The following is a 72,089-nucleotide window of genomic DNA, read 5'->3' as shown; positions in this document are numbered from 1 at the left end:
AAGATTTTGTTTGTGGAAAGAATCAATCATACATTTCCTATGCCAAGATTATACGCCCATGTGTTACTTCGGTATTTTAATGTAATGCAGATATTCATATTCAGACATTCATGTTATGCTTACAGTTGAGTTTCGTGTATTATTTCCTGTGAAGCCAAAACAATAATATGACTATATATATATAGTCAGGTTGATAGTTTATAAGGACAGATTTACATGGCTGTAATGGCTGTATCATATTAATCTTGAAATATATAGTGTTGGGATTTACCTCTTTCTAACAGGTTGATTTCCCAGTAAATCATCTGTCTCAACTCTCATTCAGCTCTATGTGATATGTCATATTTCAAGTTTCCCTCAGCTCAGCTCTTTCAGACTCTTTCTTCATGTTTACTCATGCTGTGCTTTCACCTTAAATCCAATTTTCTACATCTTTGATTTATGGTATTTACTTTTTTATTTGGACGAATGTTTTGTCTTATGAGGGGTGGTGGGACCTAAGGTTTTTCAATAAAAATAACTGACATCACAAATGTCTCATAAATGCCACTTTTTTATGCATTCTGGCAATTACAAACAAGCTTTGAGTCACCAGCACAGAGACATGATCAATTTCTATCTGCAAAATCCACATGGTCCAAGATTACTCACTCGCGCCTTTGAATTGCACACTGCCCAAAGGCTGTAACTGTCGTTTTTCTTGTTGTCAAGGCCTCAGGTTTCAGCCTTGATCTTGTGTTGCAATAGCGCTGGCTGTAATGTGATGTGTGCATAATGAAGCGCGCTGCAAACAAGTGGCACTTTGTTGTATTTGTTGAACAATTTGGCATGATATTAATCTTGGTAATTAACAAATCTTTGTGTAACCCATTAACCGGAGCTGCTGTTTTTTTTTTTTTTTTTGTGGAAATAGGCTTATGCTAAGAGTGGAACTAGGATATGTTGAAAAACAGTGAGTTCCGTCACAAACTTTATTATACGCAGTATCTGGCAGGCAGAGGAGACTAAACCACAGGAACTTGAGCTTTAAATGATCTGCAGAGCTTCCAGTTCAAGAAACAAGATTGTCATCACATTGACATTTGATCACACAAGATTTTTAATATGATTATGCTTTTAGTCCATGTGAGAGCACGATTTATATTATTGGATTAAAGGCTCAATGGCTCTTTTGTAGCAGTATTGCCTGATTACATTTTAAATAGCCATGTCTATGGTTTGGGAATTCATGAACTGGTTCATGCCCTATTGAGGGGGAATGGAAATTAGCTGTTTGAGGTGATATACCATGGAAAACGGTCAGACTAAGACCTTGACGAGTGTTGTTAAGCATTTGCGCTTTTATAAAACCTGCACAGTGTTTACTGTAATTAACGTGTTTTCTTTTTAGCTCATTGTTACCTGCGGGTCATTGGCTGACCTAATTTTGTGTCCTTTTTTTGTTTTTTAAATCTACAACTTCTACAACGCTCTCTCTCTCTCTCTCTCTCTCTGTCTCTCTCTCCCTGTCTCTCTCTCTCTCACTCTCTCTCTCTCTCTCTATAGATATAGATATAGATATGCAATGGTAACACAGATTAGGGGACACATCAAAGGATGTAGAATATGGTCATTGCAGAATAAGGCACTAATATGTACTTTATAAGTAAGGAATAAATGGCGATGGGCCATTGAATTATTTGAAAATAATGCACACCTGAGGATTAACGACCACTCGAGTGTGCATTATTTTCTAATAATTTAACGGAGTTAATTCTGCTTATACTATGGTTACCACCTCAAGACATTCTTTAGATGTTGTATTTCGAGACATTCGTCAGGTTTTTATCCTTAAAATGATCTTGTGAGTAGGATAAATTTCTTACGCATCTCATCCAGCTAATCTATTTTACTGATACAATTGTCAGAGTAGTGCTAACACATATATGTTTCCGTATGTACGAGTGTATGTCTGTACTGTATGTGTGTGTTTTTGTAAGGAAGAGAGAGCGGGAGAAAGAGTGTATGTGCTTTCTGTGCATAATAAAATGAAATTTTGTGGCAAAAACATGGAAATAATTTGCCGTTTGCATCCGATTATTTACTATATTTATTTGCTTGTTCAGTGTTGTTGTGGGTTTTGGTTCTTTTGCTGTAAGGACATTTGAAATAACTGAAATCATTTGTGAAGTTATATAGACATGCAATGCGGTCAAGACCTGCCTGGAACTACTTTAGCCGTGCGTTTCCCTGAAAATAATTGCACACTTTTGTCAGCCAATCAGATTCAAGCATTCAAAAGCCCCATAGTGCAAGTACTAAAAAACAGCAAATATGCTAGTAATATGCATGCGAATAAGCACATACTTAACAGTGAATAGTGTTCCCTACCAAAACAAATTCAAAGAATATAAAATATATGCATTTTTATAACTAGTTACACATTAAAGTATTAAGCATTAATATAAAAAAAGCAAAATGCTGAATATTCATGTATGTGTATATATGTACAATTAGTTTTTGCTTTTTTTAAATATTAGTATAGATAAATATGCTTTAGCATGCAATACAAAAGCACATGCACATCTGAGAAAATATTAGTGAAGCAGATTGACTGAATAGCTGGATCATGTCACTGTCAGTGGAAGATTAGTTGTTTTTACAGATTAAAGGCATTGTGTGAACATGGTTTGTGAGCTTGTCATCTTGTGGTGATGCACCACCTACCTACCCCAGGGGCACCAATGTCCTCGAAGTGAGGAGTGATACTGCTCTTTTAATGCTCACGACACCAGTCCAACTGCATAACCCATTCAGTCACAACTTTCTTTCATGCATTACTTTTTATAATGTGTTTCTTGCAACTTGGTCATCTTGTTCTGTTTCTTAGTTTCTCACAAATGTCAGTTAGACAATGTGAGCATATGAATCAGAGTTAAATTAAATACTTCACACATGCGTCAGCTCAAATGAGTCACAGACTTTGTATTCAGAATAATTAGATATGGTTGAGCAGCGTTCTTGTTTTTCGAATAGGAAGTATGCTGGCAAACACGGGTTTATCAGATAGTACCTGACATCCAAAATAATCATTATTGAATCGAATTGAGTTGGGAATCGAATCGAATCGCAAGCGTGTGAATGAGAATAGAATCGAATCATGAAATTTGTGTCAAAAATCAGCCCTCCTGTGTAGTGTTCAGAGTCTCTGATTGAAAATTTAAGGAAAGTTGTGTTGTGTAACAGATGTATTATTAGATCATTAAGGACAAAGAATTGCTTTAACTTAAAAATTGTTTAGATTTTCAGTAGCTAATGAAAAACATCAAAAAAGTGAAAAACAACACGTGAAAGCAGAATCCATCTTGAAAGTGAGGTTAAGTTTTGTAAAAGCGACGCTTGCTAATCTCTGTGGAATGAGTGTATGTGAGTCAAGACATGGCGAATGTAAATCGTTATCTACCGGAGTTTCCATATGTGTTTTTAATGAGAACAAATGTGTCTGGGTCTGATTTGTGAGACCTGTTATATTTCATTTCTGTTAGTGTGTAAATGTTTTTTTTTTTTTTTTTTTTACAACACAGGGAAATGTTTTATGAGAAGATGTTTTAAGAGGGCTTTATATGGAAATTAAAGACATTTGTTTACTTAAATAATATTAGTGTAATAAAGTCTGTATTCGTCTGCCAAAAAGTCTGCCAAACAGTTGTAAACCACCACACTTGTAATGGCAGATGCAATGTGACATTTGGGAACTATGGGAATGAGACACCAAATCAGTTCTTGATTATACAGGGTTAGGGTTTAAACATTTTAATCATTAAAAATCTTTAAATGCATTTATTTATTTGCCATCATTGTAGGTTAAAAATGTATCACCTTCATGTCAGTAAAATCAAAAGCTGTAACAGAGAGCTTTCAGGTTTCTAAGACAAACCCCAATAACTTGGCATCATTTATTTATTTATTTATTTTCTGCAAAATAATTATGCATATTGTCTACTCGTCACTCTGCTTTACCACCTTTGTACCAGAATAGCATACTTGCTAAGAACACATGTATTGCCTTTGACAGAAATATTGACTCCAAATGAAGGCATGTTTTAAAAATGTGTCATTTTAATAGTAATGAAATGAACACATTTGGACTACATTCCTTTCAGTCCCATGGGAACATTCAGATCTGTTTTTAATCATGCGATGAAGCTTAGGCCATGTGTTTTTTTTTTTTATCTGTAGACATTCAAAATGTTAAACTAATAGTTCACCCGAAAATGAACATCCTGTCATCATTTACTCGCCTTCATTTTACTTTTGCTTATGAAAAACAATATATTTGAAGTCCTCTGAAGTCATACAGTTTTTTTTTATATATATGATTAATGTACAATATTTTGTTGCCTATTTGGCAAATTTCATTATTTTGAATCCAAAATACAATACGTTCCGTATATAAATTGGTACAGAACTGGTAAGATTCTAGTAAGTGTGTTGTTCATAAATTTTTTTAAAAATTGATTTGTTTGTATAAATTAAATAATATTTTTTTTTTATCTATTTAATTTTAATGTCTGGCGTTTGTGTTTTTATTTGTGGTTGCTTTCATTTCAGTTGATTCATTATTGTATATACAGTAGTAAAATTTGTGGTCAGCAAGATGGAACATGGAACACTTCCTTTAGGACAGTGAAAAACAACTGACAAATTATAAGTTAAAGGCTTAATCGTGAAGCCATTGTTTTGCTAAAGTTAGCGTCACTTGCAGAGGAGCCGCAATGGCGATTTCCTGCATTTGATCTGGACCACTAAGACTGAGTGGTCACTGGTCCTCTCATCTAAACAGTGATGCACAGTCCTCAGCCAGAACAATTGTGGGAATTCCCAGGGTATATGCAGAGAGTCTTGGCTTATAGTGCTTTCCTGCTGGGTTTGACTTCTCAGCTGTACAACAGCTGGAAATGAGCAATTGGCAACAGGAAGCTGCTCGGCGGCTAGTGAAGATGAGGTGCTGAAGTATTGAAGTTGACCCTGATCTCAAGAATAAGCTTTAAGAGTGCTCACAGTCACATCAACTCTCACTTACTTGTAGATGAGTTATGATTAATCACAGGTCAGTACCTCTGTATCTTTCCACTTGAAGATAACACTGTACTCCCAGGCTTCCAGGGAAATCCTACCATGTGATGGATCTAGATTGTTTAATCTTGAAGATATATCAGTCTGGATCAACTGTCTCAGAACATTCAGGGGAACAATAGACTAGACTTAGCAACCCAGTTTTATCACATTTTAAGACTTCACTGTGAATAAACAAAATTTAAGTTGAAAAAAGAATGCTGAAATGTGACACAATCATGGCCAAAAGTTTTGGCAGTGATATATATTTTGTGTTTTGCAAAGTTTGCTGCTTCAGTATTTGTAGATTATTTTTTCACGTTTCTATGGTATACTGAAAAACAATGACAAGCATATCATAAATCCTAAAGGCTTTTATTGGCAAAAAATATATAATGAGTCCGTATTTATTTACGGTGTTGACTCTTGTTCTTCATAATCTGTTCTGTTCTTTTTATTTTTTTCTGTGGTGTTGTGTATTAGCTCCTGGGCCAAATCCTGACTGATGGAGATTCATTCTTGCCTTATTAGTTCTCGGAGTTGATCACAATTTGGGTGCTTCTGCTTGTCCACTTGACTTTTGAGAACTGACCACAGGTTCTCTATGGGATTGAGATCCGGGGAGTTGCCTGGCCACGGATCCAAAATTTCAATGTAATGATCTTCGAGCCACTTCTTTATAACTCTTGCTTTGTGACATGGTGCTCCGTCATGCTGAAATATGCACTGATCATCACAAAATTGCTCATGGATCGTTGGAAGAAGTCGCTCTTGCAGGATGTTTTGATACCATTCTTTATTCATGGCAGTGTTTTGGGGCAGAATTATGAGAGATCCCAGTCCCTTAGTTGAAAAGCAACCCCACACATGGATGGTCTCAGGATGCTTCACTGTTGGCAAGACACATGGTAGCATTCACCTTCTCCTATAAAACGATTTTCCAGATATCCAAAACAGTCGGAAGGGAGCTTCATCAGAGAAAATAACGTTGCACCAGTCTTCTGCTGTTCAATCCTTGTACTTCCTGCAGAATTTCAGTCTGTCCTTGACGTTTTTCTTGGAGAGAAGTGGCTTCTTTGCTGTCCTTATTGACACCAGGCCGTTGTTAAACAGTCTTCTCCTCACTGTGTGTGCAGATGCTCTCACATCAACCTGCTGTCATTCCTGAGCAAGCTCTGCACTGCTGGTGACACGATTCTGTAGCTGACACCTCAGGAGGAGACTGTTCTGGCGCTTGGACACTCTGGAACGTCCTGAAGACTTCTTCACTGCTGTCAAACCTCTGTCCTTGAAGTTCTTGATGATCCGGTAAATGGTTCTTTCAGGTGCAATATTCTTTGTAGCAGTTTCCTTGCATGTAAGGCCATTTTGATGCAGAGCGATGATGGCTGCATGTGTTTCTTTGGAGGTAACCATTGCTAACAAGAACACAGTGATTGGAAGCGCTTCTTCCATCCTTTTACAGCAATCAGTCTGCTCTTACAATCTATTTAGTGTGATAGTGATTTCACCAGACTAGTACTCATTCACACTTTCACATGTGCTGCTGATATGATTAGTCAATTAATGTTAGCTGGTTATTTTGTGTCAGGATCAAAAACAGTGAGATTCTTTTTTTTTTTTTTTTTTTGTGAAAAATTCATTTTTTGACCAATGAAGCTTTTAGCAATTATTAAATGCATCTGATCACTCTCCACAATAATCTAGAAACAATGTGAATGAACACCACAACAGCTTAAGCAAAAAAACTTTTCAAAACACAAAATGTATGTCTCTGCCAAAACTTTTGGCCATGACTGTATGCAAACATACTGGCTGTCGTCAAACATGTTTCCTTGAGCACTTCCACAATCTGCCACTGGTCAGTCAAACAGATGGCCCCATCCAAAACTCACACCATTAGTTGAGCCAACTCTTGTCAAGCAGATCTGGATACTCAAACAAACAGTAATGTTCAGATAGCACCTAAGACACTAATATTACACATCTTTTGGGGGAAGCAGCCTAAAAATGGTTTACTTGTAGTTGTCTCCACTTTTTAAGCTATAAGAGAAAGTATTTTAACATTGGAAAAAAAAAAGACACTTCAGCTTGAAAGATGTCAAATGTTTGGTGCTCTGTGCCCTATTTTGTTATGTAAGCCTCTCTTTTGTTTAAGCAGAAAGTCAAAATCCCATATGACCTGGCTTAAGTGATTTCACAGACCGGTACTTGCTATATATAGCAATAACTGATGTTTTTTTTTTTTTTTTTTTTGTCAAGAGTTTGTGATGAATCTGAGATACAAACAGCAGAGAAATGTGACGCATATTTGAAGAAATACTCCAGGTTAAATTAAGTTCTATGGAAGGCATTTATGACATGCTGTCAGTTATGAAAAAAAAAAATAAGTTGGATTTGTACCTCTGTTTGTAAAACCAAGTATAATGCATTTACATTAATGAACTTACAGTTGAAGTCTATGGGGTGAGGCAATACCAGAAATGTTATAGCATAAAGCATGTATTTTTTAAGCACTTACATAAATTTCTCTGTACAAAAATGTTGTAAAACTGTCTAAAGTAGAGCTTGTTTTATGTAAACTTTATCCCTCGGTTAGTTTTGTCATGTCACTTTTTGGTTTCCTTGTGCATATTGTGTATAATTTTGTAAAGTTTAGAAATTTCCTCCTATCCCATCTTAATATGCCGATGTATTAATACATTACCATTTAAAGCATTGGGATTGGTAAAAGACTGTTATGCTCATCAAGGCTGCATGTATTTGACCAAAATACAGTAAAAACTGTAATATTGTGAAATCCATCCATTCTCATACCACTTATCTGGGACCAGACTGCTGTGGCAGCAGGTTAAATAGGGCCATCCATAGGTCCTTTTCTCCAGTAATGCCTCCAGTCTAGCATGTCCTAGTTCTACTGCTGGTTATCTTCCCGGTTGGACATGCCCGGAACACCTCCACCAGAAGAAATCCTCAGTAGATGCCCAGACTAACTCGACTGGCTCCTTTTGACTCAGAGGAGCAGCAGCTCTACTCAGAATTTCTCCTGGATGTTAGAGCTTCTAACCCTGTCCCTTAGGATCAGCCCAGACACCCTGCAGAGAAAACTCACTCAAGCCTCTTGTACATTTCTGTCATTACTCGAAGTTTGTAATTGTTAGGTGAGAACAGATGGTCTATAGAATGAATGGTAAATTGAGAGCTTTGCCTCCTTGGATCACCACCTGGAGGGTTTGGGTGACTCATTGACCCCGTCCAGAGCTTTAGCTGCTGGTAGAGTAAATTAGTCCCAGGTGAGAGGCCAGACTTAAGGCTGATTTATACTTCTGCGTCGGACCTACGCCATAGCCTTTACGCTGTAGGCTATGCGTCAGTTTTCATTTACACTTCTGCATCGTTGTCCGTGTCAACGTGTAGTACACATGCAAACCGCTAGTCTGCAGTGTCCATGTGCATGTTGCTGGTGTAACCCACAGTACCGCGGCAAAAGCCGAAGAAGAAGCGGCTCGTCAGAGAAGCATTATAGCCGTGATGGCGGCAAATAAATATCAAATCATTTAAATCATTAAAACTACAAAAAGGAGACAACTACGGAACAAAAGAAGATGGCATTCTTTCAATCTCCACAAGGACTTGTACTTCAGCAGATCAACATTGTTGGTCGCGGACAACTAGCGATGTATAATGCTATGTAGTATGATAAATGATAAGACACTATTTCTTTGCATTGTTTTATTTTATATAAGAAGATGTAACATTAAAATATATTAAAGTGCACATAAACACACACAAAACTCAAGTACATACTGAGGGAGGGGTTCTAGCAGACCAATCACAGCACTTGTGGTTCGTGTTGAATTGACGTGCTGTTAGATTTTTGGAGAGGTGCACGTCAGGCTACGCCATACTACACGTAGACTACGGCGTAGGTTCAATGCAGAAGTATAAATTGGGCTAAAGCATGATCCAGTAGATCCCTCACCTATGCAAACATTATTCCAGAGGGAGAGACTTTGCCTGGATGAGGGATACTGACAGAAGAAGAGGGAGGGGCTGTGCGGAGAGGACCATGGTTGTTGATATTGTCAATGATTATAACAATTTAAAATAAATACTGTTGAAAACCCAAAATCTGATTTACTGACCAATGGTGATGGGGCAGTGTTTAGGAAATCTGTTTTAAAAAAGTCAGTGTTTTTGCTATTATATTTGGTAATGCTAGTGCTGCAGAAATTACAAACTTCACCCTTGAGTTTTGTGGTTATTCTTTCAAAACAGTGTGTATTTAAGTATTTTGACCTCTATTCTGGTGCTATGCCATTCCCCATAGACCTCTGTAGTAAGTGCCTTATTGTGAACCCAATCTTTTGTTTGTTTTTACAAACTGAAGCATAAGTCACAATGATTTTCACAATGAATGCTTTTGAACTCAGCCTGAACTTCCTTTAAAATGTATAACCGTTATCATGTATTACTTTCTATTTAATATGTTTGTATATTATTATTTTATAATGTGTATTTGTGTATTACTTAACTTGAATAAGTTTCAAATTTATTCATTCATTTCAAAGAAGAGGCACTCTATTAAATGAGAGGATTTTTTTTTTAATCAATTAAATCATCAGCCTGGTTTTTTGACTAATTGTATTTTGGCTGATTATCTTATTGTTACCGACCTGAATACACATAAGTAACTGCGCCAAACCATACAAATCTGTTAGCATATGGACTAAATGACCCCTCTCACGTTCATTGTACAAAAATGCAAAAATGTGAAGGTCTAGTCGAACTCTGCAAAGTATTATTTTCCCATGAGGACCTGATTTACCCAAGAATCTGGGAACATTTTTCACAAGGACAGACTTTGTTGGGGAAAAAAAAGTCATGTGGGGTAAACAAGTTTGGGGTGTGTCCTCAGTGAACAAGGACACACCCCATGTTCATACAATCTCATGACTTGTGAGCTCTGTAAACACTTTGATACTCTTGAGAAAGCACCTCCTAAACTATGCAAGCAAATGAGTACCTTTTTAAATCTTCAGTCAGTGTTTGTCCTATTGCTCATATTAATCTTTTGATTAAATCAAAGGCAGTGTTAACCACACTATAACGTCATAAAGTGGTGCATTCCACAACTGGTCCTTTTGACAAATTGACAGTTTTTAGACTAACAAGAAAGTTTTGAGTTCTGAAACTTACAGGATGTTTTTATAGTACAATGACCTATTGTGTGTCAAAAGATCAAGGGAATTTTGATTTCTCAGTTCATGACCCCTTTAATACAACAGACTCAACACGTGTTTCTCCGTCATGATCATTATGAAATCTGATTAGGCTGACGTGAGTGTCTCGACATATCGAACGCATTCTTAACTGTTACTACTGGTATTTTTAGCTTAATTACATGCACAAAAGACCCGGAATGTGTATTTATAAAGTACACTGGGTTCATTTTGATTTCATGGTGAACAGTCTACAGTATATGGGGTAAGCTGTCACACAAGAAACCTGGTTATGGGATTATTACGGGCTTTTCAGCTAAAATTAAACAGCAAAACAATTATGAAACTGCAGAAATGTAAATGATTAAAATATTAAACTACTGTTCTGGCCAACAGGGAATGCATAAACTGATCATAGTATATGTACTGTAAGTCGCTTTGGATAAAAGTATCTGCTAAATGCATAAATGTGAATGTAGGTCTGATGAAACTCTCATTTAGAAATGTTAACCACATGGTCTGTCTTTGTTATTTTTATTTATTTATTTATTTGAAATAGTTATTTTAAATTAGCATGTTCTGGACTCTGGACTCTGTACTTTATAAAGTATTAATCTGGTGTGCATTCGCTTTATTGATACAACTTTCCCTGAACTGACATTAATATAAAATCTGCCTTCATTATATACTTGATTCTTGTCTGTATGCCAGAGTAGTTTTATTGTGTTCTCTTATTACCAAATAGCTATTAAATACTATGAACAAACAGCTATTAAGTAACTGAAGATTGTTTTGAACTAGATATTTGAAACCGATATAAAAGCACTGCTAGAAAAAACAAATGTGTAATTTGACTTTTATATAATATAACACAGAAATTTCCTTGTAACAATTAGCCCCAACTCTATTCCCATAGTGGTGCTTTGAGAGAGAAAATAAGTAATAAGTATTTCAATTGGGGTACAGGGAAAGCAAAACAGGCCGCTGTTGCCAGGTAAATACAAGCTCTATACCTGTGAAAGCTGCATTCCTGAAGTTCCTGAATAAGACAGGAGCAGTTTAACATGAGCTTGTTATATCTAAAATAAAATGCAGTCAAAATGGTCAGGGGTGAGGAGCCACCTGACAGCCCTTGTCTGTTTGAAGATGTTAAAAAGGTCCTGCAGACAGTTGGGTGATAGGAAATCAAAGTTACCTGCTTTACTCTCAGATACTGAACAATTTTCAAGGGAGGAGGAAAAAGAAGAGCAAGATAAAGACTGTAAAAATGGTTGGATTCAAAGATTACTGTAGTATGTTTCACAAGAAAAGTTTAATTCAATGTGTGTGACATTTCTTCATAATTAATTGTGAAATTTACTAGCAGTTTCTAAGTGAAAATTGTTTCTCCACCATTTTTTTTCAGTGTGGAAGAGAAAAAAAAGATGTATGAAGCAGCATGAACGTTCTGCTAAACATCTGTTTTTGTGCTCCATGGAAAGAAACACAGTCCTAAATGAGGGTGAGTAATTGCAGACAGAATTTTCATTTATGGATAAAGTGTCCCTTTAAGTACTCATTTTTACAGGTGCATCTCAATAAATTAGAATGTCATGGGAAAGTTCATTTATTTCAGTAATTCAACTCAAATTGTGCAACTTGTGTATTAAATAAATCCATTGCACACAGACTGAAGTAGTTTAAGTCTTTGGTTCTTTTAATTGTGATGATTTTGGCTCACATTTTACAAAATCCCACGAATTCACTCAACAAATTAGAATACTTCATAAGACCAATAATAAAAAATTTTTTTAGTGAATTGTTGGCCTTCTGGAAAGTATGTTAATTTACTGTACACGTATTCAGTACTTGTAGGGGCTCCTTTTGCTTTAATTACTGCCTCAATTCGGCGCGGCATGGAGGTGATCAGTTTGTGGCACTGCTGAGGTGGTATGGAAGCCCAGGTTTCTTTGACAGTTGCCTTCAGCTCATCTGCATTTTTTTGGTCTCTTGTTTCTTATCTTCCTCTTGACAATACCCCATAGATTCTCTATGGGGTTCAGATCTGGTGAGTTTGCTGGCCAGTAAAGAAAACAAACACCATGGTCATTTAACCAACTTTTGGTTCTTTTGGCAGTGTGGGCAGGTGCCAAATCCTGCTGGAAAATGAAATCAGCATCTTCAAAAAGCTGGTCAGCAGAAGGAAGCATAAAGTGCTCCAAAATTTCTTGGTAAACGGGTGCGGTGTTTTTTTTTTTTCAAAAAACACAATGGACCAACACCAGCAGATGACACTGCACCCCAAATCATCACAGACTGTGGAAACTTAACACTGGACTTCAAGCTACTTGGGCTATGAGCTTCTCCACCCTTCCTCCAGACTCTAGGACCTTGGTTTCCAAATGAAATTATTAAATTGCTTTTTTATTAAAAGTTTGTTTTGTGTCACTGGTTTTTTGTAATGTTGTTTTTCTCCGTAGCCCAGGTAAGATGCCTCAGGAGTGGCTTAACAAGAGGAATACGACAACTGTAGCCAAATTCCTTGACACGTCTGTGTGTGGTGGCTCTTGATGCCTTGATCCCAGCCTCAGTCCATTCCTTGTGAAGTTCACTCAAATTCTTGAATCAATTTTGCTTGACAATCTTCATAAGGCTGCAGTTCTCTCGGTTGGTTGTGCAGCCTTTTCTTCCACAGTTTTTCCTTCCACTCAACTTTCTGTTAACATGCTTGGATACAGCACTCTGTGAACAGCCAGCTTCTTTGGCAATGAATGTTTGTGGCTTAACCTCCTTGTGAAGGGTGTCAATGATTGTCTTCCGGACAACTATCAGATCAGCAGTCTTCTCCATGATTGTGTAGCCTAGTGAACCAAACTGAGAAACCATTTTGAAGGCTCAGGAAACTTTTGCAGGTGTTTTGAGTTGATTAGCTGATTTGCATGTCACCATATTCTTATTTGTTGAGATTGGAGGCTTTTTGTAAAATGTGAGCCAAGATCATCACAGAGACAGCGCAGAGCTGAGACTTTAACTACTTCAGTCTGTGTGCACTGAATTTATTTAATACACGAGTTTCACAATTTGAGTTGAATTACTGAAAAATGATAAATTAACTTTTCCACAACATTCTAATTTATTGAGATGCACCTGTATATACCGGCCAAGTCAGAGGAGGAAAACCCAAATAAACTGTTGAATATACAGCATAAAGGTTTGTTGCTTTGTTTACAATTAAACTGTTGCTATACTCTCTAATAGTGGAAGTGCTACTAGAATACTCACACTCAACCAGCTAAGGTATGTACGTTTGAATCCACTCATTATACATGTATGTTCATATTCATTATATGTCCCACTATTTTAACATGGCTGACAATATATGGAAGGTAAACTAAACTTTACAAGCCATCTGGTTGTTAAGCTAACTATCCTTACAGCTATTGTTCAGTAACTATAAAAAGGGAAAATTGTCTTGCAAGCTGTCCTTGTCCCAACACAGCAAATATATGATATTCTGTCCTGCACAGATTAAAGATAATTAGCAAAAACACCCAAAAGACTTAAATGGCCTTTTCAGAACTTACTGTATTACATTAAGGCTGCTCCCGCTTGGTGGCTGGGCAAAAATAAATAAATTGGTTTTCCACGAATAATGTGCATTTGATATCGGCTTCATGTGATTTCATTCCACAGACAAGCAGGCACCGAAAAGACTGGAGAGAAGGCATTTATGAATGTTCTCACATTGACATTTCAATTTACTTAACTACTGTCTGGCAGGTTCGAGAGGTTTTACAAGTCTAGTCTTATTATTTACTCTGTAATACACTTACAAACGAACAGTATTACCCCTGTCATGGTGAGTTAATAATGACAGTTAAAACAATCAAATAATTCTAAATGTGTTCTTTGAAAATCAGTAATCGGTAAGAGCTTTGCAGAAGTTGTTCAGTATAAAGGAGACTGGGGAGTGTTGAAACATGCTGTTTGTTTGTGCTATATGTCTCAAATACACTACTACTTATCCAGTAACTAACTTAAAAATACAAAAAGTGCCATTCTCACTACCTACCCACTACTAATGAAAAACATGTACATCAGTTTCAATTTTGTAAATGATTTATTATTTTAATCATATTTACTTTGTTTCTAAACCATTTTTTTGCCAAACATCCATCACACCCCTTACCTAATCCAACAACTGTTTCACTTTAAGCCCTTCTGATTATACAAATTGACAAATAACATCTGATCAGATACATACAATGTAATCCCTGTGTGCGTGTTCGCGTGTTAGTCAGTTGCACGATTGCATCATATGTAGGGTTCAAGTGCAAAAAATCCAGAATATGTTCATATTTCGATTATGAAAGATTTACAAATTATGTAAACATGTATATTCATTTAACCCCGTAGCTCTCATTTCTAATCGGTTCAGAACACTCCCTGGTCTTACCTGGTGTTGAGTTTCCAGAAATGTTTCTTTCCTAGATCTCAGGAGTTCACAGGTAAATGTATCAATTTTATCGCGGATGCCTCTCCTAAATTAGAGAAATAAAAATGTTATCTTCAGATATAAGAATTAGGAACAAATTGTTGACACAGGCTACATATAGAATAAAGAGCGATAAAATGTGGCTTGAAAAGCTCAGACAGTTAATTTTAAGATATCCTTTTTTTGCAAAAGAACATTTGAGAGCAGACAAAAGACTCAATTTGATCTCATTTCTGAAGATCTTTAAGGGATTTCATTTGTGTGTGTGTGTGGTGGGGGGGTGGTCTGCATGTTTTGCTCCCTGAGTTCATGAATGCTTTTTAAAGTGAGCACTTCCACAGCAATACAGATCTGTCAGAGAGGGAGTACAGTATCCTTGTGTTTTTGTTTATTTCATCATTCTACGTTGAAAGCCAAAATTCTACATTGGATCTTATTAGCGATTGCCTTGAGGGCTTTCTAGTGCCGCTGCTGTAGTGTGGGTAAACATTGCTTAATAATTAACAGGAGATACATCTGTTAAGTAAATGCATGTTGAGTTCAAGCAAGTTAAAATCCTTTAGGGTGACTGGGCTGAGGCTTCAGCTCCCACAGTGCTAACATTGGAAACAAAGTCAATTTTCTGTCAGGTGAGATCATTAATGTAAAGATCAAAAAGACACTTGACTCTGCATCAAGGGCTGTAAAGGTGTAATTGCTTGTCAGCCACAAAATCTTTGCAGTTTTTCTGCATACCATTATTAGAGTTTCTCAGGCATTCAGTGCAGCTGGTGCGAAGCTGCTAAATTATTACATTTGTGACAAAGTTCATTGAACCGGTCATATTTTATGGTTATGGTTACTGAAGTGCTTAAAGGGAATTACATTTTATATTTATTCTTTCTGCACTGAAATTAACACTATTAGATGCATATATGTGTAAGAGAATGCCTTAGCGCTGCAAAGATGAAGTATTGCCAAACCTGTAAAGATTTTAAATGCTTCAGTATAGGCTTAACACAAGAAACCTAAGACCGCCAAGGGGATATAATACATGAGTCATGTTCAATAATGAGAAATGGCAATTATTCTATCCATGGGCAGCATTTGACGATCAGGGTTTATAAGGTTTTGTGTTTCTCTAACACTAATGGAAAAACTTTTAAAATACTGATGAAAAGTAACTTGTGCATTGTGTGCAGTTACTATGATTCCCATGAAAACCCTGTTTAAAATACCACAATTAGCACTGCCATTCAAAGTAGATTCCAACTTTTTACCAAAACAGTATCTTTGATAATTAAATTTCATAAGTATTTGCTACGATTCTACTCACCTTCCTGTTTCATGGTTCAGTAAAATCATGTTTTGATGCCACTTCCCTGTTAAATACAAAAAGGATGACATCAAAATGTCAAAGCAGCTTTTTTTCATGCTGTTAAAATGCATGATGATCAAAAGCTGTGACCCTGACATTTTTGTTGAATATTTCTATATATTTTAATTCAGAGTAATCACGTATATAAATTATTAAATATGTAATAATATTACAATATAAAAATATTAAATTTATAAATCCACTTCCAGTCAAAATTTTCAAATATTTAAGATTATTAAATGCCTTTGTAAGACGTATCTTATTATCATCAGGGCTGCATTTATCAAAAATACAGTAAAAACAGTGAGACTGAAATATTATTACAATGTTTTGTACCATATTCTAAAATGCTATTTATTCCTGTGATGCAAATCTGAATTTTCAGCAGTCATTATTTCAGTTTTGTATTTTAAATTATTATTGTATATTGTATAAATGTATGTATTATTATTATACAATGTACAAAAACAGTTTACTTGTAGTATATATACTGTTTTTACAAGGCTGTATAAATATACAGTAATAACATGAAAATATTTTAATATGCATCACAAACTGTTTTATTTTCTTTATTTTTTAAGTTTATTTATAGCACATTTCATACACAATGGTAATTCAAAGTGCTTTGCATAAAAAGGAATTAAAATAATCATAAAAATAATCACAATAATAGAAGCAAAAGATAAAAAATTTAAATTATTAAAAATGATTTAAATGCACAGTTAAACAGATGCACACCTGATCTATTCTGGAAGCTGGTTCCAACTGTCGTTAGCATAATATACTTGCACAATATATATTATGTTCTAGTTTAAAAAACATTTAAAAAAATGCTTTAATTTCCTTTTGATCAACTCACATCCGATATGATGTCCTTACTTCCTTATATGATAATCACAGGAAACTGCAGCCTTTCCCAGTAGCTCTGAAAATAAATACATAAAAGTTAAAAATTTGAATTGAAAAGCATAAAAGCTGCACAGCATTACCAATAATAATCAAGCAGCCTACTTTTTTGACAATCTAGTATTTATCCTTGGACATTCACGCATTTTGCAGAAAAGTAGTTTTAAGTTGTTGTGTTTTTTAATCTGTCAGTGCTTGTAAGTACTCATATAAGGATGATAATTTCATACATTCCCACCAACCTGTTGCATTCTGCTTATGGCAAAAAGTTTAAATGTTAGTCAGACATGCATGAAGAAGACAGGAAAAGATAGGAAGATCATATACTTGCAAGTGCATGTGTTGCGGTAGAAAGCAAAAGGATTTAACAAACCCATCAAATGCCAATCAAGAGTGAAATGTACTTAAATTTGGCAATAAAAATATTGACAATCGAATTTCACACAAATAGGTGCAACAGCCTGGGAGAACTTTGTTGGCATGCCTTATTGCAAGCATTTCAGCTTTGCTCAGAGCTGTTTTGCCCTTTTTATCATAAATAACTTGGCACGGTACTGTAGGTGAGCTGCTCTGTTATTAAATTTAATTAGAAATTATGTTTCTCAGGCATTATATACAGTATCTGTTTCATAAATTTGTGCTGGCATTAATGCAAACTTTACCAAATCTAAAACTATTTAACATATTTGAAGCACATGTGAATTGCCTTGTTCCTTGCTTAGAAGCAATTTCCAGTTGTGGTTTGTTTAAAAAAAAAGACTGTTTAAAGATTAAAGAGATCCTGTTTAAAGACAGGAACTAGTCACTTTAGCACTGCATTTCAAAGATGCCTCATTCTTCAAATATGTGGTTCAAGTGGAACTTTTTATGAAGACCTCATACCATGCAAATTTATTGAGCAAAGGTAACGACAGGACCATTAAATTTAGGAAAAAAGGTAGGCCTATCAGATGTTTGTTGTTAAAACCAACTGCAATAACACGTGAATAAGATTCCCACAAAATGCAATTAAGACTGAATTAATATACTGAATTAAGATAAGGTTGATAAAGGACGAATGACTATGTTAAACCATGCCATTTATGTTCTACTTTTAATGCTATAGTGATTCCTTATTTTGACAGTCTGGCATTTGGATCAACTTTAAGAGAGTGACTCCTGTTCACTGGGTTTCTCCATATTTAATTAAACGCTTAACTTCTAGTCATGCTAAATTTTTCATCCTCTCTATGTGTCACACTGATTGTGGACGCACGCTATAAAATTCTAAGTACTGTACTTTGGCAGCCGACCAAGAGTTAATGATGAAAAAGTTCAGGTGAAGTAACGTTAGTTTTAAAGAGCAATGCTCTTGCATGATGTAACCCTAACCCTTGAGAATTAATAGCAGTTAAGTTGAAGTTGACAGGATACATATAAGACTTGTTATTAATTATAAATAATTGTTCTGTCAAAGAAAATACCAGGTAGGTATTGAAGAAATGATTTATGAGGACGGATGTGGGAAATTAGGGCTGCAGCACACGTGAGACGTTACGTTTCAAACTCTCTAATGGAATTCTTCTCAGAGGTAACACATGTGCTCTATATTAGTGTCTGCTTTGTGTGTAGAAAAGTTCTCAACAGGTGAGTAAATATGTTCTTACTTTCGTTGTAAAATCGTTGAATCCGGATGTTTAATAACCGCTAGTAATTTGCATAAAACACGCTCACACCACGTAGACATAGACAGCACGTAGAGGGCTTTACTGGCTTTGGCGCTCAGCCAATCATAAGTTACTGTCGTACTTCAAATTTTACATAAAATGATTTCTAAATTATATATATATAAATATATATATATATATATATATATATATATATAATATATATATATATATATATATATATATATATATATATATAAAACATTATTTATATATAACATGTATATATAATTTATTGCAAAATTTAGAATATATTGCATCGGAGCATCATTGAAGATTCATATATCAACAGATTTTATGCATAAATGGTGAACTATTACAATTGTTTCAGATTATATTTAAATGTATTTGTTGTTTTGGTTTAAGAGTCTAATATGAATATTTATGATATATTTTTTAATATATAATTAGATTTTTTAATATGATATATATAAAAAGAAAATCAGCCATAAGTTGATATATCAAGGTAAATCTGCTAGGAAGACACAACAATAATTAGGTCCCTATTGTTTAATTACAACTTTGCACTTGCTGTATCCCATATGACATCATATATATGTATGAAATGGATATCTTTTAAGTCATTTTCTGAAAATCTCCAGGGAAAGATGTCTTTGTATATGAGAATATGTTTTAGACGTGCAGCCAAACCCTCAAGGTTATCAAGTTACTCTTTTGAAATGATTCAATGGAATAGTGTGAAAAGAATCAGCATTTCAAACAGCAGCAAACAATATGAACACCCAACAGTTCTCATTTTGATTAATAAAACACCTCCTTTTACACACCCTTTATCCTCCTGGGAATCAAAATGCATGGGGTTAATGAATTTTGATATTGAAAAAACTCAGCAAAGTGGCTGAATTTTGAGGAACCGTTACACACAGTAATGATAATTGAATTGAATTTTGAATTGCATTATCTATTTTTCCTGCATACTTTTTAAAACACAAAAGATTGAAAAAAGATTCAGTTATTCAGAGCTTCTGTGTGATAAATGCATCATCCTGGCCTGTCCCGAAATCAGCTTCATCACCCTTTCAGGCACTCTATTTTGCTTGAACTTCTTCTTGGGAAGCCTGTCAGGCCACCATGGTATGACGCCAGTTGTATCAGCTGGCAAAATTACTGGCAAAACAACCTTTAGGATTGCAGTCAGCATAGCAGCCAAGAAGCGAGCAACTGATCATCGCAACATGACTCATAGTTACACGGTATTTATCTCTATAAGACTGGGTATTTGCCTTATTCATATCAGCAAATCTCAGGTTACTCATCCCGACTGAATCGTCAAGGTCTCGGTTTTAATCTGAATGTCATTGAACTGGTGTAAACCTTCCCGGTCTTTATCCAATCTTTTTGAGCCACGACACCAGCGCTCCTCGGGGAGCCTGTGAGAAATGCGGTGGCGTTCGAATGCTGGGCGTGTCCACCTGCGCCCCGTGAGGTGACGCTTCACGGCAGGGGACCCCTGAGGAGAACCCGAGCCTTTTCCCTCTGACTCATTAGACCTCTCCTCTCTTCTGTCACGCCTACGCGGCAGTGTCATCTCTCCCTCCGTCCCATCTCTGCTTTGGAGTGGGACGCCTCGTCCTGAGACAGACCCCCCTTTTTTCGTTCCTTCATTGGTTACCGAGGGGCCATGGAGATCTCCATTACAGCCTCCTGCCCAGAGACGCAGCTATTGGGAGGCGGCGGAGAAGGCCTTTCACAGGAGTATTACAGAACAGTGTCGGGCTCTGATAAGCCTCCGGTTACGGCCTCCAGGGACCCGACTCGTCCGTCTCCGCTCCCCACCTGGGGGCGAGCGCTTTCTCTCGCGGCTGCAGAAAGGGCTTTGTAAACAGGCAAAAAGCGCACAACACAACTCTATTGGTAGAGGCTTTTAGTAACCCTAAACCACATGACCTGTGACTAAGGTCCTGTGCCGATTCCCACCGCCGAGAAAAAACACACACAATTTAAATTCATAAAGACCTTTGTCACACATTCAAAAGCCCTTTTTTTGTTAATGTACGTACTGTCACAGGAGAGGCTGGCATTCAGGGGGACAGGCTTATGGTGTCATCTGCCTGGGCTCTCAACCAGCGTACCAACCCACACAAACAGCACTAATGCGATGTGAGGGGGCCGCCGAGAAGGGCAGAGGCGACCGAGCCGTAGACTGTTATGCAAAAACGCTTCCATTTTTATCTTTATTATGCATTCTGCAGTCTGGGTTCAAGATTCAAGAGACGGCAGAGTTTATTGTAGCATGATGAAGCGCTTGAATATTTGCGCAGCGGGAGGCCGCTGCCCACACAAGCACAGGAGGGAGAAATGGCTGTCCATATGTCCTTAACTTTCACAAATAAACAAGATCATATTACTAGTTTGGACGCTACTTCTAACTAAACCCTTAAACCGCCATTATGCTTAACAATGCTATTTTCTCCCTTAATTGTTTTTTAGTGAGCAATATTACTGAATTAACATGAAATTATTACCCTACAGGGGTGTTTAAAGGGCCTGGAGAATTTATGCACAGCAGGTTTACATTAGGCACCACCAAATACACCACAGCAAGTGAGATGGCTGATGGTAAAACAGCTAAATTTAAAAAAATGACAAAATTTGAGAGCTGAGACTTTGTTTCATACCAAAAGTAACCTACTCTGTCTTGCCTGTCGGCATGTTGTCAGTGTCCTCTTTGCTCCACGATGTATTTTTCACTGTGTGAGAACATGATGTGTGGCATTCATATGACATCAGATGTGTTTTGAATATGTTCTTTAGGTAACTTTTCAGTTTTTGTGCTTTTCACATTTTACTGTGGAGCTTGATCATACCGGACATTTAAATGAAACACAGAATATTGAAGTACTAAATGCTGTGTTAAAATTTTGACATTATGGATATTCCTGGTAAAAGCTTTTGTAAAAAGCCTCACAATAATTACATTCCAGTTGTATTGTTTCATTTAACAGGAAAGAGAATGGTTTCATTAAATTCAATTTTAACCTTTAACCAGCCTACTCAGTACATGTGGTTGTGGTACGTTATTTCCTAGTAAATGGAAAGAAAAGCTATTTGAACCCATCAAATAACAACAAACAACTTCACACACTCTTAAAGGAACGGTTCAAATAAAAAAAAAAATTAAATTCTTATTTCCTCGCCCTCATGTTGTTGCAAACCCACGTTTTTATTTCTTCTCTTCTGTGAGACAGAAAAAAGGGGATTTTTTGAAAAATATCCTGGTCACTTTTTTCAGTATAATAAAAGTGAATTTGTTATTGTAGAGCAATTAAAGCATCATATCTTTTGTAGTCATACAATATTTTCGTGTGAGAAAGTATTATTCTTTATTCACTCACAGTCTCATGTGACTTGTAAAACATTGCAACCGGATCACTGATTGAGTGAGCTGAAAGCAGAATTAACCGATTCACTGGAAAAACTCAAAAGTATGTCTCGAATGAATGAGTCGCTACTTCTCTCATGAACTTTCATGAACTATAATGGATTTCAAAGGAATTCAGTCAATACTTCCTTCTGCAAAAAGAAAGTCATTTGGGTTTAGATGAGGGTGATGAGGGAGCTGTCCTTTTAAATGCATCAGTACATTTTAAAAGGAAGTCAAAAGAAAAAAAACAAAACCTGTCATTATCATGGTTTTATTAGTCGTAATGAGAAGCCCACCCAAGCCTCAGTGATGGTGGATAAATGTACTTTATTCACATCTCATACATATATTTGCATATATTCTTATAAAATACAGAATACAGTAGACTGTCACCCAGTCAATGACTGGGCCACAATTCCTTGTTTACTTTTGGCACCCTGACTGGCTTCCTGACTAGCTGTGTTCTGCAGTCTTACAAATGTGATGCAGGATCCACTTGCGGCAGTTGGGATGTGCCAAATCTGAAAAATCCTGGTATGGTTCCCTTGTACGTCCCTCTCATTTCAGCATCACAAAACGGAGCAACAGTGCCTTCCCAGTAGTTTCAGGGCAGTGGTGGGAATTTCACTGGCTGGCTCATGTGGTCTGTTGTTTGTGTTTTGGGAGGGGGGGGGGGGTCTTAGCTCATTTTTTCAGTTTTCACACACAAAACTCATACAACACTTTGGAATGTTCCACTTATGAAGATTTCTATGGTGCAGCTTATCTGTCACAATGTGTTATTGACTCTTTACATGGAACCTTATCAGAGCACCAACAAATGTTAGCTTCAAAGGAAGCTTCATCACCCTCTAGACAGACTGAGAATTTCTCCAGTTCGCTGAGGTTCCGGAATCAATTCGAGTGTAAAAATGAATTTTGCATGTTTATCATCTGTGACATGTTGTAACATTACCAGCGCTGCCCTGAACTACACTGAAATGGTCTGGAGCGGATTTTAGGAAATCTGTGATGGAAAAAGCAAATACTTACACTGATATGCCCCACTGAGAGCTTCAGAATGAATCGGATTGTCTGATTAACTGCATTAAAAAATCATTGGAACACTACAATAAGAGACGTTTCCATTGCTGCCATTGTTAATACAAGTTTTTGTAAACATCCACCTTAACCAGGACAAGATAGTACTCACCAAATGTCAACTTCACATTACATACTGTATCTTTAAATAACTGATGTGCTCTAACTAAGAAAACGAAAACTTGGCAGACAACAGGTTATTCCCCACAAAACAGGATATAGATCATTATAACCAGTTGGAGAAAGCAGGGTACAAATCAAATCTGATCGCCTCTGAGTTTTGTCTCAAAATCATTAGCACTTGTCTATATGAGTCATAGCTATCATAAATCAGTATGTACAGATTAAGCGCAAACCATGTAAGACGTCAGATGTGAACATGCATAAATTGATTCCAACTCAGCAGGAGACCGAAGCCGGAACCTGATCGTGTTATGCTTTTCTTGGAAAGTCAGCTGAAATGTCCTAGAGGAATTTTCTTGAATATAACTAGTGCAATATCATTATTATATTATTTTTGTTTCTGTAATAAATATATGGCTGGTTATCCAAAAAGAATCTTTACAGGGAGAGCCGTGCTATGAAAAGGCACAAAAATACGAGTAGAAGCATAGATGTAGGTTTTATATTACGGTTACTTTGTAGTGTTAGTGAGATCTTCTGACGGCGTCAAAGGACCACTGAATTTCTTTTCGTAGTGAGAGGTGTACCGTTTTGTCTGATGTAATACCGGTTGAGTTCACTTTGACCCATATTTTAAGTCTTACAGATGCATCTCACTCTAGTATGGCAGAAAAATCCGATTTTAATTCTTAATTAAAATCTACAAACTATAAAACTCTCATGACCATTGACAAAAGCTGAGTCGTCTATAAAATTAGCAGCCACCAGAAATTTTCTTTGACTAAAGGACTTTACAAACACTGAAACAGACTTTATAAAAAGCTGTAATGTGAAACTAACTATATTAATCGCGGGTGGACTGAAAAACTTTAATATTTGATAAATAGCATTAAAAACAGATTCACATAACTGCGTCTAGCAGCTGAGAAGCTATAATGGTTCTTACAAGGTTGCGGCTAGTATGAACGTATGGTTTATTGTCAAAATACATAAGCTTTTAAGGATTGCGGAATATGTTTTAAGGTTGAGACGATCGTGTATTCGTCATCTCAATCGATATTTGTTGCCATGCAGGTGTCATGTCATATTCAGTAATAAATAAATTAAGTCCACACCACCAGTCTATAGTGACAACAAAAACAATTCACAAATCAGATGATACAATCTGAGAATGACTTTACTGATTCAAGCACTCAAAAAACTGAAAAGGCGTCTTATCTGGACACCCAGACCAAAAGGAAGAGAGAGAACAAGGACGAAGAAAGAAAGAAGGAGATGGACCAGTGCAGCCGGAGGTAGTCAATTCTGGTTTAACTCCTTTTAGATAGCCATCTGCTCTCAAGCAACAATATGGCTGCCCTCCTTCTGAACTGCGGCTCCTGCGCTCGAAAAAATGCGCTTGGCTATTTGACATCTCCAGTTGAATCCAATGCTGTGTTGCTTTCATTCTGTTTTTCACCAAATTCCTCCTGCACAGTCTCCTTGCGGTCTCCAAGAGGAGAAGGAAGCTTTGAAGAGCATGAAGAGTGACTCTCTGAAGTTCTCAGAAGGAGCAACCTCATCTACCCCAAAGGGCTCAGCAGTGGTTGATAAGAGAGGGCATCAGTTCTCAAAGAGCAGTTTGTTGCTTTCAGGCCAGTGTGTCCTTCACAATTAGAAGTTCAGTTAGAGAGTCTTTCGGAGGTGGTGCTTATTTGTTCCTGTCCGTTGTGCCGTCTGAAGGAGTGACTGAAATGTTGTTAATGAAAAACTAAATTATGGCTCTGTGAAACTTTATGCATCGATAACAGTATGTGGTAAAGCGGGTTAAATTAATACTTTATTTATTACAAGAACATTATTTACCTGCGTTGGTTAAGCTGGGGCTGGATTTACACTGCCAAGATAATATTTAATCTGTTTCTAGAGAAAGAAAACAGGAAGTTGGTGTTAATTGGTGTGCTGAAACATCTGAATAGGCAGGACAAAAATAGACTTCAAAAATGTTTGGACACTTTAGCAAAAAAAAAACAGAATACTGCAAAACAATTTGTTAGGTTTCATATTATAAAACAAAAATTATTTATAAAGAATAAACATGATTTATTTAATATGTATATAATTTTTTTATGCATCAACCAATTTGAAGTTTAGCTTAAGTTTTCCCAAATTTAGGGTAAGGGCAAAAAGCACAGCACTCTACGCAGATTTGACTGTTGCAGACATTACTTTTCAGATATCTCCACATCTAATGGGGGTATATTGGCTTCCTCTCCTGAGAAAAGGGCGGGACCTTCTTCTGGACTCCGTTCAGTTTGGGGGGTGTTTCTTCTAGATTTAATCTGCATTACAAAAGAACAAAGAAAAATACCAATCAGGATTTAAAGCGAAAAGGCTGTGATGTTGAAGGCTCAGCAGGGCACACCACCACACGTACCTTCCAGACCATCAGAAACACCACCACGGCGATGAACAGGATGGCGAGGAGCGACATAAGACTGCTCTGCACAACTTTCGGAAGGAATGCCCCTACAGAAAAATGAGTGGTTTCATCAGTTTGCAAAGATGCTCTTGTTGAACTGTGACAGATAGCAAGATAAACTTTCAACCTTACAGATACATCAGAGTATATCTATTGAGAACTAAATCCAATATCTGACCTGCATAACTGGATAGTTCTCTTGAAATAAATGTTAAAGACATAGATCACCCAAAATAAAACAAAAACTATGATAAAAAATTAAATAAAATAAAAATTGTTAGAGGTAGAGGAATAGATTACCCTAAATAAAATGAAATTAAAGGGGTCATATGATGTTGCTAAAAAGAACATTATTTGGTCTGTTTGGTGTAATGAAATGTGTTTATGTGGTTTAAGGTAAAAAAACACATTATCTGCCACATCGTGACGTAGACATGTTGGGTCGTGTTTTAACGGGCCATTTTATGAGGGCATGGACGAGTCTAAACTTTTTTTTAAAAAATCTCTTTGGGTTTAAGACTCTAGTCTTTGCAACTTTAGGGATCTTATCTATTCACAAACAGCTTGTAACACTCCAAAGAGAGGAAATTCCAAACAAGGAATTCTGAAGAACATTTTTTTTTCCCTTATAATGAAAGTGAATGGGGACTCAGGCTGTCATGTCTTGACATATATAAACATTTTTGGATCAACTATCCCTTGGATGCATACAATAGTGATGACCGAAGACATTTATGTGATAACTCACCTTTTTCGGGGTCATCAGGCAAACCGTTACGTTTCTCTAGAGAAAGCCACAAACAGAGAAGCATTAAAAGTCTCAGATAGAAACCGTTCATTGTTAGATGCTTAAGAAGTCAGAAACAATCTCCTTTTCTCTCCGCCCCATTAAAAAAGATCTGATCTGTCCGCTTTTAGAAAGAAAGAGCTTGCGCTTGGGAAGATCTGAAGATTGCTCTGTAATCAACATGGTGACAATTGGACTTCAATTCTGTTCACCCTTTCATGCCGTTCACTAGGGAGCATCTCTTGGTTTTGAAACTCAGCTGAGACTCTGTCATAATACCGCTGACAAAAACATCTTGCCTTTCTTGTTTTGTCCAGCGGCTTCGTTTGAAAAGATGTGGAACACACACACATCCACCCACCCACACACACACACAACATGCGTAAAATTGCAACCAAAGCTGCCACAAGAGATGTGATTTAAAAGCGGGTATTAACATCTAAAACCTCTGCTGCAAATGGGCGGCCTTCCACAAATGACATTCTGCGGTTTCTCAATAGCTTCATTAAAAACGACACAGACAACACTCTGCAATATGCGGACCATTCCTTTTAGACTGGTTATGACAGGCGCCTCACCATTTGTACTATGTTGCGCTGATAATGTTGACGGCGTTGTAGTTGTCATTACTGTTGTTTTTGTGGATGTGGGACATGGTGGGGGCTCACAATCCTCGACATCTCTTGACGAATTGGCAGTGTTGAAAAAGTCCTCCACAAATTCAAAATACTTTGCCGTTAGCCACATCTCATTTACGTAGTGACAATCGAATTCTAGCATTGAATCCTCCTAAAGAATCAGAAAAAAATGGTTTCAATTTACAAGTGGATCATTTGTTGCAATGTTTTACTTAAATATAGATTTTTTAAAAATAGTTTTGAATAGAAAAATAAAAATGACAAAATTAATAATAGTTTTATAAACCTAGCTCATTGGTTGCAATGTTACTTAAAAATATTAAAAATCGTTTTAAATAAAAATATAAATTTTATTTAAAAAAATTATATATATATATATATATATATATATATATAAATAATAAATATTCATTTTATAAAAATTATTTAAAACTATAACTGAAAAAGAAATTAATAAAACCTTAATAAAACATGATGAATAGTGAAAAGATGAATAGTTAGTTTCTTGATCATTGGTTTCAATGCTTTACTTCTAAAAAAATACATATTTGTATAGAAATTATAAAAAAAAAATTAAGGCCTAAAACATTGCTGATTGTACTGTTTTTTTCCAAATCATTTTACAAAAGTTCCTTACTCAGCGTGATATTTATAGAATTGATTTTTATAGTTGACTAGAAAATTTGTAACAAAATAACAAAACATACTAGATATTTCAAGATTTCTGCATGAAATACAGTTGTTGTTGTGATCACTTGGTTGAGGTAACTTACCAAGCCATGTCCAATGTGATACCGCATCTCTTGCAGTATTTGGACCAAAGTGCCTATATTATCTTTATTGGAGGATATATTCCCAAACTTCTGCGCCAGGCCTTTTAAGCTCACCTCCAAGTGAAATACATTTAGCTTGACCCAGCACATACCACTCTTGAAGAAAAATAAAAGACATTACTAGATTATCACTGTGTTTGCTTTTATTGCCATGAACGATTCAATGAAAACTGCATGATAACAACTCACCACTTCTTTAGGTATATAACGTAATGTAATCTTGTAGTCTTTTGGAATATTCTGTTTCTAATAGGAGAGAAAGAAAGCAGGTTCTAAGTGCCAAAAACTACAACTACAATGCACATGGTCATTTCATTATCAATAAAGACACCAAAATGTAAATTTACTAGTAAGTAGCCACAATGTAAACATGGAATTAGTCTAATTTGCTTAATAACCTTGGCTTAGGTATAGTTATGGAAGCCACAAACATATATTACATATCTACTTCAAAACATTTTAATCACTGGTTATCAACCTTTCAGCATTTGGCACGCACAGTGATTTGGCATCATACTTCATAAATATTTTGATAAAGGAAAGCAAAGCCATTACACAACTCCTATGTTCCAATAAAGCGATAAACTCAATAATCCTTTCAGGCTGATGATTTTTGATGATCCTAAAAAAAGACTGTCTACAGTAAAAGATTTGATTTATGCATATGACTCTATTATCATACTCTGAACCACATGTCTGGTGCTTTCATTCCAACACACATGAAATACATTTCAGCTCTTTCCCCCAAAGCATCGATAAATCAGCCATCGCTGTTGTCTTTCACAAAATACGCTTGGAATAAAGTCCCTGCACCAGAGAGATAAGAATGTCCAAGCTCTTACCAACAAAGAAATTTTCTTGATGTCATCTGTAATGGGATTTCCTATTTCACTGGAATAGGCAGCAACTGTCATGTACAGCAATAAATGGACACAGGTGCATATCCAAATCTGAAAAACAAGAGGTACAGTAAAAGATCAGTCTAAGTGGTCATATCGAAAATCTTTTAATAATAGATCTGGATTGTGTTCTAGTCTCATTGTTTAGAGGAGTATTAGGCAATACGGAAATTGTTTTCAGTGCTATTTTGAGAACAACTGGGTTAGTTTTGAAAGAATAAATGAACGTTTTTGTCTAGCCAATTTTCAGTCGTCGCTAAAAAGCTTGTTGTCCCATGGTGGCTTAAAGCTTAAAGCATTTGCTCCCCTCTTCCCAGACCTGCGATTTGAGCTTGTTGCATAACATGAGGGAGATTTGCTCTTAACCTTGTTTACAAGGGTGATCCCAGACAAACAATGCATGAGCCTTTTCGGGAGAAACGGTCTAGCGATTGAAAGAGTTTTAGCTTTGCTCGGAGAGGGGGAGTGGAGCAGAGGTGAAGAGCAGACTCATCTGAGGACAGGCTGTTTAGCTGCAAGATGATCTAATTGTGTAATCACACAATTACAAAATTGATGCTCTGCAATTACATATTTTCAAAAATAAGGCTGGTTTTAGGATCACATGACCACAACTGGATGTGTTTCTTGGGAGGCATTAACATTCAAAAACACTTCAAAAACAGCTACAGCACAATACAGGGGTCTCAGTGTATGCTATCCCAAAGTTCAATTTTACATCAAAATGTACATATTTTCCAATAAAATGCCTGCTGGTGTCACTAAGACTGTGCTGGCTATTGGATAATGTTAGCATTCTATTTAGCTGATGTTTTAGCAAACTTACAAGCTGTGTCTCATTTTGAAGGCTGCGCCCTCCGGAGGTCGCATTCGAAGCTGCATACGTCATCGACGCAGTCTAGTAGTCATTGTTTTAGCAAACTTACATTCTCTGTAGCTTTTGTTTTAGTATATTAGCACTTTATTTAGTCCTTTAGCAAACTAGCATTCTTTTTAGCTGTTGTTTTAGCATCAATTTAACATTCTATTTAGCTGTTAGCTGTTTTAGCACACTAGCATTTCATTAGGTATTGTTTTAGCAAACTAGTATTCTTTTTGGCTGTTGTTTTAGCAACCTAGCTTTCTATTTACCTGCTGTTTTAGCAAACTAGCATTCTGTTAAGCCATTGGGTGCGTATCAATCAGCTCCCTAGTTCAGTAGTCTGTGCACTGTTTAGGGAGTCGGCCATTTTAAGGGCTGTCTCAATTGCGAAATCCTTCAAGTGCACTGAAACATTAGCTCCCTGAAAAATCCCACAATGCACCACAAAAACTAGGAAGCGTCAATGCTCACTGTGCTCCCTTACTGCAAATTGTATCACATATCTGAAGCCAAAAACATAAACCACAAGAGCCAACTCGATATATATAATGACACGCGAAGATCTGAAAAGGCAAACCATTTTTTTGTATATTTCAGCATAAACACACTAGACAGGTAGAACACATCTAGTTAACATTTATAATTAATATTCGGCTGAAATGTTGTAAGAACAATATGAGAATAAAAAATAATATAAAAAAAAAGATTGGTCCAGCCTGTTGTTGATTAATACCAGCAGTGACGTTCTACAATGCTGTCCGTTGATGTTGTACGTAGTCATGTTGCCGCAAATTGAGTAATCACTGTCCCATTGTGCAGTGAGTCAGGGTACTTAACAGTGACTGTATCTGTGTATACGATATACTGATTCACAAGCTCGGAAGCTAGGGAGCTAATTGAGATGCACCCATTGTTTTAGAATGCTAACATTCTATTTAATTGTTGTTTTAGCAAACTAGCATGCTGTTTAGTCATTGCTTTAACAAACTAGCTTTTAGCTGCATGGTACATAATGTCCACATTCAAAATAAAGCAAAATAAAATGGCCCACTACATTACTGGATATGCTAATTCTCTCATTAATTAGTCACAGCCTCAGACGTCATGCCCACGGATCGTTGGCCAAATGTCTGTTGCATATGGGACACAAAAGTGGAATCACTTCAGGAGTGTCGAAGTCGTCATCGGATTGGTTGAATATTACAGGATTTCCGGGAGACGTGTGTGTCGCATTCTTTAACGTGTTTACAGCTGTGACAATGAGCACTTATCAGGATCAACTAAACACTGGAGTTTCAAAAGTATGTGAAATATTTAAAGTTCGCACACAGAATCTTTTAAATACGTCTGAGAGTTTTACACACCAATCTGTTATTGTGGCGACATTTCCACGTCCCGAAACGTGATGCTGAACGAAACGAACTGTGATTGGTTGTTTGACATGTCAGTCAAACGGCCTCATGGGTGGGCCTTGGCCAATGAAAACTGCCATGAATTCGTTCTGGCTACGCGAGACTACTCATTAATCAGAATGTCACCTTAATTAAAATGCATTGCAAACCACAATTAACCTTGACTTTAAAAGCTGAACAGTTTTAGCTTGACATAACATTTTGAAATGTAAAACTAGTGACAGGACGTTCAAGAAAACATTGAGACACAGCTCAATACAAATACCAAACATATTTCACCTGAATATGAATAGTTAGAGCAGTAGTGCTTCTAAGATGATGAATTTACAGACTGAATAAGAACATTAGCTATAAAGTTAATGCACAGCATGCTATTTAAAGCACCTCCACTAAACTAAAAATTAAATATAGGAAAATCTAGATAAACTAGTCTGGCTTACTGAAGTTGTTAGATAAATAGTCAACTCATGAACCATCTTTGATTCCATACTACCAGTTTTTTTGAAGACCATGTGCTGGAACGTCTTCGCTGCAGACATGAAAAGTAAAGCCATAAGAAAGAAGCTAGTTTCATCATCGATAGTAAGTCAAAGACCTGTTAAATTGACACAATTCATACTGCTATGCTGGTCATAAGCTTTTTAAAGCAAATCTACAAATTTATAATATATAATAAATGATGCAATAGATTTGATTTCCCAATCACAATAGTTTCCAAAATGCATATTCTTTCCAAAAAGCTCTTCTAAAAACATTCTTCTTGGTTAAACAGGGCATGTTTATTTGCATCAAAACAATAAATAAGACTGGCCACATGTAAATGCTTAGGTATTGCTTTGAATTAATGGACTGCAATATGTAATTCAAAGTAAACAATGCTAATACACATGATGGTATCTGGAATTTAGTATGCACTCTAGTGCTGTCAAAAGACCCGGTACTTCGGTACCAAGTTGGTACTAAAAAAAACTAAAATTTTACGGTATCAGTTTTTTTTTAAGTACCGGTGGTAACGAGTACCCGGTCATCCCGGATCTTGGTGCGCTATCCGAAAGGTGCGCAGATGCGCTCTCTTCATAAAAGCACTGAGATGAGGCGACCTCAAAAGGAGGAAACACACCAAACTAACAAAACAATTTAAAGACAGACCCCCAGATCAAATTAAAGAGTTCAAGCAGGTAAGTTTCACAGTGTTTCCCATACACTGGGAAATATCAAAACTGACTGCAACAAACAGATTTTCCAAAAGGCGTTGACTTCATTGAATAAACATGCACGTGTCAAAGTTTAAACCGGGTCCGGGTGTTTTTATATCACTGTATTTCTGAAGAAAACCAACTGTCTACAGAAAATTATGGATGTCATCTTGCCTGTAATGCCTGAGCAGTGTTTGTGAGTGCAGGCTCAGTGCTTGTTTGATTACAGCCCTTACCGGGGAAACCTCGCTCTCTTGGGCGCTCTCTAGCTCCTCCTGCTGGTAGAGAATGAATTTGCATATGTCGGAAACACCGCTTCTGTTTTGAATATTATGAAATTTTTTAATTTGAATGTCGGATTGAAATGATTGCTGTTATTAGAGTAGTAAATCGTTAGCATAAGCGCGGCTAACGCTAATATAATGAGCATTAGAATTAAGTTTCTTTATTAACTATTTAATGCTCTATAACTTTTATTAGGGTAAAAAAACTGGATGACATGATGATATTTACTATTTTTACACACCAGAGGCTTTTTAATGAATTGTAAATCTAAATGATACGTGCTAGAGAATGTACAAATTAACATTGTTTGTGTCATATCAGTCAGAAAAGCAGTTCTGGGCTTTTTTTATTACAACTAATTTTTTTTTAACAACTTAGTTGTTATTCTTGGCTTTAAAATTCAAAATCCTTTTAAAATTAAATATGTACAAAGTTTGGATTAAATGTATAGTCAAATTTTTTAATTAGCATGTTTTTGTGTTTTGTTTTTGTACCGAAATTGGTTCCGAGAACCGTGGATTTTCACTGGTATTGGTACCGAATACTGAATACTGGTACCGTGACAACACTAATGCACTCAAAAAAGTGGTTAATCTATTGCGAGTATTCCAGACAGCATCACCAGTGACTGTAGAGAGCTCTTGCGTGTTGTGAACCAGATGAGGATTTGTTGAAATTTGATGAATGAAACAACACATGGAAGCCCAGATGTTTTATTGGTTATATTATCCATAATTTGACTTCCTCCAAAACTTTAAAGTGCCTTCATAGCCAAGAACTACGACTCGGCAAGTACTCTGGACACAACAACAAATATTTGTCTGTTTTCGATTTAAACGTGAACAATTCAAACTCACTTGTGATCATATTCAGCACTGACCTCCATAAATCAATAGAGTGTAAGTGAAGCTAACCACTGAACTGATCAACCAAGCTACAAGTTACTCCCTAACCACTGGCATGAGCTGCCTACGTAGGCAGCATTTAAGGCATTATAGGTGTGTGTGAGGGTGTAGGCATCTCCTAAATGCTGTCTCCAGCAATATGTACAATACGTGGCAAATTGTCGCGTATATACATATTAGTGAACACAATGCTAGAATGCAATGCGGTGGGCATGTATTTATTAAAAATAGCTCTGTGTATATAAAAATGAATGATTTTTTATCAAGTAAATACAAAATGAAAATTAATGATTACCTTATATATCTCAAATGCAACTTTGTTTCTCATCATTGTGCTTTATATCTCACAATACCACAATTGCTTCATATCCTGCAAAGTGACTCTACATTTCACATCAATTTTTTCCTCATAATTGCAACTTCATATCATGCAACCCGACCTTGTTTCACACAATTGTGACTTTTTATGTGCCTCTATTTCTCACAACTGCAATTTTTCCCCCCACATAACTGCAACTTTAAATGTCACAACTGTTCATTTCTCACAATTGTAAAATCACATTGAAGATATAAATTCACTATTATGAGGAAAAAAGTCATGTTGCAAGATGTAAAGTCACACTTTGAGAACTCTTTTTTTTTTCTCGTAATTGTGACTTTACATCCTGCAACATGACTTTATATCTAACAAGTGTGCCTTTCTTTTAAATTTCGTCAAAAAAAAAAAAAAAAAGAGGTTTTTATAGGACATTGTACGGACTGCTGTATTATAATTACAAAGAAACCTTGAAAGTGTTTGCGTGCTACAACACACCAAATAAGAGGTCACTTTCACTTAGCCAGACAAAGGAGATGTGAAACAGAACAAATCTTATTATGGCTGACCATGAGCTGGACTGACCACCGGCAGAGACAAAAAGAGAGAGCGGCAACTCAACCCTTCCTTTTGAACACCATGTTAACAGCAACTCTCTCAGCTAGAAAATAAGATCATCGCCAGAGTCATGCTGATCAGACACTTTGATCGCTAGGATTTATTAACTTTGCACACTCCCCAGATGGACATACAAGCTTGTTCTGAACAATGTACCATTCACTACATAATCTTATTAGTGAGAACAGAGCACATAGTGCCAAAAAAAGGTCTAGTCACCATCTATCTTCCTTCTTTTCATCTTTTCACAGTCAATATTTGGATATCTCATGGTGTACATCAGTCTAACACTTCAAAAACAGGCAGAATCCCAATGATTGATATTAGCTAGCCACATATTGGCTACAACACAAACGCTAACACTTCATGCTAACGCACTACAAAGAAAAAGCTAAAGGATTCTGAACATGTGAGAAAAACAATGCCACCTCTTAGTTTTTGTTTTCAAAAAGTGACCAAATGTGTTTCCGGAAGGCAGCTTTGTAAAGCCGTGTGATTTGCTAACACAGGCCAGAGTAGCAAGAGGACAAACATCAGCGGCCGGAAAACTAGCATAATCGTTTCAGCCTCTGTTGAACAGCCAGCGACCAGTATCCACTCAAAAACTACTCAAATCAAATTTGCCTCTGCAAATTGCACTCAGTCTGCCCCGTGTCCATTCATGTGCACTTTACAAACCTCTGGCTAACTGAATAAACATTAGTTAAAGATGCTATCAAATGTCTCAAAGAATATATATGGTTTTCTCAATTTGCTAAGACAGAAGAATGTCAAATTCTTCCTCGGCAGCCATGACTCTACACTTTTGTGGTTCATAATGATTATTTCTTCAAAGTCGAAGTCATTGGGTGCTGCTAAACATCTCAACGCGATGGAAACAATAGGAAAATATGTAGTGGATTTTTACTAGCTGGGTGCAACATCAATCACGTTGCAATGTCCTACGATGAGCGTTTTAATAGAGGGCAACAGGCCACAGGAGTCCAATGAAATGTGATCTGGATATTTGATAGCTAATTTAAAGGGACTCTATGACTGGGTGGGAGCAAAAATAACAATAGACTGGGCAATAGCCTGTCCTGGAAGTAGGCCTTGTATTCGGGAACTAACCAAGAAAAGTAGTTATGCTAATGGAACCCACCCAACGCTTTGAGGAGAACGCTGAGAAAGTCATTTCTGAGAGATAAGTAATGCAATGATATTATCGCGAAATTACATTTTCAATTGCTAATTAAGCCAGACATTGAAAGCTACTCCAGGTAAAACATTTTCTGCAATAAAACAACAGACATATGGAACACATAATACAGAAACCTAACGAGGATCATATTATACGTTAGAAGTTTAATTTATTGACAATACTCAATTTGCAGAGTGCGCCAATGAAAGCAACAGATTTATTTGCTGGTCCGGTGATTTCATTTTTATCATTGGGTTCAATTCACTTTAGAGAGTCCATTATACAATTAAGCTCTTTCCAAACACGGATAAAGTTTCACCCTTTATTGTGATCCGCTATTGAAAACCTTTTTATTTGGACTAGGCTTAGCAGTGTCAAAGCCAAGTGAGTGTCAAATGCCATGTAAGGACTAAAACGACATGGAAACAAAGTAAATAGGTAAACAGACTTAATTAGAATGGTGCAATGATGTTGCTGATAATGTTCGCTTAAATTATGGTTCAACCCATCATTCCTCTTTCTGGTATTTTTATCTCCGGAAAGGCTTGCTAGACTTATTTCAAACCACATATTTATGTAATAACTTATTAATGTACCAGCTTTTTTAATTTGAACAATAAGTCATTGTGTGTTTGGTTTACTGTGTAATCGATTTAGTATCTAGTGGACGTTTCCTTATTGCTCAGTGTAAAACACTTCCACAAGTTGTATTTACAGCGCAAAGTGAATCATCTGATATGAAATCAGATGTACATATCAGAAACTTTCTCAAATGTAGACAAAACAACAAACTGCTGCAAAACTTCAGCCCAAACAGGAAACTAAAATAATTAGCCTACATAACAAAATAATTTCTAGTAAAATCCAGAAAATCTAATGTTACTAATTACCTTTGACCATACGCTCCAGATTTATTCATCAAATATGAATTCTTTATTACACATATCGTTTGTCATAGTGCTGTTGGTGCAGTTGTTTAACATTAAGCTATTACTCTAAATGTAACAGTTATTTTTATCATCATAAGGGAGGAAAAAGCCTTTTGTGTGTCTTATTGCTACTACAATACAATACAATACCTTTCACTTTTTAAGTAACTTTGGTTCACATATTTTTCAGACGTTTTTTCTATTTATTTTAATTAAAACTAATTATTCAATAAAGAGTTATTTACACATTTGATTTGAAGTTATAAAGTATGTATACTGTCTAACAGAAAAGACAACAGTACATGATTTATGGCCATTTTATGAGGGAAGTGACTAACAACCAAACCCATAAATCTCTGTGAAACATTCAGTATTTAGGACTTTTCCACAGTTAACAGGACATTGCTTAAGGATTGTGTTACTTCAGATAAAAAAAAAGTTGAAATAACATCAGAAAAGTTACTTACAACTTAAAACAAGCAGATGCCATTGCTTCACAACCTCGTAGTTTGTTTTAGCTCTCTTGAAAGATGTATGTTATCACTAAAACCAGTTTTAAAGATTGTGAATAGGATTACTGTTGTGGTCTACACAACATAAGTTCCCCAAGTTAGCTCATTTCATTTGAAGTGACTTCACAGCTGAGGTGCTAATATGCATGTCTAATTTCAGAGGCTTAACATGCAAATCACATCTGTACATTTAATTCAGTCCTTACACAAGAATGTCATCTGCTATATAGCTGCACGTTTCACGGCACAATGAAATCTTCCAGGAAGGAACTGTGTTAAATAAGGCTATATGCTTCTTGTGAACGTGTATGAAGAACACACTACACAGAAATCTGGTATTACCTGTAAAGAGAAATTCAATACTGCAAAAAAAGCTTTTACTTACTTCAAGATTGTTAGATTTCAATGCATAACACTTCCTCATAGTCACACTGCAAACTCTGTCACTAACTTATTTTTGCCATTGGGCATGGCATATGATTAAAGGTGTTTTGTTTCCATGCAAGATATTTAACATAATTGAGCCTCAATTTTGGCAAAGGGCTGAATGTAAGTGCTGTACAATTATTTCAGTGATTATTCATGTACTACATTTGGTTTCTTAACTCAAGCCACAGAACACTGTTAACTGATTGAAGGTGTTCACACAACATTTTCCTCATACATTAAATTCTCACCGATAGAATAACCACACAAAAATCAAATGACTCAGTCTTGTTGAGAAATCAAAACATTCACGTGCACAGAATGAGCAAGCTTTCCTGTGCTTATGTTAGCAAATGATTAACTTTTATTTCATGTAAGGTTACAAGTAAGCATGGTAATGAGATTCAATACAGTGGAAGGTGTGTCAAAGCCAATAAATGCAGTTTTTAAAACAGCCAAAGTTAAACATAAATGATGTTTTACTTGAATTGTTTTACTGAAGCAGCAGTCTAGCAGTCTGTGTGAATGCTCTCATTTTAAGGTGCCATACTTATGGCAGACCAAGGTTTAAATTCAAGCCTCAGCCGTTTTCCCATCCTGGTCCAATTTTACATCTCTCTTCTTTATTCTGTTTCTTTATCACTGTCTATCAATAAAATAGAAAAAAAAATACACCAAAAAAAAAATTTGAGTCTAGGTCTTGGTGAGCACCACATGCCAATTCTTCATCCTAAAACTGCTTACTCCCAACAAGATGTAATGCAAATTCCCAGCAGGACTAAGAAGGTGCAAGGTGAACGACTTCTGTCTCTTCAAACATCGATAAAGAAAGACTAAGTCTTATTGAAAGTATATTTACAACATTTCATATTTTTTTGTTCATTTGAAGTAAAACGCAAAGCCTCACCTAAGGCAAGGGAAGCGTTACTGATGCATTTCGAGGAAATATCCCCCACATCCCCACAACCACCCCCACCCCCCCCCAAACCCCAACACTGTCAATGAAAAACCATTTCCCCTGGCTTATTTCCCGTTGTACAACATGTCCAAGACAGTGTGTAATGTATCAGGAAAATCTAGTTCTCACAAAATGTGTATGTAGACGTCCAAAGGTCGTGTCGTTTTATCAGTATTAATTTACTCTTATCTACTCTTTCGAGGACTTTATATTTATTGATCATGGATCATGGTTTTGATATCGTTTCACATAAATCATCGAGAGGACACCACAGATTGTCGAAGACATAATATTCTCTAAAAGCTGATTTTGTTATTTGATCAGATCGAATTAGCCTATGCACGCATAGTGTGCCACTGGAATGGAACACTTAAGCTTAATTCCTGCCTAAATTCTTTTTCGAAGTTGCACTTCCTTTGCCCATTTCTGGTTTAAACGCCGAAAATGCAAACTGAGCAGAACTGACGAAAAATGGTTGTGACAAGTTTAATGGATGGAAACAAACATGCTGTTACAGTATAACGACGCTCGCCTCCGCGAGATCAAAGCATGTTTGTAGGAGCCTAATTAACGAAAAGCGTCAAGTTCATTATAAATAATAAACCATTAAGTAACTAGTCCTTGCTCGCCCCCACCTACTAATTAAGTGCGCACAATTGCGCGCTTTCGTGCGCATTTAACGTCTTAAAATAGTTAAATGCTCAACGATGCGAGAAAGTCAATTCAGACTGTCGCGTCAATGTGTTGTAATATAAAACACGCTATCGTGTTCATTTACATGTCCTCCAGTTATGTTCTGCAGACAGCGCTATTTTACAAGTGCACGTAGCAAAAACTAATGCAAATCACATGTGATTCACGATAAATTTGATCGCGTTTAAAGCAAAAGCCGTTCACTTACGTTTGACTTCTTCATATGGAACGAGAGGAGTAACTCCAGTGTCAGCGAAACCCTATTTTATCTTACTTCGGCGGGCAGGGGAAAGGGTTTCTCTTCATCCCAAAGGTACATATCCAAAATCATCATAAAGTAGAATCCAAGTCGGGAGGGAAAAAAGAAGTCACCTAAATTTGCGTAATGATGGTAAATATCCAGGTAGACGCGTCATACCGCACGATGGAGGACGGAAGGCTGCGGAAAGAATCAAGAGGTTTTTTTCCCCAAGAGCAAAGCCTTTTTATCGTGTGACTTCAGCGCACTCCCGCCCAATAGCCCACCCCAGTTTCTCTCGATCGTCTGCTGCCCTGGGTCTCAGTCGATTTCACAATCACCATCCAAACGTCCAACTGAGATTTATTTGATGGCAGCGTTTTCCTGCTAATTTTCGCAGGATGGAGTCGCTTGTTTGCGGCGTGTCGTGACTGCAAATAGTTTGTTAGATGTTTTGTAGTGGAAAAAGTCTCTGGCGCGAGATGTTGTAGACATGCTTAGTGAATGTTGGCATCGTTCTGGAAAACGTTTCTTCATGTGCGCGTGTTTACTCCATCTTATTCATGTAGGCTACTAACTATAGCCTATATTAAGACGTTTTAATTAAGACGAAGAACGAAACACTGCTTTGGTTTTGCTAAACTGGATTTTGTTGTCATGAAAACATGAAATGAAGCGCAGCTGACCATTCAAAGTTTTGTGAAGAACCATCAGCCGCTGTTTTTATGTTCACGCCGAAGGCTCTTTGGTGGTTTCATGTTACACATTCTTGACATTTTATCGAATATGCAAATCAAATTTGTTCGAATCCCACGTGTTTGACTTTTCTGTTTCGAATGTGGTCAAATGTGACAGCCGCGCGCTAACACTGAGGCAAACAGTGACATCTACAGCAGTGGCACAGTATTCTGGCCAAAACTGACTAGATTGAGGTCACATGGATTGTACCACACAGAAACGTAAATGCGCTACAGTATGTAACTATGTTGATATAGATGTGAAAAGTCCTCTGAATAACTTCCACCTATGACATATGCAAATATTATTATGTGTCTCACCTGTTTCAATGGATGTGTCAGTGGAAGGACAACCACCTAGGGAACAGTACACAGATTTAAGTCACTATAAATTTAAGAAGGGCCCCCAAAGTTTAGCTGTCTGTTACTGGAAAATGAAATGTATTTATGTGCTAAAAATTTAGTTAAAGTTAAATATTAATGTTAATCTGTAAAAGCAAATATATAATATAATATAATAATAATGTCTGGTCTCATGAAATCCTACAAACATACTTACTGAATATGAATAAATTTGTATATAAATACATAATGTATTATATCAAAAATATAAACAATGAAAGTTTTGGAAGGGGAATAGGCCATTAATAAATTGTTTTTAATTATTTGAATATATATTCGGTATAGTGCAGAAAATCTCCCCAATACCACATTTGCATTTTGCAGTCTACATAAGAATAATGTGCAATCAGTTTTTGTTTTCTTTAGCACTTTTATAAGCAGCATATTTACTGAAAAATCACTTTGTTACTGACATCTCCATTTCATTCCTGTGGGAACATTCTTTAAAGCTTGTCTGATGAACCAAAACTGGTGGAGCTAAGGGAATCAAATATGTTTTTATTTTTTTTTTTATTTTTTTTTTAATAAATTGTACAGTTTACCCAAAATGGACCTACTTAGCCATTAACACGGCACTGGGGCAAGTTGTGCCACTGCACGTGTATGGCCCTATGTTAAAGATGCCATATAAATATCCAGTTTCCGAACATAAAAAAAAGTTATTTCAATTGAGCAAAACAAACCTAGCAGATCTTACCCAGCTTTCCTCTACTGCAGGGGTGAAAATCGCCCTGGTTTTAGTTGTTGTGTTTTATCTCTGAGTATTTCTTACAGAAACAATGTTCAGTGTGTCGACCTTGACCAAACCTTTGCACTCTTTCTCCTAAGAGATGTGTGGTTTTATGGGTATGTCCGCTCTGTGAACTAGTGAACTGTCATACATCTCTGATAATGATTTCATCTATTATTACAGCTTTTTCCTCTTTCTCCCACTCTGACCAGGCTGTCACGGGTTTCACTTCTGTGTGTATTGGAGGGGTAACTTAATCAGTTTTTATTTCCTTGATATTGGTGTAACTCAGCGGTTCTCAATTCCAGTGCTCGCGCCCCCGGCTCTGCATATTTTGCATGTCTCTCTTTGTTAACACACCTGATTCAGATAATCAGCTCACTTAGAAGTGAGCTACGTGCATGGACTATGTTTCCCGTTGACATGGTCCCTACACAGTGTTCATTACTCCCTACTCCCTGAGCAGGGGAAATCTGTTGACAGTTTTTACCTCACTTCAGAACATTCATTCACGGATTGTGCTGACGGGCGCAACGTCTTCACACACACGAACAAGTGTGACATCATATACCTCTGTAAATAAATACAATTTAAATTCACCGTCTCGCACATCTTCAATGCACTTGAATGGAACATCTACATTCGCTTTGAACTGGAATCATTTTTGGAATATCCTGTGATGTCCACTTCGCAGGGCACTTTATGTTCGAATGAGAAGAAGTCTGAAGTGATAAGAGAAACATACAAAATGTGAGTGAGCAGCGGGGGCGCGGAGGACTGGAATGAGAACCAATGGTAAACGTGAGAGGATCAGACAGAAGTTTAATTTTTTCTCTCCATGACAGACACTAATTTAAAAAAAGCTGCTGAATTCTTGCAGTTTACTTCCTTCAACACTAAAAAATGCATCAAATTCATCATTTGTCCCTCTTGAGCGTGCCCATACTGAGAAAACACAGGGGCTTCCCGGACTCTTGAGAGACTTATTTTAGACCTCCAGGACTTGATGACTCTCTGTCTATAAATTTGTTTCCAACCATCCCTTGCTGAGCCTCTAGGAATGCGTGTAGGGAATTTCTTAGCGATTAGGAGGATATGTGTTGTTGTTGTAGGGTCACACAAAATGCAGAAAACATTGATTAAAAAATGTCTATGGCATGATAGTTTCATTCATGGTTTCTGCATCTAACTGAAATCTATATGAAATTACAAATGGCCATCTATTTTATTTACACACATATTACATTTATATTTTGTACATAAAAATGTGTACGTATACAGTTGTGGTCAACATTTTACAATGAACTTTGCAGTATCTGCAAAATGTTCATTATTTTACCAAAATAAGAGGGATCATAATCATAATAAAAAATGCATGTTATGCAAACATTTCAAAAAAAAAAATCAGTGCATGTATCTATCTTTGTATATGTGAGTATGTATAAATATAGACTCTCTCTATTCATATATTCTCATATGTATATACAGTACTCACATATTAATAATGTAAAAATATATGTATATTTTAACTTCATACAATAACAATTTAATATGAAAATGTCTGTTGATAAAATATATAAATAGATATGTATCACAAAATCTTAAAGCAAGTATTTTTGGTGATAGGTGCTGGCCACTATTTTATGAGACCAAAGCCTCTCTTAAGCTACTGCATGTTCCCAGTAATACATCAGAATTTACTGCTATAAGCAATACCATATGTTGGGAGGGCTGGAGAAGGGTGTTCCCGAAGAGGAGGAGAGCACTGAAAGACAAGAGCTGGTATGCACAGCACTGCTCACAGAACAAACAAAACCTGACAGATACAGATCTAAATGTAATTTGAAGAAGGTCTAATCTGCTCCCTGTCAATCTGAGAAACATTTCATGAGATAATGCATCGCTGGATCCCACCCAAATAAAAATCCATTTCCAACCGTCTGCTCCCAGGACCTTTGCCATGTCAATTGGTGCACTGTTTCAGCCTAAAACATATTGAGTCAAGAAGAGAAATTCTTAGAATTTGAGTCATAAAAAAGAGAAGCCGACAGAACAACATTTTCATTCATGTCAAGAATACCAGAGAAGCGACCATCTGACAACAGCAACATTGTCACCTCCCAGAATTTTTCCCCAAAGAGGTCACACCGAGTCACTTTCTAACACAGAGCAATAAAGCAGACAATATCCAAATCCAGCAACTCGTACCGGCTTATTGTCCTACCTTCATTTGTCAAACTGTTTATTACATTGTTTACATTTTCAAACACATTGGACAGTTGTGCAGCTGAAATAATATGGTTCGCACGATCCAAAAAAGTGATCACAAGTGCTCAAATTGATTTGTGAAGACCTCGTCCATACACAAAATGCATGGCAAACAGCATAAACCACTGATCATAAATTACTTAATGACTCTGTCTCTAGAGGAACAATCTTATAGCTGGCAGAAGAAACATTACATTTGGGGTGGTGTAGTCACAAGCTATTATACTGCATATTGTTACAAGCTTAGAAATACTGTTTAGTTAAGCCAGCATCAGAATTTACCTACAGGCTTTTTGTAGCAAGTGCCATAAAAACAAATTATTTGCCCTTACAGTAAGACAGGAAGTGCACTGTTTATTATTAGTGATTAACAACATCAGTAACAGTAATGAAACTAATAACTAACTGACTTAATCAACAGAACTTACAGTTTTTATCTGGTGTATGATAAGACTTGGGATCTCATTTTCAATACCGTATCACTAATGCTGTAATTATTTTCATGTTGATAGCTGATAAATTGCAAATATTACAATTTTACACTATTTTGTATTTATTTTTTTAAGTCATTTACACATTTTATTGACACTTTTCATTAAGTGTATTTAACTAAAATCATTTTATTATAATTTTAGCCATCAGTGTAATTTAGTATTGAGATACTATTATAGTTTTTTTTCTTAGTTTAATTATCAATTAAATTAAATGTCACTATATATACACACATATTTAAAATAATCTTTATGTTTTTTCTATATTAATATGGAGATTCAGTGTGAAATTATGACAGTATAAATATATTAATATGTGATTAATCATGATTAATTACAGAAAAATATTAATTATTTTTGTTGATTGACTATATGTATCATTGATTATATATAATTTTTTTATATTTAAGATTTTATTTTAAGCAACAAAATGTATACTTTAGTTAACTATAATAACCCCGTTATTACTATAATTAATACTGTAATGTACAGTACGAAAAATAATATTTGGATTTTCAAAAAATTTACATTTAACAGAGCTATTTAATATATTATAAATATTAATATATAAATAGTTATATAGAATCTTTTTTTTTTAATTAACTCTAAGTGAGCGTTAGATGACACAAAGGTAATCTAAATTTAAAAATAGCATTTAGCATAACACTATACCACTCAGAACACCTTAGTAACCATATAGCCATGCCCTATCAACCACCCAAATCATTCTAGCCAGCTTTGCACGTCAGGCACTGCTCTCATTTTCTTCAGAGAATGAAAAAAATGTAGTTTTAATTCAAGACATGCAACTCTAGAGTTATAATCATGTATAAACATTACATCTCATAAAAAGTGATGGATTATTATTATTATTTTCAGATTTAATTATGCTAGACTACTCTGTCAGCACCCAAAAACCACAAACTGAAAGATTAACTAATCAAAATGACATTAATTGAGAGATTCAGAACACACACACTCTTCCTTCACCAAATAAAGCCTCAGTTGAGCTAGTAGAACATGCTGAAACAGATAGTTTCCTTTACTTTTTTTCTAAAAATAAATTAAAAAAAGCAATATTATTTATAGTTTAAAGATGAGTTGTCTAATGATTTATAATTTCATTTAAATCTTTCAGCACCCCTTATAAAATTCCTAAAATTCAAAGAACATTGAAAGTGAAAGCGCCTTTGCATAAAAAAAGTCAGTCAAAATATAATTTTTTTTGACATCCCTAATAAAGCTGCCATTAACAATTCGTAATTTGATGACATTCCTAATATTTTAAGCATGCATACAATTTTAATTTTTTTTTACTAAATATAAATGTAACTATTTAATTAATTAATTTTATATAATTAAAAAAAATAATTTAACAAATGTTAATGACTAAACATAAATAAATAAATAAATAAATAAAAGTACTATTCATCATTTTATTTTTGATTATTTTATTTTTTTAACCAAAAATGTTAAGCCATTAAAAAAAAAAATATATCTATATATATATATATATATACAGCTGTCAAACGATTTAAATAAGTCATATATCTGTTCTGCATGTTTATTAAATGGAAATCTTTCCATGTAACCCCTGGAACCTGCTTACATAGCACTGGTTGGGAATCACTGCTTTAGGTGTCAACATCTCGTAAAGCTACTGGAATGGGGCAGTTGAGGCGGATCACTTCACTGACTGAATGAGTGCCAAACGCACTGGCCCATTTCAGGACACAAGTACCAGCTGGTGGCCGTTTGGTTCGCTGGTGATGATAATTCAATATGATGTACCTTCGGGTTAAAGCTGGATCAAGGGACTTATTGGAACAGGTATAAGGCAAGAGTCACAAACACAACGTGGCTGTTTGTTATTTGCTCTGGGACAATTTCTCTTTTGTTTTTTTATTGGAGTAATAAAGACATACAAGTTTGTAATGACGTAAATAATGAATGACAATTTTCATTTTTGATGGAACTATTCCTAATTAAGTCATAAAATTTAAACATTCAAAGAAAGGCTCTATTGGAACTGTAAACCTCTTGGCAGGTGGGGGAGAGACTTTTCACTAATACACAATGTTCAAGGCCTAGGAGGCGATTTGTTGCTTAGTCAGCCTATACATCTGTTAATGTAAATCCAATCCTAGCAATCCAACTCAGATAAGAAAGCTGAGTTGTAATGCTGTTAGATTTATGCTAGTTCTTCTGAGAATCAAATACTCTCAGGACTGGCTTCTCTTTAGGAGTGGACACAACAGTTGTAACCTAGTTACACAAACTTCTTTCCACACTTAAGTCTTGCTGCATTACATCTAGAATTACACAATATGTAGATTAATTACTCAAGTTAACCAGCATGAGCACCGCAAGTGAAGTCAAAAGTATTTCAACTTTGAAAATGTATCTTGAGACTTGAATTGAATGTTTGTAGTAGGAAAACTGTAAGGCAAAGGGAAAAAAATGCAGTTTACAACAGTTTAAAAAAAATGTAAAAGAAAAAGAAATCTAAAGATTATTAACATGACATCCCAATGAGTTTCGATATGTAAAGGTGCTGGTCATATAATTAGAATATCATCAAAAAGTTGATTTATTTCACTAATTCCTTTCAAAAAGTGAAACTTGTATATTATATTCATCCATTACACACAGACTAATATATTTCAAATGTTTATTTCTTTTAAACTGACAACTAAGGAAAATCCCAAATTCAGTATCTCAGAAAATTTGAATATTGTGAAAAGGTTCAATATTGAAGACACCTGGTGCCACACTCTAATCAGCGAATTAACTCAAAACACCTGCAAAGGCTTTTAAATGTGGCGAAGGGAAGGAAAAGATGAGGTAGAAAAAGTGTACAAGCAATAGGGATAACCACACCCTGGAGAGGATTGTGAAACAAAACCCATTCAAAAATGTGGGGGAGATTCACAAAGAGTGGACTGCAGCTGGAGTCAGTGCTTGAAGAACCACTACACACAGACGTATGCAAGACATGGGCTTCAGCTGTCGCATTCCTTGTGTCTAGCTGCTCTTGAAAAAACAGACAGCGTCAGAAGCGTCTCGACTGGACTGCTGCTGAGTGGTCCAAAGTTTATGTTCTCTGATTTAAGTCAATTTTGCATTTCCTTTGGAAATCAGGGTCCCAGAGTCTGGAGGAAGAGAGGAGAGGCACACAGTCCACGTTGCTTGAGGTCCAGTGTAATGTCATCTGCTGGTGTTGGTCGACTTTGTTTTCTGAGGTCCAAGGTCAACGCAGCCGTATACCAGGAAGTTTTAGAGCACTTCATGCTTCCTGCTGCTGATCAACTTTATGGAGATGCAGATTTTATTTTCCAACAGGACTTGGCACACAGTGCCAAAGCTACGAGTACCTGGTTTAAGGACCATGGTATCCCTGTTCTTAATTGGCTAGCAAACTCGCCTGACCTTAACCCCATAGAAAATCTATGGGGTATTGTGAAGAGGAAGATGCGATATACCAGACCCAAGAATGCAGAAGAGCTGAAGGCCACTATCAGAGCAACCTGGTCTCTCATAACACCTGAGCAGTGCCACAGACTGATCGACTGCATGCCATGCCGCATTGCTGCAGTAATTCAGGCAAAAGGAGCCCCAACTAAGTATTGAGTGCTGTACATGCTCATACTTTTCATGTTCATATTTTTCAGGTTGGCCAAGATTTCTAAAAATCCTTTGTATTGGTCTTAAGTAATATTCTAATTTTCTGACATACTGAATTTGGGATTTTCCTTTGTTGTCAGTTACAATCATCAAAATGAAAAGAAATAAACATTTGAAATATATCAGTCTGTGTGTAATGAATGAATATAATATACAAGTTTCATTTTTTGAATGGAATTAGTGAAATAAATCACTAATCACTAAATCACAAATTTTATGACCAGCACCTGTATATATATATATATATATATATATATATATATATATATACACACACACACACACACCCACATATATATATAAATATATACTGTATATGTGTGTGTGAGTGGATTCTCTACAAATCAAGGCAGGATTCATTGCTAGAAAACATTCCATTGCTGTTGTTTTCATTTGATTCATTTCTCTACATCTATTCCAAGAATGCCCATATCTTGATCAAGTCAGTAATGCTGATGACGTCCTCAGTCGACTGACTGATATCAGCTGAGAAGCAACGTGAGCTGAAAGAGCAGAAACCAGTATTTACTCAGGTCCAACATTAACAGTTTTTATAGGTTTATGTATGCTTTGTTTTGCCTGGAGGCTATTCATTAGAAGTTCAGAGGAATATGTGTTTTACGTGCGTGAAAAGGGAAACTGAATGGCACACTATGCTTAAATATTTGACTGTCAAATTTGTATTCATGCACAGTGCACACACATGTTGATTAGACATTGGCTCCGGATGTGGACTGCCTCGCACGTATGGTTGTTTCAGAGACTACAACATGCTTCTTAATTACAATTTGCCTTATAATGCCACTAATATTAAAAGTTCCCTCAAAAGTACATAAAACCTAATTCATTCCAAGGAATTTTATAGATGGCAAATGTAATATTTGTGGTTTAATTGAGGGTGACTTTGAAAATTGGTTGCTTGTGTTTTACTTGTTTAGTCAAGTGTGGCCTCAGACAGCACTGAAAGGATTCCCATAGGCATTTAAAACAAATGTTGAAATTGAATGAATTCCTTTGAAATGGAATTAGAACTGGCATTGCCATAATTTCATTTGGTACGACTGAAATGTCACAGTAATCTCTGACTTTCTGTTTACTGCTACTTTGACGCAACTGTCTTACATCAAAGAAAAAACAAGGCTCTTAGGTAAGTGAGCTAAATATTGTGGTGCCAAGTAGTCCAGATGCACTAGTGACCAGTGTCTGAACTCGTTCAGCTATCTAAAATGCTTTAAGGTCACAGTTTATTACCCACTATTTCTCATTTCCAGACTTTTCTTCATGCTTAATGTGTCTTAAAGTGACAAAAAAAGAAAATTCTGTCTGTATTCACTCACACTCATGTCATTCTCTGACTTTCCTCTGTAGAACACAAAAGAAGATATATTAAGCTAATATTAGGAATTGTTCACTTTCATAGGTAAAACACTGAGAAATTTTTCAAAAGTACTAAAGTAATTATAGTAATTATTAAATCATTAGCCCTATTTTAACGATCTAAGCGCATGGTCTAAAGCGCATGGTTTTAAAAGAATAATATTTATTGTTTTTGTAGAGGTAGCATAAAAGGAATCCTGCTGAAATGTAGTAGGTCTGTTTATATGCACATACATGCAAAAAATACATTAATTATTACATTAATCATAAAAATCTAACAAACTATTTTAAAAATGTATTTATTTAAATACATAAGTCTAATAATAAAAAATACTGTACATCTTAAAAATTGATTTGCATGTCTATGATTATATAGAAATCAGGATCAAAAATCTAAATTAGAATGTGTTCAAAACACTTTATGGACAGAACTGACATAACATTTTTTGTATGGTAGTACATAACTGTGCTCAGTTTACTGAATTTAATTAATGTCATGAAACAGAACTGAAATGGCACCAGGCCTGGCTCAAATATCAAATAGTTCGACAATATGAATGCTATTAATGCTTAGATATTTCATATATCAACACCAGCAAAAGCTCGTGTAAAATTGAGAAAAGAAAAGAATCGTGTTATATCAGTGTGCTAACAAAGCTTGCATGCAATGACAAATAGGTTTATATCACGAAATGTGCACAATGATTGTCATGACAACAGCAACGTTTATGGCAACGGTAGCTGTGAGCTCCAGGATAGAGCAAATCCGCTGCAGCCCTGAGGTGACATGTTATTTTGCCTGCTACAAATAACGAGCACAACTGGATTTCACTGACGCAAAAGGGTTCATTTTGATTTATTATCAGTATTATGAACTTTTTGAAATCTAAATCTTAGCGTGGGACTTCGTCACTCTCTGTACGTCACTGAAAAGTGATGTACAGGCATCATGATCACATGCTCAAGAACTCAAATTTACACATGCTGCATATATTTGCCAAAATGGAAACCAAGGATTTTCAATTGTATTTGTTGATAAATTAAATAGAAAAGTAATGCGTTTTGTTTATTTTAAAAAAGTAACTTTGATTTTATGGTGTGAATTTACCGATAGGAGCATCTAGAGGAGCATGTACATTAATAATCCAAAAAGAGCTGGAAATGCCCATGGTTGTATGATTTTCATGGAAAATCGCAGCAGTTCTGTGGCTATTCTGATCAGTTTAACCCTGGAGCCAGGCCTGAGTGTTGCCCGCATTCATTGCCTGGAATGTGCCATTCAAAAACCAAGCCTCACCACAGGAAGTTTGGCCACTACAGATGCGTTCCAAGTTCCTGTGACTTAACTGACCAGAGAAACGGGAGGTAGTGGAGCAGTTTGTACCTCTGAGTAAAGTTTGTGCAGAAAGGCAGATTGTAACAGGAGTGACTGGTGACGTGTATTTGAGAGCCTTCATGAACCGCCTTCCTCCAGTTCTTTATTCCTCTTTCTTTTTCTGTTCCTAAGAAAAAACATGATTTTTATTAATTATACCAACACTACATTGACACAACAAGAAAGCAGTCAAAGCAGATATTTAAATCTTGCAACCAGGACATACATTCATTGGAAACATTTCAGTCAAGTAATATGCACTTTTAAAAAATTAAAGGTGTTTTATTGGCTTTCATGTTTCCAAGAGGAACCATCCAAGGAACCTTTCAAGGAAGCTTGTTGCCTTCCATTGCCAGTGTCCTCAATCTGGCAACCCATGTGAGCATTGAGTCTGAGGAGGAGGAGGAGGCGGGAGAAACAATTCTCTCCAATATTTTGAATTTGGACCACAGTACCCATTTCAGCCGCTAGCTGTCAATATTACATATTGCTATTCAGTGAAATGTTGTTTCATTTTTATTAATCTTTTGTGTATATGTTGTTTGCTTATTTATGTTTTTAGAATCTGTGCAGCGCATTGGTCAACTTGTTATTTTTCAATTGTGCTTTAGAAATAAATTGCCTTGCCTTGCCCCTTACATACTGTACCTCCAAGAGTGTGTATTTATCAGCATTTCCTGTTGTGTTCACAGATGTATATTTTTATTGAAAAACGACTTTCATATGGCTTCCAAAGTGTCGGAACGAGTAGTACAAAGATCTTTTGACCATGACGTCCCCCTGCAGATTCAGTCATGTGTTTTTACGACTTACCTGGAATTGTGTTGTCCAAAACAAACCCAAAGAATCCACCAATGAACATGTGGGTGGTGAAGAGAATCATTATGAGCTGATCCAGCTCTTTTATGCCTGTTGACAGATACAAAACCATTCAGATCACAAAGAACCAGGCAGACAGTGACAGATGTCCAACACATGGTTATAGATGTAAGTAAACGGGTAGGCGTAAAAACTAAAAGATATCTTATTATTATGCCTTAATAGGGTGGATGTTCTAGGGCCAATTAACGTCCATCTGACGAGACTCACACAGCAAGTGTTGGTCAGGAGTTCAATGTGTCGGCTTAAAACACTAATTCCTGAAAGCCTGTCAATAAACTGCTTAAAAGAGCCCCTGATAAAGCACTATTGGACTTTTGTGGATGCAAAAGCCCCCTTGTTTTAAGCAGTGTTAACAGAAAACTTGGGATGAAGATTAGGACAAAGTTCATCCTAAGGGTGCACTGGCCCGGATGTCAAAAAAGGGTCCGCTGGTTTTTACATGCACTGTAGTTAAGGGAGGAGATTACAGCAGAGTCAAATGGAGACTTGTAAAGAGGATTGGCAGATAAGTCGCCCTAACCTCAGGAGCCCAGACAATGCTTTTTACCAATGTAGATAAGCTTGGAATGTGCCACTTGCACCGACTGACCTCCCACATTGCATATCTCAAACAATTAATGTTACTTGTCCTGTTCAGTTGCTAAAGCAACATTTGCATCTAATGCCCAGCAAAGGAGTCCAGACTGGAATTGTTCTTCTAATATATTTGTTCTGTTATTTTGTTTTCAGTTTTTTTTTTTTCTCAGAATGATTCTGCTCAAGTGAATTTTATTGGTATAATAAAGAAAGAGAGAGAAAGAGAGTGTTACTTTATCAAATATAATATTATATAATATTGAGTAATATATACATAATAAAAATAATATACATATTTATATTCACACGCTATTTAACTAATTGTTCACTTAATAAAATGCAAAAATGTTATTATTATTTTATATACACACACACACACACACACACACACGTTCATATATATTTATAACACAACACACACACACACACAATACATATATATATTATATATATATATATATATATAGCTTTAAATTAACTTTACATTTTACTCATCAATATAATTGTATGTAGATGTATAATCTTATTTATAAAATAATTATAATTTTTAAAACAAAAAAAAAAAAAATATTATATACATATATTATAATCACTATATTATTTTTATATAACTCTAATAGATATAATATATATATATTTCTATATCTACTATCATATATATATATATATATAATAAGCTTAAAATTAACATTTACATTTTACTCATCAATATAATTTTATCTAGATGTAAATCTTATTTATAAATAATTATAATTTTTTTTTTATACTTAAATAATTCTATTTATTTCTTGTGACATTTATATCAAAGCAATGATCTGATAAAAAACAACCAAATTTTTGTGGGCATGCCTAGAGTATTTGTGCAAGATCTGTTAACATCACGAGCAAACTCTTTGTCTGCTGTCCAGGTTTTGGTTCTTTTGATATTTTTGGCAATACTACAAGGTGCCCATGTGTTCAAGGATTACTACCAGCAGTCTATCTAAAACAGCACTGACACTGAATGATCATATTATGATCATTTATAATGAGATCTACAAGTTGTCTGTAGTTTTTACTATTACTGTTACTGACTAATACCACTTTTTTATATACCCCATTGCTAAAAAGTTAAATACTTGTGTAAATTTGTATGTATTATAATGTTATATTCACCTGTGTTGATCGTGCCTGGGTTCGAGTGAAACCAGGTTGGGAGCACAAGACCACTGAAGGTTGAGAAGCCAAGAATCAAGAGATTCCTGGAAGAGTTCAAATCCACATACTGTAAGAAAAACAGAAACATACAATGAAATATGAATGAGATGATGACCCATAGTATGTATTTATTTAGATGAAGTCACCCTGACATGCAATTTCAAAATAATGACATATAAATGCATGATGACTATCAAGTGTACCTGAAGATTGGAAATTCCCACTGCTGCTACCATCCCAAACATGACGAGGAACATTCCACCAATGACAGGGTCTGGAATAGTTATAAAGACAGCGCTAAATTTACCAAAGAGTCCCAAGATGATCATAAGAAGCCCGGCGGTCTGAAATACCAATCTGCTGCCAACCTGGCAACATCAAAAGATAAGTCATCCAAAACATTGTAATGAAACCCAAACCAAACAACCAAAAAAACATTTTTAAACATGCAGGGAATATAATTTCCATTCCCATGTAATGGAGACAGATTAAGAAAAAAGATTAAGATAAATACATTAATTTTTTAAAATAGCATTACCCTGCGAAAGCTGCATTACAGATGTTTAAACATTCCTCAAAAATGACATTAATGTCATGTGTAGCCTCCTTGAGAACCAATGATGGCTTGAAGCAGTTTGTAATAGATTAATCCCTCAATTCCATAATTTAGGTAAGAGTTCAAAAGTGCAGAGGATGCTCAGAAACCAAAATAATTTACAGGTTCTGGAGGATTTTTGAGAAGAGTGGGCACCTTCACCGCACAGGAATGATCATAAAAGGTACAAACAGTCATTGAGAAGGCAAAGATCCCAAACAGCTTGAACTTCTGAACAGGATAGCCTCAGGATGACTTGCAGGTTCTTATATATTATAAGTATATCCAATTTTATCCACATACATACAATATACTCACATAATATATTGCAAATCTCAACTGCTTGATTGTTTATATTGTCACAAAACGTAGCCTATATTTTTGTCAAGCTCTTATATACATATATAAACTATAAAGCATAAATATATCAACAATGATTCTCTGTGCTGCTTGGAAACAATGTGTATTGGGAAAAACACTATGTAAAATAAAATTGACTTGACATGCAGTACAGATGGTTACTACACTACTATTGTTTTTGAAATAAGTCTCACCAAGGCTGCAATTACTTGATAAAAATACAGCAAAAACAGGAATATTGTGGAAATATTATTACAATTTAAATTAAGTTTTCTTTATATAAATATATTTTAAAATGGAATTTATTCCTGTGATGCAAAGCTGAATTTTCTACAGCTATTACTGCAGTCTGCAGTGTCAAATGATCCTTCAGAAATCTTGCTTATTTGCTGCTTAAGCATTAATAATGGTTCTTATTATCAAAACTTAATATCTTTGCTGATTATCATTTTTGTGGAAACTTCGATTAATTTTTTCCAGGATTCTTTGATGTAGAGAAAGTTGAAAAGTACAGCGTTTACATGAGGTAGAAATCTGTCACTTTTGATCAGTTTAATGTCTATGCTGAAAAGAAGAAAATCTCTCTCTTTTTAACTTAACCCAAACCTTTGAATCATGGTCTGAATCATCAGTGTATCATGGTTTCCGAAAAAATATCAAGCATTTATTAATATATACTAGTTTAAACTTTAATAATGTGTATATATATATATATATAGATATATATATATATATATAATATATATATATATATTTAATAACATACCACGATATTACAGTTTTACTGTATTTGTAATCAAATAAATGCAGTCTTGGTGAGTTTAAGAGACTTGTTTCAAAAAGAAAATTATGTCAAACTTTTGACCGGTGGTGTACTTAAGTGTGACTTCAGGAGAGTCAAAGTTTTAGTTGAAAAATTGCATAAAAGTGAACAAATTATTTGCTTTGTTAATGTACAACAGAACTGAATTTGAACAAGGTGTCGGTGGCAACAACAATGAAGATAGTTATAGGTATTATTATCAAAAAACAGACAAATCCTACCCTTGTAATTCCCAGAGCGGCGATATTCTGACTGTAGGAGGTGGTGCCATTACCAGTACCCCACAGGGCAGCCAAGATGCAACCCACGCCTTCAACTGCAATGCCACGGTTAATAGCATGCGTGGGCGGTGGAGGCGCTCCAGAGAGACGAGCGCATGCATAATAGTCTCCAATGGACTCCATTGTTGAAGCTAGTACTCCAGCCATCATGCCCAGTACAGACGACACACTCACAGTCGGTGAACCCCATTGTCCTAAAAAAGCAAGGGTTAAGAGATGAGCAAAGTTCCTTTGCAACAGTAACATTCTCCTTAGTATACTTTGCGATGGAAATAAAAATAAGTACATAGTTTTTACACTGACATGCTGAGACTAATGCATTGCATGTTAATGAGGTTACTAGGAAAATCATTTTTCAATGCACTTGAACTAAATAAACCTTTGGATTGTTTTTTTGTTTTCTTTTTGCGTCATGGAAGCATGTTTACTTTGACTCATATCCAAAATTGTACAAGATTTTAATCAAATAAATAACTAAAATACCAGATTTTAATCAGACTTTTCCGAGTAATACGGAAGTGTTTGTTTCTCAAGGCTGTGAATGACAGTTAAATTGGTAATTAACAGAAGCCAAATTAAATGACAGTTCAGAGGGTTCATTTGACAAATGCAAAAGGAAAAAAAAGTATCATGGTTTCTACAAAAAATATTAAGCAGACATTATTATAAGAAATGTTTCTTGAGCACCAAATCAGCATATTAGAATAATTTCTGAAGGATCATGTGACACTGAAGACTGGAGTAATGCTGCTGAAAATTCAACTTTGATTCACAGGAATAAATTACATTTAAAAATATATTAACATAGTAAACCGTTCTTTTAAAATAATTAAAAAAAACTTACTGACCCCAAACTTTTGAATGGTAGTGTTTTATATTTTAGTAAAACACTATATAATATTTATTATATAAAATTTACTAAAAACATAATTATTTCTTATTGTAAAGATTTTACCTCTGTCTAAAAAAATACATAATAAATGAATATTTAATACACTCTGACATCCTTAAAGGGATAGTTCACCCAAAAAATAAAAATAACCCCATTATTTACTTACCCTCAAGCCACCCTAGGTGAATATGACTTTCCTCTTTCAGCCGAATACAATCTGAGTTATATTCCAAGCTTTATAATGGCAGTGAATGGCTGTTGAGATTCAATAGTTCAATAGAAGTCCAATAAAGTACATCCATCCATCATAAAAAAGTACTCAACAAGGCTCCGGGGGGTTAATAAAGGCCTCTTGAAGTGAATTGTTGTGTTTTTGTAAGAAAAATATCCATTATTTAAAACTTTATAAACAACACATTTACGAAAGATGGTGGTTCCAGCGGATGTTGGAGGACGCGGAAGCGCAGAGGAAAGAGCAAAACCAAACGCTGATCAAGAATCAGTAGTACAAAACTAGGATTTGTACAGAAAAAAATAAAAAGACTTCAATATAAGCGATGAGGAGACTGGTTTTCCTTAGCTGTAAACAAAACTTGGTTATAGCGAGACTGGATGGCTTTGAGGGTGAGGTAATTATCCCTTTAATACACTTAAAACATACACTATAAATAAAAAAAGCTATCCAAAAGTTATCCAAAATAAGTATCTACACTATTCAGTATATTCACAGATCAGTGGCTTCAAAAGACATCTGCTATCATTCAAAGTGGATGGCTGAGAGGAGCATATAGTGTAACGTGAGGCTCGTGCTTCTTCATTCTCATATATCAGCCCGAAGCCTCAAGGGATTTAAGTGGGTCAAGCGAAATGATGAATTGCACTCAGTAACATTCAGACACAGATGCAGTCAAACCTGTATTATCTATCTGAAGATTAAAATTCCACATTCCCCAACATGGAAGCCTCCGGGTGGTACAACTTACAGGCTTTATCTAAAGAACTCAAATGGGATGCTGTGCAAAGTAATGCTGCATACCTAAAGCTGTTTCAAATACATATATTTGCTAGCAGAGGGGCATTGGGTGTTGAAAGCATTTCTTAATACAACAGAACCATTAAAAGAAGATGAAACGTGTCTCAGACATTAATACACCACACTTTTATGGGTGAGAATTGACCCAAGCAAAGCAAACTATGTTTCTCTGTGAATGACAGTTGTTAAATCTTCTTCAGGGTGAACTAGAAGAGCCCCATTCATGTCACTTTATCACCAATGCCCCTGGAGCAGACATATCTCTCATCTCTGGATTCTGAAAGAAACACACTGCCATTCAAGATGGCTCATTCTTCTTTAAACAGACACGTCTTTTAAAAACAGCTGGCAAAACAGCTCTTGGGAACCAGCTTTGACAGTACTGTTGTAACAGTTAACGTTCAAGCTCATCGACTATGAAAATCAGCATTGATGTGACGTATATTATTCATAAATGGCAGATGTTTTTTTATGAGTTCCAGGGAAACCATATATCTTTGCATCAAACTGTTCATTGTCTTTTTCTTTTTTTTTTTTTTTTTTTGTATTTTAATTCATGATAAGATTCATTTTGATTGTTTCATCTGGAATTTTTACAGATAAGAGATAATAGATATCCATGTTTTTTTAACTATGGGAATTTTTGGGCCCTGTGGATTTTAGACATATCTATTAAAATATATATTTTTTTTCCTGAAATTTCATTTCCACAACAATGCAACTTGTTTTTGTCAGATATAATTCTGTGATAGAAACATTTTAATTTTTTTTTTTTTTGGAAAAGATCTGTGTAACGCTTCAGTTCAAAAAAGACAAAAGGCAAAAATGAAAATTGAAACCAAACATTCATTTTTTTAGCTACTTCATAAGTTAACAATTGCCATTTTCTTTCCTTGTTTTTAATTACTTTTGCTAAATTGTGACTTCAGAAATTATCATTTGATTAAATAAAATCTAAACAATTTTAGATTGCTTTTTTTTATCTTACAATTTGAGCTGTGGGCTGTACCATTAGTGCGGGGGTGTAGCCGCAGAGCGTTTCACAAATGCTTGACGTGTGTCCTACTAAAACAGTGACACTGGAGGACACACCTTATTAATAATAAACATATAGGCTACTATTTACAGACAAGCAGAATAGCCCAAAACATGAAAGCAAATTGCTCTAAATTGCATGTAAAGTGTTTTGTGCCCCACTAAAAACCTAAAGAAAATACGTGGCTTAATGGACTAAGACAGTGGAAAAAATTAAAAAGCCCAAACTCAGTATATTTATTAATACAATGTATTAATAAAGTATAGGTTAGGCTACTGAGAATATGAACGCTACACAGTAAACTGGTATCCTCCCATAGGCTTAATGGAAGAAGACGGTGTAAAAGTATGGCCAAATTCGGTATACACCTTATTAATGTTGCAAACTATATTGCCCTGGCTACTGGGAAGCAGATGTGACCGGAATATGAACTCGACATGCAAAGTCTCAAGTTAAGCGTTTTCCTCCCTTTGAAAACCATTGTTTGAAAATGCTTAATATGGCTTAATGCATTAAAACAGTGATTAAAAAGCAAAGCATACACCTTATTAATAAAGCATAGCCTACTATTTACACACAAGCAAAAGAGCCCATTATATGAACGCAATGCGCAAGTTTCACGTGAAGCAATTTCCTCCCATAGAAAACTTTCTGCCATACACACACACACACAACCACCGGAGGCCATTCTAAAATGCTTAAGTTGGCTTAATGCATTAACACTGTGTTTTTAAAAGAACAAAAAGAGGCCATTCTAAAATGCTTAAGTTGGCTTAAGTGTTTTTAAAGGATTAGAGTGCAACATGTTTAATTACGCATTAAGTGATTTTCTCCCAAGGATAACATTTAAATTGTGGCTTAATGCATTAAACCATTTTTAAATGACCAAACTCAATTTTAACATTATTAACATAGGCTAAAGCTTTATTCATAAACACCAGCCATGAAAATCCGTCTACATGTATCTAAGGGGAATTTTTGAGCTATAGAATATACATTTGAAAAACATTATACAGTAATTTGCTATGCTGTTTGTTATTATACATAGAAAATTGTTTTAGATTTTTATTCAAATGATCATTTCTTAAGTCACAATTTAAATGGAGAGAAAATGGCAATTATTAATTTATGAAGTAACTAAAAAAAAAAATGAAAAAATTAATGCTTGGTTTTATTTTTGCATTTTTGCATTTGCACCATATGGTTACACGGATTGGAAAATAGTTTTGCAAAATTCAGAATCCAGAATTTTTTTTTTTTTACAAAAGCTAAAATCATATTTAGCATTTAACTTATCCTTATTTAACTTGTTGATATTACCTTTTTTTAAATTTATTTGTTATCTGTTGAAAGTGAATATTTTTACATATTATTTCTGTCTCTCTCTCTCTAGTCTATACAGCGTATATATATATATATATATATTATATATATATATATATAAATTGAGAAATGTATGCAACACAATGTGATAAATATTTTTAAAAAGGGTGAAAATGTTTGAAATTACGGTAAAACAATAAAATCTTTACATAAAAAATTTATAAAAAAGACAATGACAAAATTGCTAAATTTTTGCAAAAAGAAAAAAAAAAGAGGAAAAAAAAAAAACAAAGTTAATTGCTGTATATTTTAAGGAGGTTCACCTGGATAAGGCACGTAGAACCATGCAGCAGTTTTTACTGCATTAAGATTGATGTCTGTCCTGGCCATGTAGCCGTACTCATTTGGAGATGAGGGCAGGGCATTGAAATATGTCAGCAGGAAGCACACCAGCCAGGCTCCGCACATCCCAAATAAAGCCTGTACATTAAACACAACATACATAAACTTCTCTTTCTCCTTTTTAAAGGTTAGACTTTACAGGCTGGATTTATTGGCTTACTTTCATGCCAATTAATGTCAGTGGTTCATGTTAACAATGCTAGCAATGGTTTTGATATCTGTAGCATGTAAAATGTGACAAGCAAAGCATTAGCCCTGGGGCATTTCTTGATTTTTGCCAACACTTAAAGCCAACAAGAGGCGAAACTATTATTTTCAGGTTAACCCTTTCCAAAACGCTTTTGACAAGATGGAAACCTTGCAAATGCATCATGTGTATATCAACATTTAGCATAATATTGTTAACTGTTCCATATGTTTATTTCTTTTGCTTACTTAAAATAATCAGTTTTTAGTGACCCTGAAAATTATATGACATAATTGTATAACATATACAAAGTTTGAGGGCCTCAATGAAAATCACATTGGGGCATTTTTTTAAAATCCCATTTTAACCTGGAAATGAGTTTTTTAAAACATTTTAAACTACATCATAAAACATTTTAAACTACACCATAAAATGAATAAGACATTTTTGAATAAGCACTATTTCTAGGTCACTGATTTTACTGAAGGACTCAAAATCATTCTGTCACTAAAATAAAATGAGGACATATATAATATTAGGAAATGTACAAAGTCAAGTTAATTTTTCACTCAAATTGTTATGCTATTATATAATTTGTAATGACAATTTGAAAAGCAACACTGAAGTATTTTCTCTAGTGGCCTCAGACCTTCGGTTCCCACAGTAGATATACATACGCAATTACATTATACAGACATAATTACGATATAATACAAATAAAATACACTCACAGAAAAGAGTTTGAAGAGAGGGTACTGGAAGACTTTCCACTTCTTGTCCTTATAAGCAATGAGAGGAAGGTTAACTTTGCTCAAATACTGGGAGAAGAGAAGGATCAGGCCAACAGTTCTGTAGAAAGAAGACATCATTACAGACTTGCATCAATTATACTTACTATACACACAATTATACAAGAATCAATACTATGGGTGAGAAAAAACCCTAAGCAATCCCGTATAAAAAATACACACAACTTAATAATAAAAAGGTATATATGTGATAAAAAAAAGTAAAAGATAAAGTATGACACACACACACACACACACGCACACACATTTCCTTTTAAAATAACCTAAAATCATAATTCTGATCACAGTTATTTTAATCTTTCAGTCTATTTCTTTATCTGTTTTATAGATTTTACCAAAGAAAAGTCAAATTCTTTCCAAGCATCTCTGCCACGTTTAAACCCTGGTTGAAATCTAATCTTAAATGTTAAATGTAATCTTACCTTCCAGCACAAATGTAAATAACCTACAAACTGGTTTGTAACCAAGGCATAGTTTTAAAACCGGATATATTTGATTGAATTTTTCAGATTGATTTCAGCTACAAAGGGTTCTACACACTGTATATGTAGTAGTAGAGGTTTAAGATTAGTGAGGATCAGATTAAGGACTGGACTAGAATGAGGAATAGGATTATGATTAAGGATTTCTTTTAATGTGATATTTCAATTAATACCCTAATTTTCATAGCATCTGCTTTTATAATTAAATAGCAATGAACTTCAAATAAAAGCATATCAAAAAAAAAAAAAAAAAATGCAAACAAACAAACAAACAACACACACACACACACACACACACACACACACACACACACACATCACACTCTCTGTCATCTCTCTCTCTCTCTCTCTCTCTCTCTCTCTCTCTCTCTCTTTTTTTTCTCTCTCTTTTTAATAGCATCTCTTCTATTGTACACCAATTAATGCTGATAGAAGCCACAGTCTGAATCTAATGTACAGGGCTTAGGATGAGTCTCTGACACACATATGTGCCTTCAAAACCTTTGTTTACTCAGAGACACCCTGGACAGGGAGGGGGTCCTGAGGGGCGAGATGCTCAAAACCTTACCCAACAATAATGTATTCTCTTAAGAATGCTTTTCAGCAAAAGGATCTGACGCGATGTATTATCATGTAAATGAATACCGTAAAGAGGGTTGATCTGTACAGATAACCTCACCCCTGAGGGACGTTTTGTTTTTAAAGGGGCCTTGCATTGCATAGTCTGCAGAAGCCCTACACCATCAGAAATACAAATTACTGTATTGACTCAGCTCGCAAAGTTACCCATAACTCCACAGTAACTCACAAAGCAGCAATTCCCCAGTGGCCTCCTGACTTCTGCTTGCCGGGCCTGGATGAAGAGCGACAGTCCTATGAGGCTGATGGTGGGAGCAATGGCCAGCGGCCCGATGAACCTCAACACTAGCCCCCCGAGACCCGACAGACCCAGAACAAGCTGAAGCATTGAGGCCATTAGAATGTGCCCCCTGGATCTACGAAAAGAGAAGAAGAGTTGTTTATTCATTAAGCGATTTTATTTTTCTTGCCCATGTTTTTTAAACAATAATTTTCTATTCTGAAACAACAGGTCAGGTTTTTAATTTGTTGGGGAAGGGAGGGAGGTTAAATCATAAAAAATCATTTGTTTTTGCTATGAAAATTTCTGAAGTATTATTATATCTGAATAACACGATAAAAAATAATAACTTGTAATGTAAATACAGCAGTAAAATCTCCTGATACAGAGAACAACAATATAGTTTTTACAATATGACTCAAAATGAACCGTAAAGCTCAAAGTGCCCTTGAGTGCAAATATTTGGTTATGAATATATAAAATATTATAGTTTTTCCTCTCATTCAAGACAAGAGCTGCTCTCAAAACATGAGATTTAAAAGGTAAATTTATTACAGTAATAAAAAAAAACAATCTAATCTTACATGAGCAGAAAACTTATAGTTCAACATGATCTCATTAGTATTAGTAACATTCTTACATACATTTTTGTACATTACTGAAATCTATTGGCAGCTTCTAAAACAAACCTTTCCATCTTTAGAGACGTGCAAATGTTTACGAATGCTTTTTATGAATTTTACTGTATTTACTGTAGATTAATTCCATATGTTTAATGACGCCACAATTTATCACTTTACTCTGTACACAAATCAACAGTGTTTCTCTTGTATTTCATTCTTGTGAGCTCCACAAGAATCTGCCATTTAAAAGGTCTTTAAAACATTTCTGTATTGCAAACATTAGACCATGACGCTAGCAACACTAAAATCGTGGGTTTGATTTCCAGGGAATGCATAAATTTATTAAATGCATATCTTCACAGTTGGTTTGAATAAAAGCATTCACCAATGCATAAATGTAAAAGTTCAATGAGAGTATCGTTGGGGATTGAACTTGCTCACAAAGCTTCCAGCAATTTCATTTCAGACCAGGCTTTTTAATGATATGCAAGTCTCTAAAACTCACAAAAATGTATGTTTGCACTTTCCATGTGCATATGAATGAGACCACCCTGTGTAATTTGAGCACAGAGTGGATCATTATTGTCCGTCGGTTGCTGGTGACTCACATTTCCTCCTGACACATGACTCACAGCTCAGAACAGCCACGCTTGTTTCAAACTCCAGCACAAAGCGAACACTGCAATTATTTTGATCAGCTTTGAAATGACATTTCCTACAGTACCTCACGCATTCGGACTTTCCACACCTCATCATCATCCACTAGGAGCGCTGCAGAATCTGTGGCATTAGGGTGAGGGGTGGCACCTGTGTCTGGGCATCTCCACTTGGGAAGGGCGAGGATAGCTAAAGTCGGAGTGATGAAGGTGAACGTCCCTCCTTGGAGGATCGGCAACCTGAGAATACATAAAGGATATTATTTGCGTCAAGACTATTTTATGTATTATCATAAAAGCATTGGCAGTAATCATAGAAAACAATATAATATTCCTTTCATTGAATTGTAGGTCTCATAAAATCTTTAAAAAGCAAATGTTCTGGCTGAAAAAAAAACTAGAGCGAGAACGATTGTTTTTAAGGTAATAATATTCAGTCAGTATTTACTCTCATGTCGTTTCAAACCTGTGTCGACCTGTTTTCTTAGAGTTGCTTTATAGATAGATAAAATTTGTTTCGTAACTGATGTAACATTGACACTACAATTGACCCTTTGCAGGGGAGTTTGATTGACAAGCAGTCAGACCACATCATAATGCAGAATCTAACATTTTTTTTCCGACAAAGTCGAGACAGGAGAGTAGATTAACATCGGTGGACTTGAACATGTAAAGTCAAAAATAATTATGTGTATATGACGTCTTTCCATGTGTGTGTGGTGTGTACTGATGTCCTTCCACTGTTGAAACAAGATACCTTATTATGTTAATACATGTTTGTGTTGTGCTTTAACTAGTAAAGAGGAAAAGTTGATCGGTTCATGTGGCCCTTGAACTGAGGTGCTACAGCGATCTGTCACAACACAATTCTTACAAAATGATAAAATTTGAGAGCTGACATAGTTTCATACCAAAAGTAACCTGATCAAATCACATCAAGTCACTTTTATTTCTATAGAGTTTTATAGAATATGGCAGCTTCATAGTGATAAATAACAGACTCTATTGAACTAATATGAACTCAAGGTAAAGTTTTGCACTTTTTCTGATGGCAGAGTATATATACAGTAATTCACATTTGAGCAATGTTTATCCCAGTACCTGGTCCCGAGGGTGGTCTGTAGCAAAGTGCACATGCCTGAGACAAAGAAGATGGTGGAGATGAGCTGACTTTTGGCAGCGTTGTTCTCTTTGATGCACAACGGCTCGGCTAGGATGAGAGGAATTGCCAGGATGCCACCAAATGCCAGTATGTAATGCCTGTGTGATGCAAGAAACAGGAATAAATAGCTAACACAATGACACCGGACTTAGGCTCATCGCAAACAACCCGTTATAAGGGGCGAGACACAAGGGAGGACAGATGATCACAAAAAATGTTGCAAATCTTAAATGAGGCCTGACTGAGCCAGGGAGACAAAAATGAAAGACAGATGTTGGCCTATCTGTTGTGAATTGATTGCCCTTTTTACTCTCAGCAGTACGCTTTCATAAATTTGTCGGGCTCAGAAAAAGTTAAACTTGGCTAAACGCTCAGTATCTTTGACAGGCGATTACTGTGGCGGATACAGAGCACAGGAAAGAATTTACACAGCAGTTAGAAACAGGGAATTAAATTCATTTGTCCACACTTAAATTCCTGTTGTTTTTATTGTTTTTCAGCAGTTCTGGTTTATGCCTTCACAGCTTCCTTTCCCCAGAAGTCAAGTAGTGTGGGCAAAACAGTTTTGAATTGAACTTCATTTTATCACACTAGAGGGACTGTATTAGTGTGAAAATACTGGTAATGAAAGCAGAAACGAGTCGGAGGCTCTAAGGGAGTCTGCACTGACATGAAATACCAGGTCTCTCCCTGCTTTTTTTCTCCTCCTCTGTAAACACCGGAGAGATGAAAGTGAGCATGCTGGAGGAGTGAGGCTTCTTCTTTGTACTCCTCTTTGCACACTGCACATCATCTTACCTCACATGTAGATGCAAGTCCCTTGTGTACCTTCCTGCCCTTTTTTCTCCCCCCACCCAGTTGTCTTTGATCTTCATGTGTTATGTGGACAAATAAATGGAACACTTTGGCTCATGTTCCCCTCACCTTAAACATCAATGCATATAATAAGGAATAACATCGTCTAGAGTGGCAGCAAAGCCTTGAGGCGCTCATGGTGATTTCAAGCGTCAAAGCAAGCAAGAAGTCATTCGTTTTTAATGAGAAATGGAGGTTTTGAGTGAAAGAGACCAAAGGTGATGCAACAACGTTGTAAAATGGAAACTGTGAAGGCCAAGAACTTTTATATATAACCAAAATGTTTTACAAATCACTCCATCTCTAAAGGTATGGTCACATTTGCCGGGTGATTTTGCGGATGAAATCCAGTCATTTCAATAAGAATTGGGAATTTCTGGAAAAAAAGTTCAAGTTTTCAAGTGCGGTCACATGAGTTTGCTACGTTGACCAAGAGAAAAACTGCTTGGTTTGAAAGTGACTTCTGTGTGAGCTGTGCTTCATATATCACTACACTATTGACGATAGACAGTGGAATCATTTTTTTGGCTGCAAAAATTTCACAGATATTTTGCCAATATGACTGCAACTTAAGACAACTGTGGAGACCAATGGCACAACTATAACAGCACAGAGGAAAGATAACGTTGGAATCCCTTTCAGAGCTATACAGGTGTATATCTTGAGTTGGTAAACCTTAAAGCTGCAGTGTGCTCTTAGAATAAACATTACAGTAGTGCGAATGAACACTTATTTATATATAGTTATTGTTATAGTTTTTGTTCTTCGTGTGAATGGACCTTAAAGGCATAGTTCACCTAAAAATTAGAAAGCTTATAAATTGGAATCGATCATGAAATACATGATCCCCATTCCGGAACATCTACTAGAAAGCAACAGCTTGAATACTCCCCATTTTAAGCAGCTAAGCACTGCAATCAAATTAGCCGACTTGCAGACTTGCAGTGTAAATACGTCTTAGGTTTTGTATTTTATTTTATTTTGGAAATGAAGACAAAAAAGCAACTGGAGTCAAGGGTCAGTGAAATTACGCCTCATTGTATGTAAACAATAAATAGGTGATTGGCGCAATGCTGCGCTCTCTACACCCAAAAAAGACTTGCTATGTATAAAATGAGTGGATCTGTGAGATGTGACCAAGCTTCAGGGCAGTATTCCTGGGTATTAAGGAGATAACCTTATCTTTAGTCACCCTGATCTTGCCCTTCAAGGCCACTCTCCCACCTAGATGATTACACACCCACTTTTTCTTGGCATGCACTGAGGAGAACTCTAGCCTCAAGCTGTCAGTTTAACCCTGAAAGGCCATTAAAGGTCCCCTGTGACAGAGGTTGTTGAAATCAGGAGAGACCTCTGTCCACTTATGAGATGTATGCTTTAAGACGCTTCACGCGTGTGGCAGGGGTTAAGCCGCATTTGTCGCATGTCGTCTCTCACCAAACCCAGAAGAATGCAGAGGTACCAGGGTGGGCGATCGTTGATGGAGTAGATAAGGTTGCCTTCAGGCTTTGAGTCAAGACTCTCTTCCAGACTGTCGGCACAGGGGTCAGCAATGACGGTCTTCTCAGGGTCATGGCTGCCATCTGAAATCTGAGGGTAGTGGAGATTAATTCCAACATATTGTAGGAGACTCAGGATTGAGGTTAATTGAGAGAGCAAAGGACAGTGACCACTAATCCTTCTGAGAAACAAGATACGGAGACCTGCCAATGTCTAAACATTCTAGATTATCATGTAATTAACTGGTTTTATTCCACTCAAAAAAAAAAAAAAAAAAATTAATATGGATAAATTACCCTAAAATAAATTAATTTATACAAACAAAACTAATTTTTATGGGTTATGATGTATAAATAACTCTTTGAGGTAACAACTGCAGGTTAACCTACTACTCTAATAAGCATATATATACTTTAATACATTTTGGATAAAACTCCATTTTTATTTTCTTGTTTAATTTACTCTTATTTATTCTATTTGACATTTCTCACACTCTTCTCAGCAACATTTTCTATTTGTTGTTTCAACAAGCAACCAGTACCAACAAAACATTTATTTATTTATTTTAATTTTGTTAAAATATTGTTAACTAAAATCAAGTCATAGTGAAGTTTCATTAAATTGAACACTTTAATTTTTAATTATTTATTAGTTATTTTTTAGGAGGTATGGCCTTCCTTTCTATCTTCATGACTCACTCTTTTTTTCTTGTGCTTCTTGCTCATTGAGAAGTTCATTCAAATGAGCACTTATCAGCCAATAATGGGCTCAGTAATGTTCTGTCTGTGGTTGATCTGCTGTTAAGGAAAACCAGGACAGAGCACCTCATGGGGGATATACGATACAACAAACAAGTGACTTGTTTTAATGCGTTACATGGTCCAGCGCATATGTAAGCATGCACAATTTTAAAGGGACTGCTCTTTTCTTTTCATTTCATTTCATAAGCTACATGTCCTCAGTTCAAATTCAAAACATAATTTCTTTAAAATTAAGGATAAGGATTCATTCATGTGTTTACAAACAAGCCACTATGATGATGTGAGACTGATGATGTCTTAGTTCACCAAAATTGAAACTTCTGTCATCATTTACTCACCCTTGTTTTCATTGCAAACCTCTATGACGTACTTTCTCCTGTGGAACACAAAAGATGATTTTGGCAGAATGACAGTGTCAGTCACCATTTCTGTTATTGAATGGGCGAAAAAAAAAAAAAAAACATGCAACAGCAGTAAATGGTGACTGAAGCTGTTTGAATAACATCACCTTTTTCTGTTTTCCACGGAAGACATATGGATTTAAAACAACATCAGTGTGAGTAAATGATGACTGATAAGTTTCCAGCTTTTACAGACAGATAAACAGACAGACAGACATAGGATAGATAGAAAGAAAGAACTTTTAAGAGTCAAACATCTAGTTATTCATACGTTTGATCAATGAATTAATACCCTCAACTAGTCCAGCCCCATACAGATTGACACATAGCTACTTTTTGTGATTTATTAGTACCTAATTAATGTCACAAACATGTCCAAATGATTTTACAGCAACGTATCAGCATGTAGTTTGGCAAACATATCATGCTATCCGGTCACTTTCTTGAGATGCGTCTAACTGATAAGGAAATGTGTGGATACTGTGTTTTCAGAGTTGTTTGAATGTGAAGACGTGTGATTTATGACTAAGGAATTTACAACTACACTCAAATCCACATACCACCTTCTTTCTGGTTGAGGTCCAGGGGGTGAATTTGGCATTAATGCTACTGAACCTCATTAAATGAATTAGGCCTACACCATGTTTACCTGAGCAACGCCGCCCCGGGCTCTCGACGCACGGGGCTTTTCTGAACGGTTTATACTGCCACCTAACGTTACTGCTTCATATCGATACCGTGTTGGTGTTGAAAGAACTTAGGCTTTAAGCCCCTCCAGTCTGTTTTCCCAAAAATCATCACGGGGCTTTTCTGAACGGTTTATACTTCCTCTCAGCTGTTGTTGTATATGTAAAAACACAGTCCTGCTTCAGGACCAGCTGTGATGTTAATTGTGCCAGTCAAGTAGTCAGTTCAAAGACCATAAAAACCCGCCATAAAGGATATAAATACATAGTTGTTTATATTGTTAAAGGGTTTGCATACAGAGTAAACAAATTCTGCAAACAGCTGTGGTTTATATAGCGGCTACCGCCTCCTAGTGGTAGTTGCGTTCACATTTTAGGCATCGGTTCTATCTGACTCATGGTCATGGATTAATCCACCTTGATAAACTTGACACGGACACCTCTACTGGCTTAGCCTAGAAGTTTAAGTATTTTTATCTTATTTATTTATTTATTTATTTATTTATTTATTTATTTTTTTTATTTTACTAAATACAATACTAAATTTAGTAATGTTATTTAGTTGTGTTATTTCACAGCAGCCAGAGTGACTCACAACTATGTTGTTATTCACTGTGTAGGTTTGCAGATTTTTTATGTTTAATCAAGGGCTTAATTACTAAATTACTCATGACAAGAAAATTTCATGTGCTAAGTGACTGGTCTTTTGTAAAAAGCTGGTTGAGGGAGGAGGGTTGGTTGTTGTTGGACTAGTGTGGCTATTTTTTGTACTTAAGGAAGTAAACAGAGATTTGGATGAATTGAGAAAGTGGCGTGTTTATCTGAAACTACAGACGGTGCCCCATTGTTTCCCCTGAAAGCCATCTGACCTTTATAAATCAGTTTTCAGTCCCTTATTAAATTACGCTGGTCTTGACGAGCCTTTTCCTCCACAGCATATGAAACAAAATGACAGACAGGAACTTATTCATCTGTTATTTTATAAGATGTTATAAGTAAACTTAATAATTAAATGATTAAAGATATTCTCAGAGAATAATTAAAATAAGAAAATATGTCCTTAATTATTATGTTTATTTTTCTCACCCTAGTGGATGGATTTTATTTATAAAATGTATAATTTGCATAGGTTTATACCTTAAAATATGATTTTAGTTCAATAAATGCACAAAATTAAATAATAAATAAAGTGTCTTATTATAAGGATTTTTAGAAAACAAACTTTTTACACAAAAATGATTTTTCTATTTACATAATCTCATTCTATCAAAAGGTTTTATGTGTAAAATTGATTGAGATTTATACTTTAAAAAAACATTTTATGTCAACAAGATACGATATTCAATAAGAAAAAAAAAGTAGTCATATCTTATTTTAAGGATATTTAGAAAAATACTTGTAAATGATTCTCTTACATCATATTGGAATCTGTATTATTTAAAATGAAACTTCTTATGCAGTTCCATCGCTTATGTCATTTTTTTCTGATTTTGTGGATATGTGTGTTTAGAAACTGGCATTGTAAAGCATATTAATAATACATCATGTGGTAGCAACAAGAATTTCACTAAAACATCAGCTATTACCTCAACAAGCCCAGCATTCATATGAGGCCTCTCAAGACCACAAGTTAGTCTTATTAACTTCTCAGATTACTCATATAATTCCATAATGACAAGATGGTTATGATGATTTGAAACTGATCCTTAGAAGTTTGGAATCCAGTTTGAACTACAACAGTTACGTAAAAATGTTGACTTTGTTTTTCAATAAGCATGACCCACTGATATATTAACCACGGTTAACCCATAATCCACCAGAAAACAATGTACACTAGTGTTGTTTCACATTCAGGTAACATGTATTCACTAACTAGTGACAAAAACTGACAAAACAAGCCCCATGGAACAATTCCAGGGCTTTCCATAAAAACACATGTGATGAAGAGAAACAAACAGCATTGATAAGAGTGTTTTTGTTTTCCTCAGGATCAGGCTATTTAGAATAATTTGTTTGGCACTTACTTGGAAAGCTGAGTCCTGTGACGCCCTGGTTTCTTAACACAATGTCAAGCTTTTTGGTCGCTGTTGAGTGAGATTCATAGCTGACCTGTAGGTTTGTGCAGTAAGGCAGCGGCCACACTTCAGAAGTTGAGAGTTGAGAGACACTGGCCTTTGCAGTTTTCTGGTCAGGCTGGTCGTCAAGGAAAACCGGAGCTGTGCGTTTACATGTGCCTTGGACTCAGCATTTGTGTAATCGGCAGCTTGACTGAGGGTTTTTGGAGTCATGGTGCCTGTCCCTGAGGACTGCCGCTACGGACACTGATAGGGGCCGCAGGACCACACGAGTGCTCCAGAGTGTTGTGTTGATTTCAGGCATATTAAAGCAACCCTGACTGAGCATGACGAGGACCAGTGGACAGGAAACATGACAGTGAAAATCATGAATCTATTCTCCAACTTGGACAAGTTGTGAATCAGAAACCATGAGAATTGACCCAGAGTTCATCAAGAACCGAACAGCATCCCTTATTACCTACCTAAAGACTTGTGTCTTTATATTCAAACAAGTCATATCATTAACTGATATAATGTTAAAATGTCAGCTTGAACTCTACTTTAGTCTGCTTTGTGGTAAAACAGAACACAGGATGAATTAAAGTTCATCAGTTAACGGGTTTTTTACCGAAGTCTTTGCCATCAAATTTATTTTAATTATTATTATTATTTAAGCAGGCCTTTCAGTAAACAAGGGTAAATTGAAATAGAGAACATCCTTGTTTTGTTTTATTTTATTTTATTTTAGTTTAGTTTAGTTTAGTTTAGTTTAGTTTTATTTATGTTTAATTATGTTTAATTATGTTTAATTATAGTTTTAATTATTTATATATTTATATATTTGTTTGTAAAATTATTTTAAATAATAATATAATAAATATTATTGTTATTATAATTATAATTATTATTATAAATAACTTCCATTTCTGCAGTAAAAGTACAATAATGTGCAGTAAAAATTATATTATCTTATATTATAAGTAAAAGGTTTATGATCGATTTTAAAAATAATAATAATAGTAGCAATAAATAATAATATTATTTTTATTGTAATTATTATTATTATTATTATTATTAAAACAATACTTTCAT

At 35.6% G+C, this 72,089-nt stretch overlaps 1 protein-coding gene, 1 long non-coding RNA gene and 1 pseudogene across 3 annotated transcripts; all 3 read right to left on the bottom strand.

Annotated features, from left to right (window-relative positions):
• Positions 1 to 14,583: 14,583 nt before the first annotated feature.
• On the bottom strand, positions 14,584 to 18,781 carry LOC122135735. The gene is made up of 4 exons (XR_006153660.1): positions 18,700 to 18,781; positions 17,007 to 17,072; positions 16,106 to 16,151; positions 14,584 to 14,836 (listed from the first exon to the last, which is right to left on the bottom strand). It is a non-coding gene; the product is annotated as an uncharacterized LOC122135735 (long non-coding RNA).
• A 3,670-nt stretch (positions 18,782 to 22,451) lies between these two features.
• LOC109072258 (kit ligand) lies at positions 22,452 to 39,761 on the bottom strand. 2 transcript variants are annotated; one of them, XM_042715877.1, is made up of 10 exons: positions 39,630 to 39,761; positions 28,909 to 29,016; positions 28,256 to 28,312; positions 28,007 to 28,162; positions 27,174 to 27,384; positions 26,557 to 26,592; positions 25,764 to 25,855; positions 25,556 to 25,668; positions 25,193 to 25,249; positions 22,452 to 25,075 (listed from the first exon to the last, which is right to left on the bottom strand). In XM_042715877.1, exons 2-9 carry the CDS (start codon positions 28,978 to 28,980, stop codon positions 25,219 to 25,221), a joined length of 768 nt encoding a protein of 255 aa, XP_042571811.1. In that variant the 5' UTR covers positions 28,981 to 29,016; positions 39,630 to 39,761; the 3' UTR covers positions 22,452 to 25,075; positions 25,193 to 25,218. The 2 variants fall into 2 exon arrangements, with proteins under 2 accessions (XP_042571811.1, XP_042571810.1); XM_042715876.1 differs by having other exon boundaries at positions 39,466 to 39,754.
• A 10,111-nt stretch (positions 39,762 to 49,872) lies between these two features.
• On the bottom strand, positions 49,873 to 71,228 carry LOC122135711 (annotated as a pseudogene).
• Between the last annotated feature and the right edge of the window lie 861 nt (positions 71,229 to 72,089).

The sequence above is a fragment of the Cyprinus carpio genome, chromosome A25 (genome assembly GCF_018340385.1).
Source record: "Cyprinus carpio isolate SPL01 chromosome A25, ASM1834038v1, whole genome shotgun sequence".
Taxonomy (NCBI): Eukaryota; Metazoa; Chordata; class Actinopteri; order Cypriniformes; family Cyprinidae; genus Cyprinus; species Cyprinus carpio.
This window is presented reverse-complemented; position numbering and strand designations above follow the sequence as displayed.

Coding starts and splice junctions, on each gene's coding strand:
- LOC109072258 (XM_042715876.1), bottom strand. Junction 28,163..28,255: donor GTTATATACCTAAAGAAGTG/GTGAGTTGTTAT, acceptor TTTTTCTTCAAG/AGTGGTATGTGCTGGGTCAA. Junction 27,385..28,006: donor ATCACATTGGACATGGCTTG/GTAAGTTACCTC, acceptor CTGATTCTTTAG/GAGGATTCAATGCTAGAATT.